The 71,449-nt window shown below is 39.7% G+C and overlaps 5 protein-coding genes and 1 non-coding gene across 14 annotated transcripts; 3 read left to right on the top strand and 3 right to left on the bottom strand.

Moving 5' to 3' along the window:
• Positions 1-2,602: 2,602 nt before the first annotated feature.
• LOC105050826 (xyloglucan endotransglucosylase/hydrolase protein 22) lies at positions 2,603-7,517 on the bottom strand. The gene is made up of 3 exons (XM_010930999.4): positions 7,139-7,517; positions 6,839-7,032; positions 2,603-3,196 (listed from the first exon to the last, which is right to left on the bottom strand). The coding sequence occupies exons 1-3, from the start codon at positions 7,394-7,396 to the stop codon at positions 2,803-2,805; spliced, it is 846 nt and encodes a 281-aa protein (XP_010929301.2). The 5' UTR covers positions 7,397-7,517; the 3' UTR covers positions 2,603-2,802.
• Positions 7,518-23,926: 16,409 nt separating this feature from the next.
• LOC105050828 (AAA-ATPase At3g50940) lies at positions 23,927-25,807 on the top strand. The gene is given in 2 exon segments (XM_010931002.4): positions 23,927-25,500; positions 25,503-25,807. Coding segments are annotated over 2 exon segments (1,476 nt in total). The 5' UTR covers positions 23,927-24,068; the 3' UTR covers positions 25,547-25,807.
• Positions 25,808-26,608: 801 nt separating this feature from the next.
• On the bottom strand, positions 26,609-31,288 carry LOC105050829 (probable LRR receptor-like serine/threonine-protein kinase At1g56140). 5 transcript variants are annotated; one of them, XR_012143405.1, is made up of 8 exons: positions 30,904-31,288; positions 29,177-29,347; positions 28,972-29,093; positions 28,677-28,890; positions 28,108-28,339; positions 27,569-27,719; positions 26,898-27,450; positions 26,609-26,764 (listed from the first exon to the last, which is right to left on the bottom strand). XR_012143405.1 is itself a non-coding variant. In XM_073261984.1 (7 exons), exons 1-7 carry the CDS (start codon positions 30,923-30,925, stop codon positions 27,097-27,099), a joined length of 1,266 nt encoding a protein of 421 aa, XP_073118085.1. In that variant the 5' UTR covers positions 30,926-31,288; the 3' UTR covers positions 26,762-27,096. The 5 variants fall into 5 exon arrangements, 4 of the variants coding, with proteins under 4 accessions (XP_073118085.1, XP_010929305.1, XP_019708040.1 ...); XM_073261984.1 differs by having other exon boundaries at positions 26,762-27,450; XM_010931003.4 differs by having other exon boundaries at positions 26,762-27,450; positions 29,177-29,335; positions 30,904-31,287.
• A 7,759-nt stretch (positions 31,289-39,047) lies between these two features.
• Positions 39,048-39,136, top strand: LOC114914491 (small nucleolar RNA snoR128). Its single transcript, XR_003801748.1, has one exon. It is a non-coding gene; the product is annotated as a small nucleolar RNA snoR128 (small nucleolar RNA).
• A 3,114-nt stretch (positions 39,137-42,250) lies between these two features.
• Positions 42,251-52,180, bottom strand: LOC105050830 (probable protein phosphatase 2C 59). Of its 4 annotated transcripts, none has more exons than XM_029266308.2 (10): positions 52,022-52,180; positions 51,629-51,897; positions 50,788-50,915; positions 50,467-50,565; positions 50,207-50,365; positions 43,407-43,493; positions 43,244-43,335; positions 42,950-43,024; positions 42,692-42,867; positions 42,251-42,588 (listed from the first exon to the last, which is right to left on the bottom strand). In XM_029266308.2, exons 2-9 carry the CDS (start codon positions 51,694-51,696, stop codon positions 42,709-42,711), a joined length of 867 nt encoding a protein of 288 aa, XP_029122141.1. In that variant the 5' UTR covers positions 51,697-51,897; positions 52,022-52,180; the 3' UTR covers positions 42,251-42,588; positions 42,692-42,708. The 4 variants fall into 4 exon arrangements, with proteins under 4 accessions (XP_029122141.1, XP_019708003.1, XP_019708004.1 ...); XM_019852444.3 differs by having other exon boundaries at positions 51,629-51,894; XM_019852445.3 differs by having other exon boundaries at positions 42,251-42,533; positions 51,629-51,894.
• A 14,587-nt stretch (positions 52,181-66,767) lies between these two features.
• Positions 66,768-70,302, top strand: LOC105050947 (pentatricopeptide repeat-containing protein At4g35130, chloroplastic-like). 2 transcript variants are annotated; one of them, XM_073242711.1, is made up of 2 exons: positions 66,768-69,265; positions 69,363-70,302. In XM_073242711.1, the coding sequence occupies exons 1-2, from the start codon at positions 67,258-67,260 to the stop codon at positions 69,380-69,382; spliced, it is 2,028 nt and encodes a 675-aa protein (XP_073098812.1). In that variant the 5' UTR covers positions 66,768-67,257; the 3' UTR covers positions 69,383-70,302. The 2 variants fall into 2 exon arrangements, with proteins under 2 accessions (XP_073098812.1, XP_010929475.2); XM_010931173.4 differs by having other exon boundaries at positions 66,770-70,300.
• The last annotated feature ends 1,147 nt before the right edge of the window (positions 70,303-71,449 follow it).

Below are 71,449 nucleotides of genomic sequence, written 5' to 3'. Positions count from 1 at the left end.
TTGGGTGGATGTCTGGCCAGGACACCACCTCCCAAGACCCTTTCAGTACCACGCGATGCAGCAGGAAGAAAGAAGAAACAAAACAGAAGAAAAACAATCAAAATACGTGGATCAGCCACAAAAGGGCTCGCCTCCACGGGGCATGCAAACTTCACTATGAAAAGAAAATTTTACAAGAGGAGACCTCACCCTCAACCCTTGTACACCCAATTCTCTCTCACATGAAGTTTCCCTCACAAAAGCTCTCTCTCTCTTGGAGACCCCCCTGAACCCCTGAAGAGCCTGGCGACCGCTGTCCAGGAGCCTCCTGCTTCTTCTCTCACAGCGCCCTCGCCCCCTTCTCTCTCTCCTCTGGTTCGTACGGCGGCGAGAAACCAAAACCCACGCGTTCTCTGCTGTGTCTCAGGCCTTTTAAAGCCTTAAACATAGGTTAGAGGGTGATTAGGAATCCTTAATCAAGCCAAATCACGTCCCAAGCCGTCCGATCAACACCGGGAGCTCTCTGGACCCTTAGATCGCGCTCCGGTCCACGGAATAGGGCCGTGGACCGCGAGAATCGAGTGGGAAACGTCCACGCGGTCCACAGGCCGCGCCGTGGACCACCCGGTCCACGGTGGACTGGGGATGGGCCAGCAGGCTGCTGGGTCGCGCGTCCCGCACGGGCCTGGGCCTGGGTCGCGCGTCCCGCGCGGGCCTGGGCCTGGGACGCGCGTCCCGCGCGGGCCTGGGTCCCGCGTCCCGCCCGGGCCTGGGTCCCGCGTCCCACGCGGGCCAGCGGGCCTGGGACGCGCGTCCCGCGCGCCGCCGCCTGCGGCCGTGCCGCTGCCGCCCGCCGCCGGTCGCCGGCGGTCCTCCGCCGCCTCGATTTTCGTGCTATCTTCGAAAGCTCGTATCTTCTCCATCCGAGCTCCGATTCAGGTGATCTTGGTCTCGTTGGACTCCATTTTTCTCCGCGAACCTCACTGTGGGCTCAATGTGGGCTGAATCTCGAGGCGTCAAATCCTAACACTAAAAGAGTGGTTTAATTCAACTGCTTCAACAAGTGTTTAACTGAAAACTGAAAAGGATGGAATAACTGGGTTAAATGACTTTTACTCTCTGTTATTCCGTCTCTAAATGCAGCCTGCGATTTATCTTGCCTAGAAAAAAAAATAAATTAGTCGAGGATGGGCATCTGTCCTTCCACCTGCACTTGTAAATAGTAGGAGCATATGCGCCTCTACAATCAAAGTTATTAACTAATAGTTCTCATAACATGATAACTATTTCTTATAATCCCTTCTATATATATAGTTATAATGTATACTAATAATAATAAGAAATAAAATAAAAGCTACTATAAGATGGGAATAATTGATGCTATTTGATGTGTTTTGCTTTATTGAAATTAGATAACTCTTTTCAAAATAAAATCTTTGTTAGTTGAAAAATAATGTTTATTTTTTTTTGGTGATGTGCTTCTTTTGTATTAGATATGAATTCTTCTCATATTTATCTTTTTTTTTTATTTTTTATAGATTATTTTCTCCTAATGTAATTTCGTAAAGGATCATGCACTTTATTTATTATAGTAGATTTTATGTTTTCTAGTGGATGTATAATTTAAAAGGATCACCAAAAATTGATATCTTTATTTATTGTAGTCGATCTCTGTTTTCTAGTAGATGTATAATTTAAAAGGATCATCTAACTCAATATAGACTATTTTAACTACTGTTGATAGGTTTGGATAAGATTCAAGAGCAAGACTTATCACATCTATGATTCAATATAGTATTTAATCTTTAAACGATTATAACTTTTAATTCAAAAAGAATTAGATGATGTGACTCAAGATAAAGCTGATAAGAAGTTAAGATGTTACTCTGCTCAAAGTTAAGAATTTTTAAAATATTCTTATTATTTTTAGTAATTTGTATGGTCTTTTAATTAGGAGAGAAATTCATTCAGATTTAGATTGGATTTTACTCGTATATACAAAAAGAAGAAGAAGATGATGACGATGAAGAAGAAGAAGAAATTTACATTCTCGTCTAAATAAAAGATGAATCCAACTCAAATAAATGATGAAATAGTAGGGAACTTGTACCTTCTTTTTTTTTTAGCTAGCAGAAGGATCTGACTTAAATAAGGGGGACTCCTCGAGTACAAATGGAGAACATATGCTACAGTTTTCATGGACGGGAATAGAGGATATAGAGTGAAAATAAAGAATATAGAGTTTTCATCACCCATGTACCACAATTTGCCGATCATGAAAAATTAATTAAAATGGGGATTTGATCCAACATCAAGGGGAAAAAAAAAAAAAGATGTAGACTATACTTATTTTCTTTTATATATTGTTGTAAACATTTAAGTTGAATAGGTTGGAGGAATTCTTTATTCTCCCTGCTTGATCGATGTAGCTGGATTCTAGATAAACCACGTTAACCCTGGTTTATTTATTGTTTATTATTTTATTCAGCTGTTAACATATTCAACAAAAGAGAGCGATTTTTGACCTCCAGCATGTATTCTCTACGTGCGTTGCCAATACTTGGAACTTATTATTTGAAAATAATATATTCTTCTGGAAGCGAGTCATTGAAGTTCAGCTGAATGATCAAACAGAACTGAGCCTGGTGCCTCTTATTTTAATTCATGGTATCATATTACATGGAGAACATAATTCTCTAAAACAAATGCGTTGTGTGTCTTTTGACAAGAATGACAACGAAGTATATGTGCCAACATCATGTAGAAGAATGAATGAATCAAAGAATAATGGTGCTTGTTAATTCACTGTTTTTCTCCTCTCTTTCAGGCTATGGAGCACTCTGGAGGAAGGCCCTGAGGGAACCGGTTGAGGTCAGTGCAGTAGTTGTAGATCATGTAGTTCTGCTGCGCCCATCTCATCCTCTGTTGGCTTGCGGAATCTAGCTCCTGGTTCCACCAGCCAGCATTGTCAGATTTCTGTGAATTAGGACAATTGGAGGTACCAGAGGACCAGATGCAGGCATCGGCATTGAAATTCCTGTACGAGGCAGTGAAGGGGGCATTCGTCCAGTCAGTCTTGATGCGCCCACCCTGCGTAGCCCAGTCATCAGCATTCCAAAGGCTGGAGTAGATCCTCATGGGTTGGCTCTTTGGAAACGCGACGCCCCTCGACTCCAGGTTCTTGAAATCTCTGATCGGTATTCCATCAACCATGAAGCTGAGCGGAGGATGAACCATCATGGTGAGCATTGTCATTCAAATTTTTTCAGAGAATGAACGTTTGGTTTGAATAGGTAGGATTTGATGACTTATGTTAGGATTTGATGCCTCGAGATTCAGCCCACATTGAGCTCACAGCGAGGTTCGCGGTGAAAAACGGAGTCCAACGAGATCAAGATCACCTGAATCGGAGCTCGGATGGAGGAGATACGAGCTTTTGAAGTCGGCACGAGAATCGAGGCGGCGGAGGACCGCCGGCGACCGGCGGCGGGCGGCTGCGGCGCGGCCGCAGGCGGCGGCGCGCGGGACGCGCGTCCCAGGCCCGCGTGGGACGCGGGACCCAGGCCCGCGTGGGACGCGCGACCCAGGCCTGCGCGGGATGCGCGTCCCAGGCCCAGGCCCGCGCGGGACGCGCGACCCAGCGGCCTGCTGGCCCATCCCCGGTCCACCGTGGACCGAGTGGTCCACGGAGCGGTCTGTGGACCGCGTGGACGTTTCCCATACGTTTCTCGCGGTCCACGGCCCTATTTCGTGGACCGGAGCGCGATCGGATGGCCCAGAAAGCTCCCGGACTTGATCCGACGGTCAGGAGGGTTTCTTGGCTTTGTTAAGGAGTCCTAATCCCTCTCTAATCATGCTTTAAAGCCTGTTTAAACCTATAAAAAGGCTGTGAGGTAACAGAGAGGGGTGGTTTTTCGGTTTCTCGCCGCCGTACGAACCGAGAGGAGAGAGAGAGGCGTGAGGCGCTGTGAGAGAAGGAGCAGGAGGCTCCTGGACAGCGGTCGCCAGGCTCTTCAGGGGTTCAGGGGGGTCTCCAAGAGAGAGAGAGCTTTTGTGAGGGGAACTTCATGTGAGAGAGAATTGGGTGTACAAGGGTTGAGGGTAAGGTCTCCTCTTGTAAAATTTTCTTTTCATAGTGAAGTTTGCATGCCCCGTGGAGGCGAGCCCTTTTGTGGCTGATCCACGTATTTTGATTGTTTTTCCTTTTGTTTTGTTTCTTCTTTCTTCCTGCTGCATCGCGTGGTACTGAAAGGATCTTGGGAGGTGGTGTCCTGGCCAGACATCCACCCAACAAGTGGTATCAGAGCAAGGCGGTACAAGGACGCAGATTGCAGTGGTGGTGAGCAAGACTGAAGATGGAGAAAACAGGAACAATCAGGATGGAGATCAACAAGTTTGATGGTAAGAGCAATTTCTCCTTGTGGCAGGCAAGGGTGAAGGACGTGCTCATCCAACAGGGGTTGATCGAAGCTCTCTTGTGCGATGAGAAACCGACCACCATGGAGGTGCGGGATTGGAAACGGCTACAGATGCAGGCGGTGAGTACCATCCGCATGTACCTGGCGGATGAGGTGGTGATCCATGTGCTGAGCGAGACTTCCCCGACGGTGCTGTGGTCGAAGCTCGAGGAGTTGTACATGGCGAAGTCTCTCACCAACACTCTTTTCCTCTGGAGGCAGTTTTACCAACTGCGGATGACTGAGAGACAGAGCGTGCAGGAGCATCTGAGCCACTTCCAGAAGATCCTCACCGACCTTCTCAGCGTTGGCGAGAACGTTGAGGAGAAGACCAGGGCGCTGGTTTTGCTGGCGTCGCTTCCTTCTTCGTACGAGTCCTTGGTGACTGCTCTTCTAGTGGGGAAGAGCACTATCAAGATGGACGAGGTCACCGCGGCGATACTCCAGAACGAGGTTCTCAGGAGGGAGAACCCAGCTTCGAGCTCAGGTGTCGATAGCTCAGCTTTGGTGGCTTCTGGAGGTGCAGGAGGCGGTAGACGGAGCGACAGGAGATCGCGTCGAGGGCGGTCTAAGTCCAGGAGGGACTTGAGCAAAACCAGGTGTTACCGGTGTGAAGAGTTGGGGCATCTAGCCAGAGATTGCCCTCAACTGAAAAATCGGACGGTGGCTGCTGTAGCGACGGCCGGCAGCGATTCAGATGGAGATGTCCTGGAGATATCTGACGAGGTATCTACTTCTTCCCAGCAGTGGATATTAGATTCTGCATGCCCCTATCATGTGTGTTGCAGAGAGGAGCAGTTTGACTCCCTGGAGAACAGTGAGAGCACTGTATATCTGCCGGATGGATCGAGCTGTGCGATCAGAGGCATTGGGACGGTCAGCTGGAGGACACATGACGGTGTAGTGAGGAGATTGGGGGAGGTCCGATACATACCCAATTTCAGGCGGAATCTTATCTCACTTAGCAGACTGGATTCGAGAGGCTACAGGACGGTAGCTGGTGGAGGAATCCTGAGGGTGCTACGCGGCGATAGGATTGTGCTGGAGGGGAAGAAGGGGAGCAGAGGACATTATTACCTGGCAGGGAGCCCAGTGCGAGGTGGAGCATCGGGAGCCAGGTGGAGCTCAGAGCGAGGTGGAGCTCCAGGAGGCGGATCGGGCACGAGACAGGAGACTCGGGAGGACGAGAGGCGACGTCGCAAGGTAAGATTCCTATTGCCGCAGGATGATGCCCCGAGCAGGTCTCAGGTCAGGAGGAGCACAGCATACGACGGAGATGGGATCGAGCAGCCTGGCTCGACTCCCATGTTTGCCCATCCATGATCAGCAGGCGATTGCCCCAGGGCATGGGGGCGCGGAGATCCAGAAGCTCTCGGAGTTTGGAGGAGGCCGAATATCGAGTCGAGGTGGAGATTGTTAGGATTTGATGCCTCGAGATTCAGCCCACATTGAGCTCACAGCGAGGTTCGCGGTGAAAAACGGAGTCCAACGAGACCAAGATCACCTGAATCGGAGCTCGGATGGAGGAGATACGAGCTTTTGAAGTCGGCACGAGAATCGAGGCGGCGGAGGACCGCCGGCGACCGGCGGCGGGCGGCTGCGGCGCGGCCGCAGGCGGCGGCGCGCGGGACGCGCGTCCCAGGCCCGCGTGGGACGCGGGACCCAGGCCCGCGTGGGACGCGCGACCCAGGCCTGCGCGGGATGCGCGTCCCAGGCCCAGGCCCGCGCGGGACGCGCGACCCAGCGGCCTGCTGGCCCATCCCCGGTCCACCGTGGACCGAGTGGTCCACGGAGCGGTCTGTGGACCGCGTGGACGTTTCCCATACGTTTCTCGCGGTCCACGGTCCTATTTCGTGGACCGGAGCGCGATCGGATGGCCCAGAAAGCTCTCGGACTTGATCCGACGGTCAGGAGGGTTTCTTGGCTTTGTTAAGGAGTCCTAATCCCTCTCTAATCATGCTTTAAAGCCTGTTTAAACCTATAAAAAGGCTGTGAGGTAACAGAGAGGGGTGGTTTTTCGGTTTCTCGCCGCCGTACGAACCGAGAGGAGAGAGAGAGGCGTGAGGCGCTGTGAGAGAAGGAGCAGGAGGCTCCTGGACAGCGGTCGCCAGGCTCTTCAGGGGTTCAGGGGGGTCTCCAAGAGAGAGAGAGCTTTTGTGAGGGGAACTTCATGTGAGAGAGAATTGGGTGTACAAGGGTTGAGGGTAAGGTCTCCTCTTGTAAAATTTTCTTTTCATAGTGAAGTTTGCATGCCCCGTGGAGGCGAGCCCTTTTGTGGCTGATCCACGTATTTTGATTGTTTTTCCTTTTGTTTTGTTTCTTCTTTCTTCCTGCTGCATCGCGTGGTACTGAAAGGATCTTGGGAGGTGGTGTCCTGGCCAGACATCCACCCAACAACTTACATAACGTGTCTGGGGTTCCACAGGATGGAGTAGGTGTGGAAGTCCTTGGTGGGATCGAACCAGAGGTGGAACTGCATCTCTCTGTTCCCCTTCCCCTGGGTGAACACATTGGTGTGGAGGGTGTAAGGGTCTCCACTGAGGTTTCCGAGGAACTCGAAGTCGATCTCATCATGACTTGGTCCTTGTGAAGACAGCTGCAGTTCAGGCATACATCATACATGATCCATTAGTTACTAGAGATCCAATTGAAAAGGAATTTTTACGGAGTAATTTTGTCAAAAAGAGATGAATAGAGCTTACGTAGTAGGCAGTGACGGTGCCAGCGGAGTTCCCAGGGACGAGCTTTAGCTGCATGTCTATCTTGCCGAAGAGATACTCGTTCTTGGACTGGAAGCCGGAGCCGGAGGATTTGTCGAGGGAGAGAGTGAGGAGCTGGGCATTGTCGAGGATCTTCGCACGCCCTTCACCCCAAGTGATGTCGAAGTCCTGGTAGAAGTTTCCAGCCCATGCAATGGTCATCAAAGAGCATGCTAAGAGAGGAAAAAGTACTGATGCCATGATAGATAGCTAGTAGAAGAAATGGTATGGAGAGAAATAAAGTAGTTTTGGTATCAGGTTGTAAGGAAGAGAGAGGATGGAGGTTGGTGTGTCGGGGTGGGGAAGTGAGCAGGGGGTTGTCGGGTTTATATATGCATATATAACAGGTGATGAGAGATCGGATGGTTCTGCTGACGGTTGGTTGGCAACAGGCTGGTGACAGACATTGGGTGGGATATGTTTGAGAGAACGCGGCTTGTTGGAAAGTGGTAGAGCGGAGGAAGGTGAAGGCCGGCTTCGCGTGGGGCAGAAGCCTCTTGTCTTTAAGCACGGAAACGCCTGGTAGTGGTGCCCCACCGGCGCGTTAAATGAGGGGTCCTATTCTTGGTTGGATGCACGGACGCGGATTTATTTTACGTTGGACAGCTTTATGTGTGCTTTCAAGGCTGTCCGGTTGTGATAGGTTTCTGCGGCCACGAATTTATTTGCAGCGTTTGGTTTTTGGATTTGGGTCAAATGCTGTTGGAGATTTTCATTTCCCCGTTTTTTTTAAAAAAACGCAGAGTCCATGGCTTTTGGGGGGACCAAGTTCATGATGGATATAGGATGAAATCATCTTGGATAGATTCATTTTATCCTAGGATGAAATTATCATATAGATTCATTTCATCTTAGATCCACGAAGTATCTGGTCGACCTAATTATTTCTCATCAATTTTTTAGGGGGGAAAAAAAACACAGGCTATAGTATCTGTCCATTTTCAAAATGTTTCTTGTGGTGGGTTCATTTGTCAATGTAGAATGGGCGGCTGTGACCAAATTGCTCGCATCCATGATAATAATCTGGACGCTATCTGAACGCCGAACAGGTCCGTGTATAAATATCATATGGAATATGGTCGTTAATTGCTGGTTGTCACAGCAATGAGGCTGCCACCCAAACACCGGAACCGTGAGCAGGTCCTTCTATTCTCAAGCGAGCATTAGATGCTGTTTGACGTTGTTTCAGGGCCCAACTATGGCCCATTGTCCATGCTGTTATGGCTGCAACTGGGCCAGGTCCACGTCTAGCACTATCCAGGCCTAGTGTTTTTGGTTGTGTTGTTATGGTGGAAGGTACAGGGAGCAAAAGAGCCATTGACTATTTAACATTCATTCATCAAGAACACCAATCGATACCCAAAAAAAAATGTATATGCGGAAGGAAAAAAAATAATTAAGAGAAAAAAAAATTTGTGAGAATGATTAGCAAGAATATGAAGGGATCAAAACTAGGATGTTGTTTCTGCCTCTCCCTAAAATTCTGAAAGTGTGTTTCCTCTGATGTGCAAGCTAAGAAGAGAGCCTACATCAATCATCTAATCTCCGCCCCATCTTTTTGAAAATCTATGAAAATCCAGAAGTTGCATTCAAGCAGGATACTCCAACATGAGCTGCAACAAGCATGTCCCAACTCAAGTAGGTTGCAACTTTTCTATTGAACCAACAAGAACATATTGATGATGTGGTGGCAAAGTTAGAGCATGTTTAAATGAACATTTATCAGATCATCAGTTTTAAAGTGAAAACCAGCATGGAGGAACAAAATAGAGCAACTGCCGGCCATTTTTAACTATGTTCTATCTGCCTAGCACTTGGAGCTTCTCAGTCTAACTCTCTTTTGAGAGAGAATAAAGGGATGGTTCTGAAAGAAGCATAATCTTGAGATAAAGGTTGGAACAGAATGATCTGCATTAGGGTTTAGAAATGGTCTCTTCAATTAAGAAATAGTCAGCTTTGTCAAGGAGTTAGCCTTGGAGGAGCTCAAACGCTGGGTTTTGGCCAGTGGCTCTCTTTGAAGCATCAGCGTACCGACTTGAATCATACAAGGAAACCATTTTCATAAGTTGGAACGGCAGCAATTTTTTGACAATTATTTAAGTAATGCATGCATTGCTTCAGGAGAGAGGATCGAAGTAGCCAACGGGCCGGGCCGGCCCGGGCTCAGGTTTGCATCCCAGGAATGAAACCGAGCTCTTAGTCTAGGCCAGCCTAAAAGGTGAGCCGAGAAACCTAGGCCTGGGATTGGTTGGTTCCAGTCTGGGTCATTTGTCAGGTCAGGCCCAGCTCATATTGGGCCCAGTAACGCCGGTGTCTTAGTCCAAGTCAGTATGAGGCTAAGCTTTATGTCAACCGGCCCATCCCAGCACCCACTAATACCTCTCTGCATTCTCTGATAAAACTAGTCGCTTTTTTCACATAACCATGTGGAAGAAAATCATCCATCCAGGTCCATTTTCCAACATCTTTCTGGATGAACTAAGTCCAGCTGCAAGACATGGCAGACTTTGAGATTCATGCTTCATCATCAATTTCCCATAAATGTATTAAAAAGTGATCATTGATGCCTCACGAATCTCAAAGTCTGCCATGTGCTTCCAATTGGGAACCATGTGGAGGCAAGACACAGCCTACCTGTCTGGTTCTAGATGATGTAATTTGCTTCTCTTGGTCTATCTTAGCATAACCAACAAGCAATGTCCCAACTATGCTTGTTTGGTCCCGACCAAGGTGTACTATACTATACCAATACTAAATCAAAAATTGATATGCCAAATCTATCCCTACATTAAGTATACTTTTGCTATATTAATATGGTGCCAGTATGGGATTTTGCACCAAGATGACGAACCATGGTTTTGATTGTAGGTTAACTAAATAGGTCGAATCTATTCAGAGACAATTTTCTTTTTTTTGGTTTACCTAGTCTTAGGTCTTAACCCACCATGTATAGGACTACTTCCTATGGTTTTTCCAAGGCAAACTAGTTAGCTGGTCTTAGCAATGCTAATTTGAACTCTGTTCTAGCACTGTCCCATTTTTCGATGGTACTTCCCTTGTTTAAGCGCATGTTGCTCTGTTGTTATGAAACACTCGTTGTTGTCATGTTCATTTGTAATTCCAAAACATTATCCATTCTTCAGAAAAGATGCTTCACATTTTCCATAAAGGTAAATTAAGAGAAGAACATTAACAAAAGGTAAAAGATATATCAATTATCATATGTTGCTCACAAAAAAGCTACATATATGATGTAAATTTGAGTTCATGGGTGCCTAAGTATACAAGACCAATTAGAGTTCCTAATGTTTCTAATATGGGAACTATTCTTCAACAATATTGAGCAGTAGTTATTAGCAAAATAAGAAATTTGGTAATAAGATGCTTCAAGTATGATGAAGTATATGATTGGCCATAATCTTTGGCAGCACTGCAAAATTTATGGACTGCATATTTATAATATATTTTGGCAAAATGAGCATTTTAATCCACGAAGCCAAAATGTTTGAATGTAAGTTCTGCAATTTTTAATTAGATGAAAAACAGACAAAATTTCATTGTCAAAGCAACCATTAGAAATCATTATGCAAATTGTGAGGTGAGCTTTTCTCAATTTATTCCAAAAACTTTGTAGTCTGCCATATTTTCATATTGGAAAATAGCAAAGGAAAAGGTAAGCATGGGGCTAGAAGCCTAGAAGTTGACAAGGAGGAGGATGGAGGACGACAAAAGAGGAAAATAGAATAGGCTGGACATTCCACCCTTGTGAAATAAGTGGGAATTTGACCACTGGGGTATGTAGAGCGCATGCTATGGGCACAATGATTGAACCAAGCGAATGGAACGTGAGATGGGACCGCTTCATCTTCCCATTTGCCTTCAACTTTCCGAGGGCTCCGTCCCCGTATAATGACAAATGACGCCATTGAACACTAGAACAAGAACCAAATTTCTCCAGATAAAATGCCAGATGTTAACGGCAACCAACTTTTGGAATTATGGGAAATGGGGAGTTTTTATTGCTTGAGGAGTTTCAGTGGAACCCCTGCCACATTCTCGAATTGGTTGCTCTGCTCTTCGATGGAAAGGTGGAATTCTAGTGGCAGGTGAGTCTGCTTCTTTGTCGGCCTTAATCCATATGGACCAACCACCTGGACATTTAAAAGCAATCTACTACCATACATACATACATATATACATACATACACACACACACTCACACTGGTATTTTAAATGCCAAAGGACAAAAGTTCCCCTGAAATTACTGCTGCTGCAAAGTCTAATTGCGGACCTGTGTTTCCGTACTGACATTTTTCAAAGTTAGGCATAGCAGATTAACAGTGGAGCAGACCTTTAACATAACACTACCAGTTAAATGGATATCTCAGGGCATAATTTTCAAGTAGTTATAACTTAACATAGATTTGGTCTGGTTGTTACCACAAAGTCTTTTTTTTTTTATTTTTTTATTTTTTTGGTAGAATACAACAAAGTCGTTTTGATCTTTGGATATTATTCTGTAGGAGATTTCCATAAGGTCTTTTCCTTGAGAAATATTCTTAAGCTATACCTTTGGGAAGACCCGTAATTGAATCCGGATCTTTTGTATAGCCACCAAGATGCTTTACCAGCTTGGTAAGCTGGAACCTTCCTTGATCTTTGTACCATTAGGTGTAGCATTTTGATTGACTTGTGAAACATGCATTGTGCACTGTGTCCGTGGTTGGATGACACTAGAAATGTTAGAGAAACATGTAAATGATGAATATTATTGGTCAACATATGAAATGGACTCGCCACATCATCCATCCTCCAATTTATAAAATTTTGTTCCTTTATCTGATGGTATTAGAACTAGCATTTATCTAACATTCCCACAGACAATACAACATAAAACATGTAATAGGACATAATCTGTGAGAAAGTTATGACGTGATTTTGATGTCTATTTAGTGTGCGTATTTTTTTAAAAAGAGGTACGGCATGAAACACGTGTTATCACTTTTTTTTTTTGAGAAGAAATGTTTGAGTTTAAGGGCTCGGGATGTGATCTTTCCTGCATTAAATAGACGTATCTGTTCTGCTTCTGGAGACAAGCCTTTCACATTTATATGATCCAGGCAAGAATCACAAGTCGTATGAACATCACTATGCATGCATAGACCTATTTCTGGACAGAGCATTCAGAGGGCATCCATATGACGTGAAGATGACACAAGGGAGACAAGTATAAATGAAGAAAAGAAAGCATTGCAATACCAAGAATGCATATTGTTTGCTAAATGTTTGGTTGCATATGAAAATCTACCAAGCCAATAAGCTTTTTTTTTTTTTTTTTTTTGTTATGGAGGAAGTTTGGAAGTTTGGCGGGAAAAAAAAAAAATTACCGTGAGACAGTGACCGGATCCTATCGCTCTAGTTGAGAAATTCAACGGACGTTGCTCATGTTTTCTAAGTAGAGACATGGATACCATGAACTTTTTGTGATCTAACCCAATTCAACAACCTGACATACGGGTAACTGTTATATTGCAATATAGTTTAAGGCGTATACGGTGGAAGTGGAGATGAAGTCCAACTGGTAGTTGGCAGTGTTGTTGTTTTCTGCAACAGTACTCCCCACCAAACAGAAGGAACCAAAGGAAGCAAAAACCTCACGGGTTTTGCGGGGAAGCGTCTCCACTCCTCGCTCGGCTTTGTCTCTATTGGCTCCGGCAAGCTTACCCTCTCTTCCCTGTTTCCCTCGTCTTATGTCACCTCATCTCCTCCTTGTTGATCTTCTCCATATCCAAAGACCAAGTCTCCGCGCTTTTCCCCTCTCTCTTAGAAACTCTCATGTGGGTATTTAATATTTTAAGGCTTCTTGCAGAGCAAATGGAGACCATCCATAAGTGACTTAGGGAAGGTCGACTGTAGCGCTCTGTGGCATTCAAGACAGGAGGATGGCCGGTGTTATAGAATGGAATTGGAGTGGGATGGAATGTACGTACACCCTATAAAACTCTATTGTCATTTTTTTCCATCTCAAGTGTGAGGTGGTCAGGGTGTGGTTGTTTTCTTATTTTGTTAATTATTTATATGTATGTATATAAATATATAACAAATATATACATATATATAATTATATATATGCTCTCTCTGTATGTGTCTTTTTCTCTCTGTGCCTCTCTCTATCTCTAGTTTTCAGCCTGCAAGAGAATTGAAGATCCATAAATGTGGTTTGGTGAAGGCACAGATCGAGGGATGGGGATGTATCATAAACAACTGTAAATCCGAGGAAGCTTAGTTATTGCCCACTTTGACTCCCCATTTTACCCTCTCTCTCCCCTCCTCACTCTCCTCTCCTTCCCTTCTAAACTTCTTTGTTCCCCACTCCTCTTTTCCATCTCTCTTCCTCTCTCTCTCCCTCTCTCTCTCTGTCTCTCTCCACCTACCGACGAGCATCGTTGAAGAAGTGGCTCCTTTCCCTACATTGTCCACAGGTATGAGGAGGAGGTGGGCTCAGATAGCATCTGTTGCGTGCCTAATTCTGGTCATCGCGGGCTTCAGGTCGCATGGTTTTGCTCGAGACATTGGAGGAAAGCACAGTCATGCTAGAAGAGATGAGAAGAAACCGCCGAAGGAGTCAGCTTTCGGAGTCGTCAGTGTTGGCTTGGATCAGTGCAAGTCGAAGAAGATGGACCTTTGTGGACACAGCAGCCGAGCCAAGAAGAATGCTAGCCAGCTGATTGACGATGACAAGCGGGTCGTGCCCACCGGCCCCAATCCCTTGCACAACAGGTGAAGATAGTCAAAAAAAGGAAGCATCAAGCAACAGTGGAACACCACAAGAAGAAGAAGAAGAAGGAGGAGGAGGAGGAGGAGGAGGAGGAGGAGGAGGGTTGTTCTGCCTTTTTTCCTTCTTTTTCTTTATCTATAACAGCTTTGTCGCAAGGGAAGTGTTTTTTCTTAATTATTTTTTCTTTTTCTTTTTTTGTTTGGATTTTGACAAGATATGTAGAACGCAGCTTTGAAACCTTTCTTTGTTTCTTTAGCTGTTAGCATGATCAATTTTATAGTCTACTTTCTCTCTTTCATTTTCCTGTATTTTTTTCTTATTATGTGGAGTTGCTTGAGATTTGGGTGGAGAGAATGTTGTTGTTTAAATACGATACTTTTTACCAACGAAAGCTTAAAAGCACCATCAATCGGAGAGGACCACTCATCTAATTCGTAGCGATAAATTAATATTAATTTCTAAAATGCCTTAATGGTGATACTTCTTTTTTTTCGCGGTTGCCCACTCCTCCTACTCCGTCGTCATGGAATGGAAGAGGCTTTTGTGTACCATTTTTTAGCTTTCAAAGTGTTGGCCATGGACGGAAGAGTTGTAGTATGGTCAATTTATTTTGTCGAAGCCAATAGACGGAAGGTTTAAAAGCTGGTGGGGTCCTCAGGTTAAATGGTTTTCTTCTTTTCCGCAGGCTGCAAGTGGCCGCGGGCAGGCCGAAAGGACTGAGGTAGGCACGTGACCATAACCACCTAGAGGCTTCCCTGCTGAACTTCGCAGTCTGAACTTACCGTTTGGGTGGCTTGCACAACGCTAGGGATGCAGCGTCCTTTTATTTCCTTTGTTTACCTTTTTTCTGATAATAATTAGGTGTTGGATATCTAGCTTATTATTATTATTATTATTATTTTCTCCCCTTCTACGTGTGTTGTTGATTGAGGAAAGCAAATTCTAATTTATAGCCAGGTTTAAAGCACGTAGGCACGGTCGACCAATTTTCTTTAATCTCATGCCATGCCATGAGGATAACGTGTGACAGTTGGTCGTGCGTTGCTATATGTACCATTGTCTTTAAAACGGTACTAGAAACCAACACCCTATTGAACAAGCTAAATTAATATTGTAGGTATTTGATAATGCTAGATTAAAATACTTCCTTCTATCAATAATTAGTGATCTATATGGATGGCTGAATTCAAAATTCTATCAAAAATATTAGATTGTATTGGGACCAATCTCTGTGGGCATCTGACTCCGACAGAGAGCTACCTGCAAAATAAGTCTGTTTGCCAGAAATTGTCCAATGAAGATCCTCTGATGTCTAAGTTAGTGAGAAGTGATGAACAGAAGATTGAGAATAGAATTTGGTCGAGTTTTCATTCAAAAATTGTTCTCACCATTGCTATTCCCTTCTCATTTATAAGCGATTCGTATGTAGCAGTTGAGCATGTAGGGTCCCACTTATTGTGGTACTAAAAGATAATTAATCTCTATTATTTGGCCATAATCATAGAGTTAGTGGACAGTTTATACCCACTAATAGTCATGGTATGCGGTCGTTATACGTTCTATATGATTGTGGTATCATGATTGTGGATTCTAATTTTATAACAGATCGATAATTCTGATATATCGACTGACGATCGGTTTCTCATATTTTATGCTGAAGAGACATTGGTAGTACAATGTATTAGGTCGCTTAGATTGGTTGCTGCTTAAGAAGGTGATCGGGAGTTACCGATAGGCAGTCGGCCATTATTCATGTTCTTTGATGCCGATAGGATATCGGAGTGATGAACTTTATAGATGCTACAGTCAAATCGATAACTCTCCTAACCGTCTTATTTTAACGACTGGTTGGATCTTTCGATCCGACATCCATTGCCGATGTGGAATCAGGGGCTGATCTTGAATCGGGAGAAGCAAATCCGATTATCTCAATAGTTGTCCTCCACTTCCAAGTCCAAGATGACCTGATATATTAGATAATAGAAGCCGGCATATCTTCTGCCATGACTTCGAACTCCGATTTTGTGGTCGTTTCGGTTAGAGATATTAATGATTCTCTCAAAAATAAAAAAATCTCCGATCATTTTGTCGTTTTGATGATCGTGCGATCATCATTAGAATACCAAATCAAAGGGATGGTTATTTAATGTTGCAGTCGGTCAGACGGTGGGATGATTCAATTGATTTGATTTTGATCTATTGGATGACGCCATGTGTCTGACAATTATTAGTTCTTGACAATTCACGCGGATCATGCCAACGTGTCTTGATCAGGCGGTAGGCACATCGAAAGGTTCAAATGATGATCGATCCTGATATTACTACATGTTAGGATATGAGAGAATCTTGATTTGAATGAACTTATCTCGATCATTGGTGGGTTCTATATAAAGGTTGCTTTCTTCTTTCATTTGGGGCTTCTTCTTCTTTGGGGCCCTTTTTCCCTCCATCTCTCACCTAGCAATAGCACCTTCGTCAGCGTGGATATATTTCTGTGCCCATGTAAGCAATTCCGAATATGATTTAGGGACTGTCTTATCTAGAAAGTAAGTAAAACGTGAGCTGCATAGCCCCTAGATAGTGGCCGTCATTATAATATCTTGGTTCAAATCGTAGATTTCCAAAATGACGGCGTTGAAGCATGTCAAGTAGTCCTTCAAAGATTCTCCTTCTTGTTGCTTGACCAAGAAGAGGCTTTCAAAGGTGCATGGCAGCTTCTTGCTAGTGTTGAAATGTGTCACGAACTGCTATCTGAGTTGCTCGAAGGAGCTAATGCTTCTCGGACTAAGTCCTAAGTACCAAACTCGAACAACCTTTCTAAGAGTTGCTTGAAAGGCCAAACACAGAAAGGTGTCGATTGCCCCTTGGATCAATATGAAAATCTTATAGCTTTCTAGGTGATCAAATGGATCCATCATACTGTCATATGGATCCATTTGTGGCATCCGGAATTGAGCCAAGATTGGTTCGTCCATAATCTATCGAGTAAATGGAGGTTGGGCATTGAATTCTATATCTCCAGAGGGTCCCCTCTGGTCCATCTTTAGCTTTTCTATTCGGCGATCTAGATCTCGGAGCTTCCGTTCATAGTCGTCCATGCGTCGAGAACCTTCTCGGAGAGAGCACCCAAGGGTAGAACCTTCATCAAATGAGAGGGGGAGAGAGTATCTTAATTTCCTCTTGCCAGCCTTGCCGGTGGAAACAGACGGCGATCGACGTGTTAAGCATTGGAGGTGATGGGTCGAGTGGTGGGGCTCATCCCACCGATGAGTCTGTCATCGAGATTGCACCACCATAGATTGTCTGCTGTGTCGAGATGGGGCAGTCGATAAGCAACGATGTCAATTTGAGGGAGCGATCGAGGCCGATGGGAGCTCCTGCAATTGTTGCTGAGGCTTGTCAGCCATCTGCTGTAAACCCTGCACAGCCACAGTTAAGGATTGCACCTGCTATACAATGATGGCAAATTATTGTTGATCCATTAGAACAACTAGAAGTGAAGAATTGAGCTCCTCACTGTTTTGATCCTCCATCAGAATTTAATTATCATCCCGTCGTACAAGGGGACCTGCCATATCGGTGGTGGTATTCTTTGCTTTAGGCATCATGCTCTAAAAGATCAAGAGGGGCCGAAAAAAAGCTTATGGAGCTTTATTACAGCTATCTCCCTTCTTAGCGCGTCAATCTGTTACAACCAATCCTCGTGGGTGCTTGATTCCGATAGAGAGCTATCTGCAAAACAAGTCCACTTGTTGAAATTTGTCCGACGGGAGACCTCCAATGCCTAAGTCAGTAGAGAGTGATGAATAGAAGATTGAGAATGAAATTTGGTAGAGTTTTCATTCAAAAATTATCCTCACCATTGCTGTTTCCTTATCTTCCATTTATAGACGATTCGTGTGTAGTAGTTGAGTACGTAGGGTCCCGCTTATTATGACACCAAAGAGTAGTTAATCTCTATTATTGGGCCATAATCATGGAGTTAGTGGGCAGTTTATGTCCACTAACGATCATTACATGTTCTCCACAATTGTGGTATCATGATTGTAGATTCTGATTTTATAGTAGATCGGTGATTCTGATATACCGACTAGCTATCGATTTCTCATATTTCATACTGAAAAGTCATCGATAATATAATATATCGGGTCGCTTAGATTGGTTCCTGCTTGAGAAGGTGATCGGGAGTTATCGATAGGCAGTTAGCCATTATTCGTGTTCTATGATATCGATAGGGTGTTAGGGTGATAAACCTTGTAGATGCTACAGTCGAACTGATAACTCTCCTGACGGTCTTATTTTGATGACTAATTAGATCTTTTGGTCCGACATCCATTGCCGATGCAGAATCGGAGGTCGATCTTAAATCGGAGAGAGCATATCCGATTATCCCAACAGATTGTAAATTTGATTAGGTTTATATCTTCAAGTGTCTAAGTGCCATCTTTTGAGTGGATTGACTCGAATCCAATAGAAAGAAGAAATGACATAATTACTGAGATGATTTTTTTCTCACTATGAAATTTCGATCAGTCCATTCAATTAGTAGTCTTGAATACTTGCAAGCATAAGTGTAATAAGTTTATAATCTAATATTTTTAATGGTTGGATCATGTATCCCATGAGATTTTACTTTATGAAGGAGTGAAAGAATAAGATATGCCCCCACGTTACTTTATTAAGGATGGCACGGTAGGGTATAAAACGTTGTGGGGACCAAATTAGAAATATAGTTTGGGTCAGATAGGTTCATCTTGGAGCATATATGGAAGAGGCCTGGGGACTTTGTCCTAATAGTGTTGCTTTGTCTAAGATTTTGGTAATGCAACATGCAGTAGTTTTGATCAACTTCAAAGCGGTGCTCAAGATATGCCAAGATAGTGTTGGAAGTTTAAAGAATCATGAGAGTTAATTGTCGCCGGTTAAAAGAATAAAAAAAATAACAACATGCATCTTGAGTAGAGATGGTAATGGATAGGGTTTGGATCGGATATTGTACTATCCATCTCCAAATTCAAACTTAATATCCTATACCCAAATCCTACCCGATATCCAATCGAATAAGAAAAAAGATACTCATCCCCATATCCAATGAGTTCGGAGATATCCACGGATAATCCATTTCTCCATACCCAACTCATATTCGTCCAATGCCTATTCCATACCAAAAAAAAATAAACAACTAAAATAATTTTATGCATATTATCAATTAAAATAAAATTATCAATTCAATATAGAACATAATTTATAAGTTCAGATTTATAAAAATTAAACATAGAAATAGAATTATAATTCAACATAAACTATATAAATAATCAAAATAATTTTATACATATTATCAACCAGAACAGAATTATCAAAACAAAATTATAAACATATATATTCAGATATGGGTTTGGATATTACCCATATCCATAGGTTCGGATTGAATTCGAATTCGAATTTAGATAGAAAACAGCACTATCCATACTCTATCCATATTCATGCTACAATTTTTAAATTTTATTCAAATTTAAATTCAAATTTTATTTTATAAATTTAATTAAATTTAAATAAAATATAAATTTATCAGATCGAATTGATTTTGCTATCTCTGATCTTGAGTATGCCTTGTAGAGCAAGTTACATTGTTTACCTACAAATATGCAATTGTATTTCAAATCCAAAGGGCAGCAACTGAAAGTCGTCATCATCAATGATAATATGCGAAGGGTCCAGTGGCATGATATGTTTAGAGATCGCCATAAGCAATAAGGTCAAGTCTTTTGGTTTAGCAGTTTTGGAAATGTAACCCATCCTTTCCGCAATTCCAGGTTATAATCCCTATACTGACACATAATTGGATGGAGGTATGTTTCCTGATTTGGGAGGGCTAACCGTAAGGCGCTGTGGTCGAGAGGGGGAGGGGGATGGCATGAATGCCTGGGGAGCAGCGGAGAATTGAATTGTATTCCGGCTTTTGTTGGTGGCCACTGCTTCTCAAGTCCATTCACTGATCTCACCCGTACGAACCCACCCATACTCTCTTGACCCCATCCTGTCCCACCGACTTTGCTGTCCCCAAGGACGAGAGAGAGAGAGAGAGAGGTGTTACGTCTTTTCGGTTTTTATCGACCGGGCGTTAGTTGCTGAGGCGAGCCCGAGCCCGTGCGTAGGAGGGGGAGATGAGTGAATGATTCGGGCATGATTGTTTGATGGACTTCCGCGTTCGTTAGTGGGTTCCTGAACCTTTGATGGACCGTGCTCTATATTGTGGATTTTCATTTATTGTAGGCCCTAAGCTACGGGCTGGCTGGCTTTGGCTAGCATTGCACTCCATCAGTTGTAGGGCAGCCGGTGGACATAAAATTAATGGTAATTATTATTATGTATCGCATCATTCAGATTGCAGGGCATGTTGTTAGTATTTGGTAATTAATTTATATTCATGTAGAACCTAATAATTTAACCAATCTATTTTGTTATATTGTAGAAATATTTTTTTGTGCATCATCGATGGTGTAAAACGTGCGCACCACCAACGATAATTAGCTCACTCATGGAATCGAAGTATGACATATGAAAAAAAAAATTTCTTTCAATCCTATGCACAGGCCTATCATCAAAGACGGTGCGCATGGTTCTACACCATCCACGATACACAAAAAACTTCTCTATACGTGTAATACTATAACGTGGGCTGGCTGAGTTGGCCCAAGCACCAATTAGAGTGTGGCTGGTTGGGTCAGTGTCTATGGAGACGTGATTTCCTTCTTCTCCAAAGAAATAAAAGATAAATACAAGCAGCCAAGATTTGAAAGACCAAATTTTATATTCGAGGCTAAATTATTTCTCATTGCAAATAAATCAAGTTTCTAGTCTAGTTTTACAAGCCACATCTGGCTTAGATTCAAATTTTGGGTTAGGATTGAGGTCTTCACTTGGAGGCACAACGTTCATGCTTGCCTGAGATTCCTTGTCCAATTTGACTAGTTTTCGTTCTCCTTTAAAGAATTCATTTTACCAAAAATAATTTTTTTTCAAATTCTATTTTTTTTACAAAAACTATTTAATTTGCTCTAATTCATAAACAAGGTTATTAAAATGCTGCAGGAAGAAAGATGAGGGGTCATGAAATTATGGAAGGAGAGAGGAGGGCTTGTGCAAAACTTTAACATAAAGGATGATCATGTTATTAAAATATTGCATTCATAATTTCTTTATAGGAGTAATATTTACATGGAATAGGTGGAGATTGAATTAGCATACCTGCAAAAGAAATTCATTATTAATATTATGTCCTGATGAATGTGGTGGAAGATACATTCTTCATTAGCAAGGGAAGGTCATCTCTTTCGAATTTACATTAGAATGGACCATTTACCATTGCTGTGTGTTAGAGGTGTCCAACATAAGAGAGTATAGATTCACAGATTTGTGACTACACCTATATATTTAGTTACCCAAACGGATGTCATGATATGAAAGTCAAGATTGCATTATGACTTTCTTTAGAATGATGACTAAGTTATGTAAACAAATGTTGTTGTGTGATCTGACAATTCAGATCAGGATGGACTGAGCCAAATGGGATCGGTCAAATTTGCAATTGGATCAACAAAAAGTGGTTTCCGAATTACATGGAACGGAGTTTTGTGCCTTAGAATGCATGCTTTTATGTGGATTGGGCCACAGCTATGTGTATTGGGCCATTTAGAGGGCATGTGATGATTGATGGCTTATTAATAGCTCATCTTGTTGCTTGGCTCTGATCAAGGTGAGGAATTCCCCAAGGCACAAGCATAGCAGCCAGGAAAGTCTATTAATCCTGCGCATTAGGCTTCCTTATGGTATTGTTATCCCATATGACTTTCAGTTTTAGGCTTCCCCATTTTGGCTAGATGAGAGGACTTCCTCATGGTCACCAATTTGATTAACTATATCCCTTGCACCTTATTTGTATTGCAGTGATAGTTGTTGGATATAAAATAAATATTACTCAGCAAATTGTCTCATTCACATGGGCCGATCATCGAGATAAACGTATGATGAATGAGACCTACAGAAATGAGATCATCTGATTGGCATATGATGTGCAGCCATGTGGTGCACCTGGCATAGAACATAATTTCTTGAGCAGAGGGAGGATGGGTACAGGCTAGGAGGTAGGGTGAGAATCTCTCTCTCACCAATCTTTAAAAAAAAAATATTATAAGACGCTAAGAATAGTTAGCTCACCTTGTGCATACAGATCGATTGGGCATATTTTTCACAATCTTACAATTTTCTCACTTAAATATTAAAGAATGAAAGAAAGAAAGAGGTGGGTGTGTGTTTGTGTATGGGGGGGGGGGCGGTGGTGGAGTCCGAAGTTCAAGAGTGCACAACAAAACATTTCCGGCTGCACACACGAGAGATATCCACTTGACTGGTAACATGGATCCATGATGGGACCAGAGTCACCCAAAACTAGTCTAAATGACAGCAGTTCAAAGTGAGTAATATTGGAAATCACAAAATCTATATATTACCTGTGTGACTTTTTTTTTTTTTTTTAAATGATGGTATTCCACCCTTTCCTTGGCAAAGAAACTCACCAAAGCAGCATAATTTGAAGACAGAGTAAAGCCTATATGATCATCACCTAATGGTTTGTATCATGCCTGTGAGGGCTTTCAAAAACTCACGACTAGCCTAAACATATGTTAGCCTGCAAACAACCCAAGAAATGTATCTAAAAGGAGACACGTAGCACGACTGTGACACTGATCTCCGACCCTCAAAAAAAGCGATGGTTTGGTAGCACTAGTTAATCCTTAAAATTTTCAAGACGTATTCTCAACCTTATAAAAATTACTTTAATTTTTTTTTGATTGGAGGCATCTAAATTCTACTAAATTTCACATATAACTTCAAGAGCTCTGAATAGATTGCAGTTTGTGCATCTCACTCACTAAAATTTTTTCTTAGAGTGGGATATGAGTTTTGTTTTATTCATCAAACTTTTTTTTTAAATAGGATATAGATTTTGTTATTGCCCATAATTTTTTTTTTTTTTGAGTTGGATTCTAAACAAAGCTTGTTGCCCTATTAAACTATCTGTAAATTCTGAATTTTTTATTTTAATGAAATGAGCTAGCTCTGCTACCTTCTGTCCACGTTATGGAGGGATCGTTCATCAAAATATACGCAGGACACCTGTTGGCAGCTGACGTGCGCACCTTCGACAGTCCACGTTCTGCACGCTGCACCTGATTCTTAACGCGTCGATCAAACAAGGCCCTGGCACTTTTATTTTATTTTTCCGCTGCTTTTCCTACGTGGACACCATTAAACGTCCATTGCCTTTGCGGGCGGTGTCGCGACAAACCGACCCGGCGAGGAGGTAGGTAATATTCCCCTCCTCGCACCTTTTACTACCCTCCCCTGACGCATCCTCCCAGTATTATAACCATCCGCTTCGCGTACCTCGATTACTTGATCCCACCTTAACGTTTCGCTCTCGGTCTATTTTTCGAGTCCCCTTTTGCGTCTCGTGTAAACAAACTTTTATTGGACCACCACGTTCTTATTCCTTTCCTCCCAGCTCTCTTTTTGGCGAGTGATTTGAAAGGACGAAATGCTTTTTTCCTTAGAAGAAGTGGTGGGCCCCAAACTATTATTCTTTTAAAATGGCTATATTTTGGAGCCCAATTCGTGAACCCCGCCGATCCTCTCCTAGACGCATCCGCTTTCTTTCTTTCTGATGGTCGTGTTTGTTCCTTTTTTTTTTTTTTTTTTTTTTTTTGATGAAGACGGGCAGTGCCACGCAGGTAAAACGAAACAAAAGGCCAGCAGCCACCGCCGCCAACCGTGCGTCGAGTCCATCAGACCTTGCTTTTTCTTTATTTTTTTTTTTTTTTTTTTTTTTTTTTTTTTTTTTTGCAAATCTATCACCTCGCTGTCGATGACTGATGACTCCTACAGCTAGTCGCCACCGCTGTGAGTGAAATGACTATGACTTTTTGGAGGCGCTCTCACCTTTCGTTGCCTTCTGCCCTCGATAAATCCCCCCACCGTCCTGTACCTTTCCACGTACTCGCTCTTCCATCTGGATAGAAGTGCCCAGAAGAAGCAATGGAGGTGGTGTTGGATTGGAAGTCGATAGGGTCGCTTCTGGCGACGCTGGTGTTCTTACGTTCGGCGTTGCGGGATTTCCTCCCTCCGGAGCTTTGCTTCTTTCTCCAATTCCTCTTCCGCCGGCTGGTGGCGGCGGTACATCCCACGGAGACCATCATCATCGACGAGTACGACGGTTCGTCCCCCAACGAGCTCTACGAAGCGGCCCAGTCGTACCTGAGCTCCCGCTGTCTGGCCGCCGCCCCCGTGGTCCGCCTCTCGAAGGCCCGCCACGCCCCCCACCCGATCGCCTCCCTCCCATCCTCCCACACCGCCGTCGACTCCTTCCAGGGCGCTCCCCTCCGCTGGACATCCCGCGCCGTGGAGCGCTCTTCCGCCACCTCCAACGCCTTCTTACTCTACGGCCATCACCGCTCCTCCTCTGCCGAGCACCGCTCCCTCGAGCTCTCCTACAACCGCCGCCACCGCCACACCGTGCACTCCATCTACATCCCCCACATCCTCGACGAGGCCGCGCGCCTCCGCCTTAAAGCACGCGAGCGCCGCCTCTACACCAACCGCGCCGCCCCAGGTGACGACCTCCATCGCCTCTGGTCCTCCGTCCCCTTCTCCCACCCTTCCACCTTCGACACCCTCGCCCTTGACCCGGCCCTCAAGGACGATCTCCGCTCCGACCTCCTCCGCTTCGCCGCCCGCCGCGACCACTACGCCCGCGTCGGTCGCACCTGGAAGCGCGGCTATCTCCTCCACGGACCCCCAGGCACCGGCAAGACCAGCCTAGTGGCAGCCATTGCCAACCTCCTCGAGTTCGACGTCTACGACCTCGAGCTCACTGCCGTCCCCTCCAACTCCCACCTCCGCCGCCTCCTCGTCTCCACCACCCCCAAGTCCGTCGTCGTCGTCGAGGACATCGACTGCTCCCTCGACCTCTCCGACCGCAAGAAGAAAAAGACCAAGCCCGGCAACCTGGCGGCGGCGGCGGCGGCGGCGGGGCATCCTCACGGCGTCACCGCGTATGGCGGAGGGACGGTGAGCCTTTCGGGAGTCCTGAACTTCGTGGACGGGCTGTGGTCATCGTGCGTGGGGGAGCGGCTGATGATCTTCACGACGAACCACCCGGAGCGGCTTGACCCGGCCCTCCTCCGGCCTGGCCGGATGGACCAGTCCATCCACCTCTCCTACTGCGGACCGTCGGCGTTCCGGGTGCTGGCGAGGAACTATCTTGATGTGGCGGACGGGCACCAGCTGATGCCGGAGGTAGATGCGCTCCTCCAGGAGGTCAAGATAACGCCGGCGGACGTCGCTGAGGTCTTCATGGGCTGCGACGGCGACGGCGACGACGCCGCGATGGGGAAGGTGGTGGAGGAGATGCGGCGGAGGTTGGCCGCGATGCCGTCGCCGCCACCGCTCGATGGTGGCGGCTCCGGGGGGAGGAGAAGAAGGCGAGGAGTAAGAAGGGCGAGTTATTGGTGTGAGGCTTTCATACACAGAGAAATCGTGTAGAATTCTTGGTAACGGATAAGACTATAAGGATGACGGAAAGTGGGACCGGGAAATTAGGACATGGCTTGTATTATATTAATGGGAAAGAACTGGGAATGGAGAGAGGTAGGGACAAGGTTGCCACGTGGGCATGGGAGCGGTTTGGACTTGTGCAAAGCTGCTTTTTGATCACAGTTGGCATTTTTATATCATTAAAATAAGCTATAAAAAGAGCTCAGGTTTGATGGCCTCCACTCATAAAGTAATTATATCCTATACCATATATATTATATGCGCCATTGGTCTGCTTTAGTGTAGCCGAATCAGTAACTAACATTAAAAGTTGAGAGATTAAAATAAATGATAAGAGGACTAATTCACATCCTGAAGTCTTTATTTTATTTTATTTTGGTAAATACATCTTGAAGTCTTTGTTGAAATATCAGAAAATGTTGACAACTTTGTCTTGATAAGTTCTTGTTTAACGTAGTCTGGCGCTAAAGTCTCTACTTTACTCACAGGAATCTGAGGTCTAAATAAGCGAAGTCCTAGACAATAAGTGAAACTGATTTTCTATCATCTTTCGTTCAGGCATGTGGCAGGATTGCCGTTCAGGTTTATTTCAAAGAGTGAATGAAAAAACAGGAATACAGAGGCACATCAAAGATCAGGAAACCCGCAAATTCTCTGTTGCCAACTTACTTCAGAATCGGTACTGAGGTAGCTCTCTTCAGGTTTAGCCTGATCTCTGAACATTTGTAGGCTGTCAAGCTAATAACCAAGCCAAGCAATGTACTCCAACCCAGCATCAACCCTGCTTCAAAATGCTTGGATCCTTACTGTACAGTGAGTGGGCACCTGGAGCAATATTTCAGATTTTGTACTAACCTGATGGAATGCTGATATTCCTCTACTCATTCCTGCAAATAAATGCCTTAAAAAGATCTAAATTTTATGCAAAGACCACTCGTAGAAATATTACGGTGAGCATCTGGACACATCTTTATCACACAAAATGCTCAAATTAGAGTCTGCAAAATTCAAACAACCATATGAATCAGAAAGGCTCTTATAGAGCAATGATCTGGTATCCATGCCTAGAAGAAGCACATGCCCTCAACGTTGTCATATACAACACCTGCCTTGTTGAGCCAAAAAGTCGAGCTCCACATCAAATGCAAAATTCATACAAGGCCGTAAAATCTTAGTTCCTGCACCATCAAACCTCTGCTTTTCAAATGACAAACTAGTACAACATAGTTTATTAAACATAAGCATCACTGTGTTAGGTTAGATAACTGCAATAAAAATTTAGCTTCTCTAATTTCTTTAAGAGAAAAATACCAATCATTGGCACATAGATGAAGTAGATACTAAGAGCCGCTCACTGACTCCACTGTCAAAAAATCTTTCACTCAAGGTGATTTGATCCTGATCCTTAAACCTTTTATTGATCTCAGCAACATAAGGTTCATCACTTGGTCGTGTAGGTCCGATAGGCTGTAGTATCCAGTCTTTGATGCCACATAAACAGTGTAGTTACCTATCTCTTGAAGGCATCACGCGGTGGTGAAAACCTGTTGGGTAGAGGGGAGAAAGTAGAATTACTTTGCGGTGGTGAAGAGAGAATCTCGGATGGAGGCTCCAATGAAAGACTTATGTCGATTCGATGCTTCCGTCCCAAAAATGCTGGTTTCACAGGAGCCGCCATGGGTTCAATCTTGCAAGTTAACATGGCAACTATTTCCGACATTGGGGGCCTTAAGCTTGGATGTGGCTGGAGGCATAAAAAGGCTACATGACAAACTTGGAGAACATCTTTTTCCACAATCCCATCTGTTCGCAATTTGGGGTCCACTAAATCAATGACACTTGATCTCTCAAAAAGCTTCCATGCCTGGATGAAAAGGAAGAGGCCATCTTTTGTTAGCAATTATCTTCTATCATAGCATTAACTATGATGCAGAAAATAAAATGCAGAAAATAAAACTGGTAGCCTGAATTTGAGATCCTACATATTCTGGAAGATACTGCATCTCTGTTGGCAGTGAAAGGTCTGTGTTCTTTCTGGAACTAATGATCTCAATTGCAAGAACCCCAAAGCTATAAATATCAGCCTTCTCTGATAACTCTCCTCTGATAGCATACTCAGGTGCAGTATAGCCTCTGACAAGTCATTCAATTTGATATTATCAAATACTTGAAACTTGCAAAACAATGCCATTCAGAATGGATGGCTTATAGGATCAAGAATGCATTGATCAACTGACATATAATATACACAGAATGCTTTTGTTTAATTTGGGGTTTTAAAGACTTGAATTCGACATGATTTATCTAAAAATAATGCAATCTCAACTTCCACTGAACCAAAATTACTCCAATTTACCAACTGCAAATATGGGGAGGGACAGTTTTACAGTACAGGACAGTGCATTATATTGCTAGCCTTAGATTTACTGATACATTACCAAAACTAGTCAAAGGAAAATCCCCAATCTATTATACTATGAACAGAATAATATTAGCCATCAACAACTCAATAGCAACTTACAGAGTCCCAGCAACTCCGGTGCTGAGATATGCTTGGTCTTCAGGGAAGAACCTGGCCAAACCAAAATCACTGATTTTAGGTCGGAATTTATCATCAAGGAGGATGTTGCTAGCCTTGATATCTCTATGGACAATCCGTAAGTTTGAGTCTTCATGCAGATACTGTAGCCCTCGAGCTATGCCAAGGATGATTTGGAATCGTATCTTCCAGTTCAAAAATGTTTCGCTGTTTTCTGTTTCATGGAATTATCAGAAGACAAATTATGAATTACCTGCTTGAGGAATATATATATATATATATATATGGCAAAAAAAGGAGCTACCAAAATAAAAATGGACAAAACAATACCAATTCAGATCAATATAACATTCAACATGACAACAAAATCTGTAATGGAGTGATGATCAACTAGCTGATAACTTCAAAGGAATTTATTAACTGTTAACTATATCAATAATGTATCATCCAAATATTTGTTGCACAAGAAACATTCTTTTGATTTACTTTTAATTGATTGTGCTTGTGTAACAATCAGTGAATACTACAATCCATCAGCTTGGAATACTGACCATATATTATACTGTCCAAGCTTCCATTTTTCATGTACTCATATACAAGCAGTCTCTGTGCTCCCTCCGAGCAACATCCAATAAGATGAACAAGATTCTTGTGTTGAATGCTTGTTAACATCCTAACCTCAGCAAGAAATTCAGATTCCCCTTGCTGAGAACTTCCAAGAGACAATTGCTTCACTGCAATCATCCTTCCATCAACTAATTTACCCTGTCAGAAATCAAATTCCTCATTAAATGAGATACAAAGATGATATAGTTGAAATTTAACTGCTGTCCTCTCCATCAATACCTTATAGACTTGCCCAAACCCTCCTCCACCAAGCTGGTTCTTGGTGTCGAAATCTCTGGTTGCTCTTTTTAAAGTACAATAGTCAAAGTAGGAAATAGTTCGAAGATTGCCGCTGAAGTAATCTGGAAATTGTGACACAAATATACAATATTTTAAGCATTGTGAAGTAGATTAAATCACCACTTCTCCAGCTAAGGAAATTTACCTGGACCATTTTTTGTAGATTTCACCTTCTTCAGCGACAGTATCTTTGGCTTGATACATTTCCAGAAAAGAACCAGGAGTACCATGATCACAAGAATTACAGCACTGCTGATGAAAAGGAACGACAACGCCTTCCCAGTTGATCCTGGAGATGAAAACCCTAGCAAATGTACTTGAGATGGTGATGGTGTCGGTCATATGACTGCAGAATTGAATTTTAAACCCGCACAAAATATGCATGCAATATCAGGAAAAAAAAATGCAGATCAGGCCAGCTAATGAAGTTCATTCCTGCAGATAATTTAGATTGAATCTTGTAGGCATTTGAAAGAGGAGTGCTTTTAAGTTCTTGACACAATCCATGATAGTTTCACTAATTTATTGACCAGTCTCTGTGGAAGTACATTTGACTAACAAATTCAAGCTCAATGGTATCATCTGATGATTGAATCCAATTAATAATGTTACATGCTTAAATCAAACAGTTCAAATCTTATGCTTGCCTCTAAAACACATAGCCTGATTGCCCAAAACATGAAAAGCCACCTCCCATTATGAACATTTTCCCCACAATATTCCCACACTAAAATCAATCAAATGCTCACACGATTAAAAGGTCATCCAATCTGAAAATTCAGTTTCCACCAGCAGAAATAACACAGAAGGAAACAAAGAAAATGCAAAGAATTGGCATGGGTTTTTCTTTCCCATTAAACTTGAGCAACAAAGAACAGTTGACGATGTAAATTTAAAGATCATCTTAAACGTCCCACTTCCATTAGTTTCTTTGATAATCTTGATGTCATCCCATCAGTGTTTATATATTATGCTGTAGTTTATATCTAATGTAACATGGGCAACATATGAACACGTAATAATCTATTACTGAAATTAAATCTGCTTAAATTACATAGTTTGACATTCTCATTAATTATTATTCTGCAAAATAGTCTTAGTGTCATGATATTGTTCCAGCTTTCCCCAAGGTTTCCCGCTGATAGAACCCCTGTTTATTTTATTTTAGTAGACTAGTTCCTAACCAGTGTTAACTATTAAGCCCCCGATCAAATAGTTCATCCTTTTCTTGACTCCAGATCCAAAATTTTCACACAGTTAGTTATGGGTTTCAACAGCAATCTCTTTTGGTTGAAGTAAACCAGATTTTTGATCAGATGCAAACATGATTAGGGAACTTCCATCAACAATCACCGAAACTCTACAAGTGGTAGAGACTGTATGGTATATCAGATAATCAGACCCCTTTTTTTTTTTTTTGAGAGAGAGAGAGAAGATTGGACAAGGTTCATTAGACCCCAAATATCACTTGACTACATTTCTGGCCAATGAGTCAAGCAATTGCCCTATGTCCACGTCATGAGAACCCTAGAAAAAGGATTTGCAAATTCTTAGGCAATTACCCTATGTTCACATTGTTAGAATCCTTGAGAAAGGATTGGTAAATTCTTAGTTAAAGGGTTAGAATTTGACACAAAAAAAAGGGGGGGGGGTGTGGCGGGGGGGGGGTGGGGATGGTGGGGGGAGGAAGAAAAGCACCATTAGGTCAGGTGTTTTGAGGTCTGTCCGACAAACAGAAGCCAACTTGAACTCAGAACTCCTTACGACAGCAGGATAAAATCTAAGCTGCGTGTGGAAGAATTACATAACACGTCGATGACCTCCAGTGAAGAAGTCCCTTCGTAACTACGGATGAGGGTGGAGGCTACGTACCTTCTAACGAATGACGGGGCATTTTCCCTTCTTCGTCCAGCTCAAGATATCTGTGTTCATTCCGTTATCCTTTTTCCCTTCTATTGCTCCTCTTTTTTCTTTCCAAGGAATGTGTTTCAGAGAGAGAGAGAGAGAGAGGTGAGAGGATGTCAAAGGAGCAGGAGCATGTCTTTAGTTCCACCGAGAGAGAGCTGGCGCTCGTTGATCGTGTCATCGGGAAAGAGGGAATATGCCCGAACAACTAATAATCATCGACGATTCCCTTGACCAGGTTCCCGCCTCGGCTCTCCTTGCGGCGCCCTCTTAGTCGTGGGTCCACACCACACCGATACGCCATCCCGCGTTGGCGTTGGCCTCGGAAAACGCCTGGCCGGCGGAACAGCCGAGGGGAGAGCGACATGAAGGCGACCCCAACGAGCCCCGAGGATCTCCGACACATTTATCAAATCCTTTATCCCTTGCCGTCTCCGCGTTTTTTTATAATTAATTATATATAGATGCAAGGCGAGCCCAATCACAGCTGTTGCCGTTCCCTTTCTTTGTATTGCCTTTCGGAGCACGGATAGCTTTCCTTTGAGTTTGCGATGCTTGCCCAATTGGCGGATCTCTGTTTCTTGATGGTGTCGATGAGCGGTGACGATGCTGACAAAGTTATGGTGGATTGTGTGTTGTAACGGAGTCTCTAATGAACGCGGTTTTATTATTATTATTATTTCAAATCCGAATAATGCTATACTTGTAAAAATAAAAGATTTTCATGTACCAAATGTGAGTTTTTCAGTATAATACAATAAGAAAAATAGTTTATAAAAAAATCTATTATAAATTTAGCAATTTTCTCCATTTTAAAATGGAAAAAAATTAAAGATAATATAAAAATAAAGGCAAAAAAAATTGAATGTGAAAAAGAAGTGACGCTCTCAAATTCTTCTTATATTTTTATCAATTTTGCAAGGTAATACAGTACATGTAATAATAGATATTTTTTTTCATTAGTTTGGGGATTATAATTCGCATGATCATCTCAACATCGTATCTGCACTTAGTTTGATTATTGAGTGCATATTTAATTTTTAATCAAATCATATTAATATTATAATATTTTGATAAAATAATTTTGATAAAATATCTAAATTTTATTATACAAATATGTGGCACATTTTAAAATTTTTAGAAACATAAAAAATTTGCCGAAGTTATAAAACAGCTTTATGATCGATGTACTACCATGATATGATAAATTAGCTATGGTATTTTTTTTTTGGGTAAAGAATTAGCTATGATATTTGTCACATCATTGTTTTGACCTCACATATATTAATCACATGTTCATTTTTTTATTTATTTTAACTTTTTTTAATAAAAAAATAGATCCCAAGCAAGTCTAAATGAAATGATGTTTTATAAAATGTACAAGTTCACCAACATGAACTCAAGATCATTACTTGTTCACAGCCCGACCAATATACATTCATTATATATCAACTTAATTAGTGTACGATTCATGAAATCCTATATGCGCTTCAAGTAAAAACACAATCTATTTATATGCTACTTGTTAAGCTAGGCTAAACCATAGGCTCCGAAGCTGCATATTTTTATAATATGATCATAAGTACAAATTGGTACTAACCTTGAAACATCAGTTATGTCATTTTTGGAGCATGAACTTGAAAATTGCCCATGACCAACTCCATAACTGCTAGTTAAATTCTGCAGTTTGGACCAAGGGCCAAATCAAGCCAGGAATGGATTCAATTTAGACTTAGGCAACTAGAACCGCTTTCAAATTTCACAAGAACATGACAATTCTTTTTTGTATCTATCAGGGAATTTTTGAGTTCGTTAGGATAAATATTTGGAATTACGGTCTCAAAAGAATCCGAAAATCTTGCTCGAAGAAAGATCGATAATCACCCACCTAGTCAGATTTATTCGGATGACCGCCGATATATTAGACCGACGATGCACAACCGATAATGTTCAACAACCCATTTGGTAACACGATTATTATGTATATCAATGATTATGTACGTCGATAACTACTGATTGTATTACTCGATGGATGATCGAGATCTGAGAAAAAACTGTAACACACGATCCAGAATAACTAATAGGAGTATTAACTGTTCATAACTGAGACATCGTGGACCAAAATAATTATCTACTAAACTCACCTAAAGTTGGTAACTCCTATAATCCATATTTCAGGAATGGAGGTTACAAAATAATAGCAGACTCCATCCTTATATAAAGACAAGTGAGAAGAAGATCAGAGTAAGTTTGTTTGGAGATATATTGAGCTCTCATTTTTGTGATTTTTTTTTATTATTTTTTTAACTCTGACTGACTTATACATTGGAGGATCTTTACTGGACAACTTCTGACAAAAAGATTTCTTCTTGCTAGTTTTTTTCTCACCGATGATAAAGTACATTTTCTCGACACCCAATCCAAGGATCTCGTCGGAGTTCGGCAGCAACAGAGTTAGTAATTGCTTATTGAAGTTCTATTTAGAAATATACTAAACTTGTAATTTAGGAACCTGGACCTTATTAGAACTATAAAATGATGTTCCCTTGATCACCTACTACATGAAGTAACTTGTAACCAGGAACTCGGAAAAAACTAAATGATCACGGAGGACTCACTAATAATTATCTCCGTCGAAATGCTGAAATCCAGCTGAAGGACTTAAGTGTAACTCAAGATTTTCTCAGGAGCTTCAAAGTAATTATGCCTTCAACGCATTCCATATGATCCGCTGTCTTGCAGACTTTTTTTATTTGGATGCATATCTTGCCGACTTTATGTCGAATTGTTGACGGGGAACCTAACAACCATGTATTTATACGACCGTCATGGACTGGAAACAAAATTGATCTAGAGATAATTCTGCTCTCCGACTTTATATTGGGTTTGCTGGAGGGTTCCATTCTTTTCGAGTGGGTGGGTACTCTTCACTTGTTCGATTGTTTCCCCTTCTTGTTCCCCCGCCTCTTCTTGGCCACCGCCTTCTGGAATCGCCGGTGCCTGGAGCTCTCACAAAATGCTTCTCCGCATCCGATGACCCTCGTCGGCTACACCTGTCGCCGGCAAGGCCTCCCGGTCCCCAAGAACTCCGATATCCGGACTTGACCCGGACTTGCCTCTCTATCGTTGCGCCGGCGGCCCAGAAAGGATCCAATCACTAATGGGGCATGATCCTTTATCAGTCTAATTCTTGCCTTGGAGAAAGGTTTTCTGCCAATTAGAACGCTGAAATCTTGGTGGAAACCCTAATATATGCGGTCGTCGACCATATGTCGGTAAGGCGATACTCTTTCTTTCTTTTTGTTATACATCACATTGTTAATGATGAAGGATCCCTTCTTATTTCGATATTTGTTAAGTAGATGCTGCTGAATAGAATTCGCTGCTTTCTTGATGCTTCTTTCTCCGATTAGCTGGTCCTTTTCCTCTTCTCTATGATCGCATTGTTTATGATAAAAATTCCACCGTAATTTGAAATTTGTTGAGTAGATATCGGTGAATAGAATTTGCTGCCTGATTGCTGCTTCTTTATCCAGTAAACCCATCCTTTTCATTTCTTTTCTCTATAAATCACGTTGTTTATGATGAAAGATCCCTTCATGATTCGAAATTCGTTGGGTAGATATTGGTTAATGGAATTCATTGCCTTCTTTGTTCTTTGTTCTCCTTTGTTTCCTTAATTTCTTCTTCATGGTTTCATCCTGGTGACGAAGGAACATTTGACTATTTTCCTTTACTGTAAGGTTTTAAAAGGTTCCTAACTTGCTAGCATTGATGATTTTCATATGCATAGGTGTTCCAAAGGAAATGTATCGGTTTTCTAAGAAAATTTGGGGGATCCTTTTTTCAGATATATTTGATTTTGCTTGTTGCTTAAACTAAATAGTTATTACATGCACCCATCTCTGAGAATCCATTTGATGTACCTTTGTTCTTTTTACAACTTTTCTTGTCAACTGTTTAGGTGGACACTTCTGGTTAACATATAGATGCACATTTTGTCGTAACCTATTTAAGTGAATTCATTTATTGTCATCATTGAAGAAGGCCATCTGATTATCTACTTTTCTTTTAGAAACACCAGTACTCATAATAGGGCTCAATAAATCCCTAGGATAAAAAGCTTTTTGATGTCAGTTATAGATTGAGATGTACGCTTAGTGATATTCAAGGTTACAATTAGTGCATCAGAGAAGAAATGAGGGAGAAATTATGCACAACTGTGAAGTTATACATGCAGATCATGAGATCAGCCTGAATTACAGAAGCATCTAGCGGGAAGAAAGGAGGAAAAAGAATGGAACTGCTAGACATGCAAGAATAAGGTGGAAGATTCACAAATAGGAAGAGGGTTCAAAGAAGGTGTTTTAGCCATGAGAAAGTATGAATAAGAAACCATGGAGTTGATGAAATCCAATTGCATCTTTTCCAACCAAGGTCATGGAAGATGCTGCTTGGCAGTGCTAGTTTCTAGGTAACTCTGGTCTCAGTTTGGAATGGGAATTGATGTGGGAAATTCATGACATTCACATAGATAGATAGTTGGATAGATAGATGCAAACATTTTAAAAAGAATGAATTCTGTTGTCACGAAAAGTGGTATGTGGATGATTATGAGTAGGGCTGATGGAGGATACAACAAGAATTGGTATTATAGCTGAATGGTAATACTCTAGAGATCTCTACCTATCATGTTCGGACCTTGTAATGGACTAATGAATGAAACATAATACAAGGAATACAGGGATTTTTATGTGACAACATAGGATTAAGCGGTTTAATAACTATATGGACTTAGCAATGGGTCCAAGGGGATTGCTTTTGAAGGGTTTACGTTCTGTTAACACTATTTAAACATTTCTGATTTTTTGTAACAGGCCAGGGCAACCATTAATAATTTAAACAAGAATAAAAACATAAAAAAGAACAAGAACGAGAAGGAGAAAAGGAAAAAAGGGAGATGGAGAAAGAAATATCAGCAAAATACTTACTTCCCTTCTCAAAAGAAACTCAGAAAACAACTAAGCCTCCCTTTCCAGCCAGCCTTCTCACATACACAAAATGGTTGGTTATGATGATTTTGTTCATTACAACTCTGCAAACATGGTTTGGAGGGAATGGTTACAACTGAACTTTCTTCATATTCTCTTAAATCCCTTAGAGAGAGAGAGAGAGAGAGCTGTTGTTTAGCAGAAATGCTGTGAAATGGTAATATTATTGTAATCATCAACAAGGACCAATTGCCACCCTCAACCCCCCCCCCCCCCCACCCCACCCCAAACAAACCAAAAAAAAAAAAAAAACATCAAACAACCAGACAATCACATACAAAGAGCGAGCAAGTGAGCACATGCGAGAGAGAGAGAGAGACTAGCTCCTTTTCCCCTTATTATTTAAGATATATCTAATTTGGTTTAAAATCATTGAATGATAACAGAAAAAAGAATAAAAGCATACGTTGTCATTCACCCGTTAATTTTAAGAATAAAAGCATATGTTGTCATTCACCCATTAATTTTAATTATGTTGTTTGTTATTTACATCTAAGAGAGGTTCTTCAAAATCCTTGCCTCAATTCACCCATTAAAATAGCGATTGAGTTTTTATTTATTGACCATAGGATTCCTTTAAACTATTTTGCGGATGATGATAGTCCTACCAGATGATCTTTCTGGTTGTCTTGGACCAGGGGTGGTTTAATAGGTGATTGGTTAGTTTTATCTAAGCACTTAGGCAAAACTCATCACCTAGGTTGACCTGCTTAGGCACACAATTGAAGATTACTCCATTGCTAACCACCAAATTACACTAACTTGCCGTGCATTTGCCCAGGTAATTTTATATGTTCTGTATCAGATATAAATTAAATGTATGGTTTGTGTTGGAAGATGTAACCCTTCTCCCATGATATACATCTAGCATCAGGAGGATATCCCATGAAACAACTAAACAAGAACCAACTAACTTTTTTCAAACAATAATTTACTCATTTACTGATTTTATACCCCAAGTATTTGAAAGTTTGGTATATTTTCAGTTGTAGCTTTTTTAGGGATCTAAAGAAACATTCTAATAGTTTGTTTTTCCTATTTTGAAAACTTGACCAAAATATTGTGCTGCCATTGATCTAGCCAATTCTTGACTGATGAGGAGCTCATTAGGAACCTTGATCCAGATGAATTCAGATATGTCTTTAGGTAAATAACTATTGTGCGTCATAATTAGTATTGTGGACCCTCAATTTTTTAGCATATTGTAGATTTTGCACCACGCATGTATTTACAGGAGGATGGGGAGGGTGTTAAGGACTGACTAGCTATTTATGTATTATTGTTGATTCTACAATACATGGTAGAGATTAAAACACTCTTTGAGGGGATCAAAAATGTCATGGCATGTGAGCTAGAAAAACCTAGTGTGAAGGGAATGTTATTAGGTTTCCCAATTGAAGGAAGTGATGCTGAGAAATGATATTAACCATTCAGCATGCTGGTTAGTTAGAGAAGCCAACACCAATTAGAATAGTTAGCATTAGAAGCCTGAGTTGGACTATGAGTGAGACAGGACCAAGTCTTTTACTTCAAGACCATTTTAATTGCACATAGAATTAATGTGGTTGTTTTGGAGCTTGATCACCACAGTTGCTAATATAATATTGATGATTTAGACCAAGCAGTAAATACAAACATCAAGGATAGAACTCATTCAAAGCAAAAGGGACCAATGAAAGCAGAACCATCATTTCTGTTTAGTAGTAGTAGACTTAGACTTCTCTATAATTGGTATGCCATCATCATTAGATGTAAGATAGTCCTTAATCAAGCCACACTACTTTGACATTTTCCGGGTCATTTTTTTCGGACCTTCTCCATCTAAAACTAGTTATAGGTAGCACTGGTACTCGGTGAGTAAAGTTGTCTAGGAAACCATTCATCAACACCCGCACCCTATAAAATATGTGAATGTTCGTTTTACAACTATGCACTTTTAAGAATGTTTATCTTTTATAGTTTTTAGGGGATTTGGACGGATCCTCATGGTTAACGAACTTTTTATAGGCTAGTTAATTTATCAGCTCTAGTGCTGCAGAGAGAATCTTCTAACCTATTTACTCGATTTTAGCTATGAGCATATATGTATGAATGTATGTATATATGTGTGTGTATACATACATATTATTTTCTAATGTAAGAGTATTATTCATGTTATCCAGAATGCCAAAACTAACTGCATTGTTCTTTGTAATTCCCCCGATCTTATTATCCATGTTATCCAGAATGCTGAAAACTAACGACATTGTTATTTGTAATTTCCCCAATGTTTCATGGTTTATATTGTTTCGAAATGATTGGTAACATCCGCTCTTGCTCGATTTCTTTTGTTGGAGTCCTCGCAGTGGTACCATTGGTGGGTTACTTTAATTTTCTTTTTTGTCCCCTGCTGTCTTGAACCGTGTTTGGTTTTGGGATGAAATGATGGTGTGGCTGTGGAGGGACGGTGAGGAATATAAAAGGTGATGGATCATTAGCCGATCGTAATGGCGGTAGTTCTGTACTGCCTTTGCGACCATCCCAAAACCATACATGTCTGAGGCTGCTTCCGCATTGCCTCTGAAACCCTCTCCCCCCGTGCGTATGTGTAATTTGAGCATGCCATTTCCACCTGCGAACCGTCCGTTTCCCACCTTTTAATTCTCTCGGCATTTTGAACGTCAGCTTCCACATCCGCTGGACCTCCGCTGTCGCGGTCTTCATTTGGCTGCGAACTTATCTTCCAGGCGACCGTAAAGAGTTTCTACATGGTAACGGTACGGTGGGAGCCTGCACAGAGATTTTCATGGACTGGTAGAATCCACCCGTACGCTGGAATTGCGCCGCCTGGGGGTCGCTCCTGTAAATTAGCACGGGGAGGTCCCTTTCCCGGACCCTCCCACCACATGGGTTTTCCTCGTCTTCGCCTCTCTCTCTCTCTCTCTCTTCTATTTCCTTTCCTACGGGTAAGTATTTTCCTTTCTTTTTCTTTGTTTTCGTGTTTTAATCTTGCGGTCGAGTTTTTCTTTTTAATTTTTTTTTTCGCTCTTTTACGTGTGAACATTTTTGGAAGGACGGCTATTGCAACGATGAAACCCAAATCGATCGAAGGCATTTTCCGAATGTTTGATGGGATATGCAATCTTTTTCCTGAGCGGCTAACTGAGCAACGTCCCCCAGCCGTCCCGTATATATATATATATATTTTTTTTTGCACTGATTATTTATATTTGATTATTTTTGTTTTATTACACACTTCAATAGATGAGCATGATCCTTTGGGAAGGTGTTAAATGAAAATAATAATCTGAATAAGAAAAGAGGAGATTTTGGCTAATTGCGAAAGATCTTGGAAACACAGTCCTTTGATAACTAAGACGTATCGAAGGTGGTGGCATCACCGGATCATTGGGTTTATTAAATTTTTATTTATTTCGAGATTTCAATTCTTATTTTAAATTTGATGGACCTTTCTATTTTATTAGTGTTGTGGGTTCTACGCATCATCTCTTATTCCACATTTGGTTGGGGTTATTAAAAGAGATGGATAGATGAAATTGAAAGAATGGATGGTCTTTATCTATGTTTGGTTTAAAAAATTGTAAGAAGATAGATGAAAAATGAGAGATTATCCATCCATCCTAGCCTATCAGTTTATGTCTTCTTAAATTGAAAAGATGCGAGGAAGGACGGATAGAATATTGATGAGTAGATTTTTGCATTAACAGAATTATTTTTCATTAATTTTTTTACAAAATTATAATATTTATTTATTTTTTCATTCATATAATTTTTATATATACTATTAATCATATATTATTAAATTTTATTACTAATTATTTTAATTTTAGTACATAATTAAATAATTAAATAATTAAAATTATTTTTTATTTTTTTATTTTTGTTTACTATTTTTAATTAACCATTTGTATAATATTAATTAACTATTTAAATTACATTGTAAATTAATTTATTATTTATATAATTAATATATAATTTATTTATTAATATTTAATTTATAAAATTATTTATTAAATTAAGTTTAATTAAATTAAAATTAAATATTTATATATTTTTTATGTAATTATAGATTATAGCGATTATAAGTTTATACCTTGTTTACTTCTTTAGTATAAATAAGTCTATAAATTGATCATAGTAATATTTTTATTCAAGGATAGTTTAGTAAAAATGTTATATAAATATCATTCATTTCTCTTTCATTTTTTTTATACAGAATAAAAAAAAAATTATTTTCATTCATCTTTTTATGTTTAATCAAACATACAAGATGATGGATGGATTTCTCATCCATCTTTCCTCTTTGTTCATCTATTAATTAATTCATCTTTCATATCAAATAGAAGGTTAAGCAGTCATAGTAAGCCATAGTCATATGAAAGCAACTCACCACGTGTCAAAAATCGGTGTTGTAGTTTTTCAAATGGATTCTACGTTGGTGTTGGAATTTAGGAGGGTGATGATAATAGTTCTCAACTAGGGATGGCAACAGTTGGATATGAGTTGGATCGGTCAATATTTATATCTATTTATAATTAAAAATTTTATCTATTTTGTATCTATTTCAATCGAATTGGAGGATGAAAAGGATCTAATCGGATAAGAGATTTATCATATAAATATTATAAAATAATTATAATTAGGAGATCTAGATTAAAATTATATTAAATTGAATTTGTGATAGAGCATACCATCATCCAAATCTGTTTTAGATAATTTTTTAGAATCCATGCTCATCTCAAGTTTCAAGGAGAATGAATGAAAATAGCTACATTTGAATTGGGTCAGATGATGGATCGGCTAAAATTGAAAAGAGACAAGTCTGTCAATGCTTTTTATAGGCTATGGCGGACTTTGCAACATAAAATTATTTGTTATTATCATTTGAGAAGTCATTTTCAAAAGCTAATGCAAATCACAAGAGAGGCGTTTGGTATGGAATGATCTATTTAGGATTAAGAAGATATAGATAGAAATAATAAAATCATTGCATTTGGTTACCATAGTAATCCTACGTGATGGTGATTTTACATGATCCTCACTCCTCCAATCATCTTGTTAGTGACGGGATTAAGAAGATATAGATAGAAATAATAAAATCATTGCATTTGGTTACCATAGTAATCCTACGTGATGGTGATTTTACATGATCCTCACTCCCAATCATCTTGTTAGTGACGGAATATCCATTTTTGAGATCAAAAATCTAAAATCACTCTCGGACAATGATCTTGGATTGATATATAAGGAAAAAATATCCCTCTATTTAATAAAAAAATCGATATATCAATATACTATTAATATATTATATTAATATTATATATATGATATGATATTATATTTGATATTATATATTATATTTATGATATATATTATATTATAATATATTATATATCATATTATTATCATATTATGATTCAATGATAATTTTAATTTAAAACAAAAATATTTTATTATACTTTATATATATAATAAAAATATTTAATATATTTTTATTTATCTTATTTTCTAATCAAAATAAATATCTGTATTAGTAATTAATATATTATAAGTATAAATAAAAATTATTAATTCTATAATAATAATTAATATATTTTTATAGGATTAATAATTTATAAGATTAATAAATATATTTTTATAGAATCTATTAATTATTAATATATTAATAAATATAGTCATATTTTATTTATAATATATCATGAATGATTAATAAATATATTTTTATAAATATATTATAAGTAATTTAGGTATTATATAATAAATAATTTTAAATTTTTATAAATGTCAAATAGATTGTTCATGGATATCGAAAATTTTTAATTGCTACATTGTGATCTACTAAATATCATGATTTTGGATCAACTGATAATCAAATCATCATAGATTTTAAATCATCAATGATCTTATTTGGATCATCAAATACTATCAATATTTTTTTAATTCTTGATTTGATATTTTTTATATTTATTACATTCACATTTCAAGCACTTTTTGAAGTCTTAATCATGCTTTGAATCTGTTGAAATATCCCAATCTTGATCAACCATCTCCACTGCAAGGACTATATGGTATTTTAACCATGCAAGACAGAAGCCTTATGTCCTTATTTTCATTTGGATAAACCTTAAAATTCAATGGTACGCCAGAAACCCGTAGTTGCACACAACTGATCAAATAAACCGGTAAAATAATCAGCTGTGCGAAATAACCTGTAGAAATGTAACCATACCAGAAAAATCGGTGTTGGGCGGAAACCGGTAGAATTTATCAACTACAGCGGCTTTGTACTTGGTAAGCAAAGAAGCTACAAATTATGGCCTAGCTATACCAGTTGCCATAACAAACCCAATGCTAGGCCACATTTTAAAGGATCACAACATTTAAAGATTTGATTTAACAACACATCTGTGAGATCTTCGCATGCATCCAAACATTTAACTCAAGACTACAGTTAAACAAATTTTTAGGCTTTACAGGTCCATGCAACACGACTAATCCGCTCCCACGCAATTTGATCAGGTTACATACCAGGAGATTCAGCAACGTCTGATTAAAAGCCAACAAAGATGAGATGACGACATTGCAGCAGCGTCGAGCTTTTCTGCATATGAAGTCTATTATCTACCGATTTTTCAGAAGGCAGGAGCGGTAACTCTTATTTGACTAGCAAACCTTGTACCGTATTGATTACAAACAGCACTTACCGCAGGCAAACAGAAAGCTACCGCTGCTCTAGTGGAACATCCTTATCATGGCAGCCTAAGAAACGCACGACAACACAAGTAATATTGTCAGCGCTTCCTCTTTGGTAAGCCTCGTCCAGAAGTCTCTTTGCTGCCTGCTCCGGGTCCTCCATGGCCTTGATCATGGCAACAGCCTCCTAATCGTTTTAAAACCAATTGTTCTGCTGTTCAGTGTATATATTACAAATGCCAAATAAAATAGATTTGTCCCCAACGTACCTCATTTGAAACGACATCCCAGAGCCCATCACTTGCAAGGATGAGAAATTCGAGAGAGCCATCCACCACCTCCTCCTACAATTCCACACTTATGAGGTACTAATAGAAAAATACAGGCATTTAAATAGACATTAAATTTTGACCATAAGGCATCCCTCGGCAAAGCCACGACCGCGTTAAAAATAAAAAAAGAACTAAAGTAAGAATACATATGCAAACATGTAAATCACAAGTCTTGTGAAAATAGTGCAAATAAATAAATTGGTCAAATATTATCGATTTCAAGACTGATACCTGAATCTCAGGGTCAGCAACAACATACTGCTTCAGAAGCCTATCACCAAAAGCACGGGAAACGGCAAGCACACCACCAACACGCCACGTCCCTGCAGTTGCATGCTTGTCAGAATTGAATTACAGAAAAAGCTCTGATTCTGAAGAGGAGGATGAGAGGTACCGGCCCACATAACAAACCCTCCCGCGTCCTCAATCCGTTGTCGCTCATCTGTTTGGTCAGGCTTATGATCCCTTGAGACAGCTATAGCTGCATAAATCAGAATAAAACCATGTCAAAATGAAGACCGCCAATGAATCCAGACAAGATTGAAGATAACCAAATAATCTGCTTGCCAAGAGCAAAATCCTATATTTACCATAACTACAACATCAGAGCATTTGTGAAGATAACCAAATATCTACGGTTCAAGAATTATATCAGTATATTTCTGTAGCCTTAGAGATGATGCCACTGCATGGTAATTAAACACTACATGAATCTATTTCCTAAGTCATGAAGGCTTAAATTTCAAAATCAATAAGATGACTATTCCTTCAAGTGACTTGCAGTTTAAAAGAAATACCTGCAAAAGATGGTATTCTAAAGCAAAACCAAACTATGCAATTTGAGATCGTTTTTCACTCACTTCCCTCAGAGATGAATACGACTGCTCGGTCAACTAAACCTCGAAAAATCTGTTCCTTGGCTACAAGTTACAACAGCTTAACTTTCATAACCACATTGTAGTTTTATTCTCCTTCCCAAAACTTAGGATTTAGAAAAAGTAAAATCCAACAAAATAGGAATATCTTTGCTAAATAGAATAAGTAATATCCAACTTTAGGATTTGAAATGACATTTTCCTCATAACACATTGTCCTCTCTCTTCCATCACCACATCCCTAACCTTGCATCTAGTTAGGGTCATAAGAGGAAGGATGAATAGGGTTAGAAGGATGGATGGCCCTCGTACATGATTTGGCTCAAAAAAAATTTAGAAATGATGAATGAAAAAGAGGGATTTTCCATCCATCCTGACCCATCAATTTATATCCGCTCAAATCAGGAGAACGCAAAGAAGGATGAATGAAACATGTGTAGGATGAATTTCAATATTGACAAAATCATCACTCATTAATTTTTTGATAAAACCATAACCACTTACTCTTTTTTACTAAATAAGAGACTCATGTGCCACCACTTCTCTACTCCAACCGTTATCCCTCTTTTACTAGAAATTATTTTTATTTTAGGATACAATTTTCATAATTATAAGTAAATAACTAAAATTATCTTCTATTTTCTATTTATATTCACTTTTTAACTATTTTTATAAAATTAACTAACTATTTAAATTAAATTATAACATAACTATTGTATATACAATTAATATATAAATTAATTCATAAATAATTAATTTATAAAATTATTTATTTAATTAAATTTAAATAAATTAACATGAAATATCTATAATTTTTTATAATTATAAATTATAAAGATTATATATTACATATTGCACTATTTCTTTAGAAATAATAATATTATAAATCGATAATAATAATATTTTTTTATCAAAAAATAGTTTAGTAAAAATATCATACAAATATCATCCATCTTTTCATTCCTCTTTTATCAAACAAAGAAGAGAATCATTCCTATCTCTCCTATGTTTCACCAAACATATGGAAGAATGGATGGAACACTCATCAATTCTCTCCCTCATCCATTCTTCCCCTTCTATCCATCCATCTTCTAATCCAACCTTCATACCAAATAAAGGGTTTCTTTGACCAAAAATTATTAGTCAAACCATATCATTTTCTCTTCTGCTCTTCAAAATATGCTTGAAAGCATGCATTCATGCCTCCATGCAGCACATGGGTGTGGCTGGGTGTCAGTTGTGTATGAGCACACACATGGTTTCTAGACTTCCAACAAGCCATAAAACTCTCATGACACCAAATAAGTCAAAAGCTGAATATGAATTCTAGCATCAATTTATGGCAATGCACTTTATTTTTAATGTTTTATCTATATATTATATAAAAAAATGAAAGTTTAGAATCAAGGAATATCCTCACTTGATTATATCTATTAATTTTCCTACCAAAATTGCTCTCTCATGTATTGTAAAAAAAAAAAAAATGTTACTTATCTTAACCTCTCTCAACGTACTCTCTCCCCACTCTCTCCATCTCCAATCGGATATTCCCCCTTTCCTCCTTTTTTTTTTTTCTTAATCAGATATGTTCCAATTAGATTTTTTTTTTCCTAAGGAAAATCCAATGAGGTTTCAAAACCGAAATAACATAAACTTTCAAAAAAGAAAAAATCTCCAATTTTTTCCTTCATCAGATAAGCTCCAATTAGAATTTTTTTGCCAGGATGATCCAATTAGATTTCAAAACCAAAATAACAAACACTTTCAAAAAAAAAAAAAAAAACAATCTTCCCTCCCTCTCCAAAAAGCACTCCGTCTTCCTCTATACCCTCATGCCCCACTTCTTTTCCCTTATTACTACCGATCCTAATCTCAATCCTTCTAGACAAAAATGAATATATTTTTTAATATCAATATCATAATTTTATATCTCTGATTTTAAATTTATCTATTATTTTATTTTATTTATGTTATTAGTATTTTATCTAGACTTTATTTCAGAAATTTAATTGTTTTTTTATTATATTTTTCAATCAATCCTTTCCCATTCTTTCGTTATATATTCCATTATGTTATTTAATTTTCTTAAAAATATGTTTTCCTAATTCCATTTTTCTTAATTCCATTATTTTCGTTATATTATTTACATTTTTCCAATCATGCATTTACCCAATAAGAACATCAATTTAATAATTTAATTAACTTAATTCTCTAACAATAACATGCTTTTTAGTATATTTCCTTAAATTTTATTTGCATTTAGTTATTTTATTCTATATTTTCTTCCAGCTTCTGTTTGTATTTCAGATTTTTTATTTATTCTTTTGTTAGGTGAGTGTTTTTGGGTTTTTAGTTCTACTGTATAACACTCTATTTCTATGAACTTATTAAGTCGCCCTTTTTCTTTTCATTTTTGGTTTAGAATATTTTCTCATACTTTTTAAATCCTTTATAAAAAATTTGCAAGTTATACATTTTTACTCTTTTGTTATATTGTTTTCTTATTTTGTTTCATTTTTTATTCTATATTATAAATTTTAAATTTCATTATTATTTATTTTCTTTTGTCATATTTCTGTATTTGATTTATTATTGTTGTAGTTTATTTCTTTGTCCATTTACTTAAATTAAAAGATAAAAATAAAATATTATAATTAATTCATTATGTTGCTTCAATTATCATTGTTTTTGTCAAACATGCATCATCACATGTCTATTTTTTCTTTTTCTTTTTTAAAAAAAAAAAGACAAATCTTTCCATGTTCTCCCTTTCTCTCTAATCAAGATCTAAATTGGTTTTAATCCATCTTTTTTAATTGGACCACACAGATATAGATGGACCCATTGAGAAATTCGTATTGATCTGGTTTGAATAAGAAACAAAAGAGATTCTACCATCCTCCTTAGAGTTTATATAGATACAATTTAAATATTATACGTACATTGTACATTGCACGTCTCCAGTTATTAGTTTCCTTTAAGAAATTAGTGTTCTAAGTGTCACCTCTATCGATCATGCAACAATGATTATTGTCCATTACTTCACTAACTCTTATAATTCTTTTTCTTCCTACCGCATTTCAAGATAGGAATATCTGTTACAGTTCTATATCATCACCTGTCATGCAAGAGGCTCATGCATTAGGTTAACAGACAAATTTTAGTTGAAAGGGCTGAGACAACTATCTTGCAGACTCTCAAAAATCGTAGATTGATTCATAACAGATGGTCGAGAAAGGTAGAAAAGAAACCTCAGATCTTTCACGGGAAAGGAATTGAATGCAAGGAATTAAAGCAGCCGCAATTTAGTCAAGAAAAATAAAGAAACATGACAAAAGATATGAAAAAAGTATTAATTGGAAAGATGGCTAGCACATTTAGCTTTCATTTACCAATAAGAATTGAATTTTATTTGATATAAAATGCCTTTTCCTTGAGAAGGACATATGTTTAACACTAAACTATTTTTGTGTATGTTGCTATAAATCATACTTGTCAGCAAAGTTGAACATACAGATGTGAAGACCATAAAACTTATAACATAATTCCGGAGCTCCATTAACATTCTACATAACGCCAATAACTATACAGACTAGCTCAAGAACAAATCAAGAAATCTATAGATCCACTACCTACTTCCTTCACTAAAACAGTCCTCATGTACACCTATTAAAACATTTTTATGCTCTGGAGTCCTTTTGTAGGATAACTAGAATAGATTAAACACCCGTTCTTCCACATATGAGCAGGGAATACATTAATAAATTTCAATATTTATCCTACTAATGTTCTAATATGTGGTTGCAATGTGTGGATTGTCAGGCCAATGAATTGTGTTTATGCAGAATACATGCATCAGGGTGTGGACCGTATCAACGAAAAGCAAAAGTTAGCCAAAAATTTCAAACATGTATCAAATTTAAAGAATAAAAAAGAGAGAAAAAAGATAAATTAGGAAATCTTTTTAACTGAGGATCCATTTTGGTTCTTGATAATCTTAACTACCGCGGACAATTTTCCTTATATTAAGATTTAATACTAATCAATCTTCCAAAAGGACACTCATAATCTGAGTTAGGGTGACAGATCTTTTTGTGATAGATTATCAATAAAAAGCCAGATATAACCTACTAGTGAGACTTATAACTAGGGGGGGTGAGAGGGTTAGTGATCCACCGACTAGTAAATATTATCCAAAAAAGCATCAAACCTCCATTCTGCATAAAAGAAAAATAACCATTAATGACACACTGTGGACAACTAAAAGCATTTGGTGCTATTCCTAAAAGAGCTTGACGTGTCTTGGAACTTCACTAATCAGCTTTGAAAAATTTTTTCGCTCAAGTGCGGTACAAGTGCATAAAATAGTTTTGGCGCAACAGTCAAAAAATGGAAAATATCTAAGAAGAATAACCAATGATATTCAAAAGTTGGTACACCTTAGGAAAACAAACTCATTTTTTAGACTGCATAAATAATGGCGACGAGAAACATGCTTCATATGCTACTCTGCAACTATATGTAAAACTGTTCACAAAATGAGCAAAATCAATCCTCCTAAATAACCAAATGCTTGACAATCTAAGAAAACACCCACATTGCTTCACTTTTCAAGCACCAGAAAGCATTTTCTGTTTGTCTGTTGGTTACATTCCAGGTATCAATCACTTCACACAAATTCTTAAATTTGCAAATCTGATAAGAATTTTCGATCTGAATTCCACAGACACCAAGTTTTTGGAGAAGGAATAAAATTAACTTCGTGACTGGTTTATATCTCAGCTTCATATCAAGGGTTGTTAGTTCGTTTTTCACTTCTAGTGGTTGGTAAAGAAGTGTCAGAACTAAATAGGAGCTCGGTGAAATCTGATCTCCTTTAAAACAGAGACAATAATGACAGACTTAAAGGGGTATGCAGGATGATTCCACTTTGATGGCGTGGATGCAACATTTCTACAACTCAAGATGTTGTCATATACATAATGGTGAAAGGTGAATGATAAAACTCTGTTGCTTGAGAGAGGCAAACCCTAGATATTACCAAGATGCATCAAAATATTTGTCATCAAGCCATGCCATAGAAAGATGCCTAAGATAACAAATTTGCACATATACTGCATATCCTCACATTCATGAATTAATATGGCTCTGCAGGAACAAATCCTATGAATGTTGAAACTAATCCAAAGAGACAGGCTGCATGTCAAATGTTAGATGGCACAAAACATATCTTCTATGTTGTCTCCTAGCCAATGTGTTGGCTCCTTGACCCATTGCAAATTGACTGTTGGCACAGTTTTAGAGAAACATTAATTGCTAGCAAGAGTAAATAGCCTATTCAGCGGACAAAGCCTGTATTTAACAAGGTTTCTCGTTGCACAGGGGCATATCAGTTTGGTTATGTACTGGTACAATATGCAGAACAATCTGGTTGCCAGCATGGACAATAGACCCTATGGCACACGGTATGGGACAGCTGTATGACCGCCATTTCAAGCCTTGTACTTGAAGAGTTTAATACAATCAAAGTTCAATATCTAAATGGTCAAAAATCATCAGATAATTATCATGTGGAAAGCTTATAATAGAAGATACGCTTATAGTAGAAGATATTCTAAGACCCTGACAAAACATACATGCCTGAACCAACGGGTTGAGATCACTTGAAAAGTGAGAACGGAAAAAATATGAGAAGAGGGGAAAAAGAAGCATTAATTAAAGATATCACAAAATGAGTGGAGAATGACAGTCTCACAGGGCAAAATGTGTTGAATTATGCAATACCATGATCAAATTTAAACAATCATTTTTCATTGACCCAACCTTCTGATTGACTACACAAATTCTAATCTAACATGTTTATTCCTTACTTTTCCTCTATGTTCATGGTGGGCAATTTAGTAACACATTTTCATAAAAGAGATTTAATCAACAACTACAAATTATACAAAGAGAAAAAGCAATAACAGAATTACAACTCACAGAGAAAGGATAAATTAAAATCACTTCTCCATGAGTTAAACATGTTTAATGATAGAAATTTGTATTCCCATTCACAATCAAGACCCAATTAATTAACTATGCGGATTAAGAGCTGTGCAACAAACCGGAAGTCCCAAAATGCTCCCAGAGTATATAGTTTGTTGGGGTCCAAGATTGCTAAGCTGGGTTCAGTAATTTATATTTAAATGATTTTAAAGGAACATGAATTCAAATTTCATCCAAAAACAGCAAGTCTAATTGAAATACAACATATGGATTAGTCTCTATACGGACAAGTTTTCAGAGCACAGAGATGTGATCTGGTTGTGGGGCTTACCATTCCCTCCCCTACATATTACAGCCCTGGAGTCACCAACATTTGCAACTAGCAGCCGGTCCCCAACAAGGACAGCAGTTGAAGCAGTTGACCCTGCATCTCGGTTTTGATTATTCTCAGATTTTAGAAACTCTGAGTCTGTGTGGTTGTATGCATCAGCTGCAGGATTGCATAGGGATCCAAAAAATCAGTTGCAACCATATTTTTAAAAAATTGAAATATTACAAAAAAAAAATGTAAAGAGAACAGAGAAAGAGCACCTATAGCCAACTTGGTATCAGAAATAAACTTGGGGTGCCTGATCAAATTGCTGAAGAGATTTTGTTTAACATACTCTGCTGCTCGAGCACCACCATGGCCTAAGCATGCAACCATGAATGTGTCATTGAATAAACAGTATGTAGCCAATCTTCCAAGAACACAGAAGGCATTAAGAATTGTAGGAATATGCTCATGAAAGGCAAGCAAAAAGTCAGTGTAATATCCATGGATACGATGCGCTCAATTATTCTGTCCACTTTTGAATAAAAAATAAGAATTTAAAAAAATATAATCATACTCTGCAACAAAGCAAACCTTACCATCAAACACTCCAAACAAGCCGACAATTTCTCCATCAACACCATCAATTCTGGTCTCGTAGAAGTCTTCCATAGAAGCCCTTTTCCCTGGAAAGCTTGCATATCCATAGCTAAACTTCCCATTCTGACTGTTCAGAAGAAAACATCAGCAAGTTAATCACACCTCAGCAATAGACCTTCACACGCGCACCTGATCGACGCTATTTATTTGAACATCATGCCATAAAACTTTAATGAACTAAGAAGAATCATCCATACGAGATATTTTATATTTGATGCAACCGTGCAAGCTGTCAATAAGATCCAAAATCTAAGTAATCCGTCTCATAATACCTATAGTCAAGCTGAAGAAAATATTCTATTTAATAACCATTCAAAATTTTCAAACAACTACATTATTGATAATTATAACTAACCATCAGTGCAATTAAACGAGAACATAGTCTATACTTTAAACATTTCTCTCCTTCCTTTGCTTTTTTCCTGGTATAGAGATGGCTCCAGGATTTTTATCATCATAAGAAGAAATTTCTGTTGCCTTGTAAATATACCCGATAATATCTTAACCATCACTTCATGTTCTTGTAAATGCCGCTTTGCAGACGGAGATCAACTCCTAGAATTTTATTTAGCCTTTCAGTGAGTAAAAAACTCAGAAATAAACCAAAAACTTCCAAAAAAGAACATGAGAGGGCTAACATGCAGCAGCAGCAGCAGCAGTAACTACAACAACAACAACAGAGGATCAAGAACGCTTAAATCCCGCAAGAATTGGACAACAGAAAAAACAAACAAACAAACAAGCGGGCAGAGAGAGACAGAGGAGGGGAAAGAAGGAGACCTGAGTCCACCACCACTGACGGGAGAGCCATCCGCCTGAATTCCAGCAATAGAATTCAAATAACCCATCCTACAAATTCTACTCCTCTTTTCTGAACCACTCGATCAGATCGGAACAAAGCAAGCAAATTCTATCTCAGAAATCAAGAAAGCTAAGCTGATTAGCCAGGAAAGAAATCAAGGGATTCCCGGAATGTCCTCATCATCCTCTCCGCCTCCAGTACCACTCTATCGTAAACCAAGCAAATTCCAACCCATTAACTCCACCTGCTGCAACCAAGGATCAATTCGCCGGAAAATATTTCCCCCCAAAGGAAAAAAACAAAACGAAAATTCATAAAAAGGATCAAGAAATCATGAAAGAAAACACCGAGAAAGGAAGAAGACAACTAACCCTAACCCTCTGAGAGATGAGAACGGGAGAGCGTGAAGAAGAGAGGAGACCAACACGGGTTTTTGGTTTTGATGTGTGCGGCGGCCACAGGCAAACGGGGGTAGAGAGAGGGAGTAGGGGGAAGGAGAAATGAAAGAACAAGAAGAAAGAGAAGAGCGCCCCCTTAAAAAGGAAACGATTTTCTTAGAAATTTTCAAGAAAGGAGTTAAAGAAATGGGATATGGATGGAGGTGGGATTACGTGGCGCAAGTGGGGAGTGGTGGGGATGGAGGTGACTTGGTCAAACTAACTAAACGTTGCGTGTACACTTCTAGTCTGGGTTGTGCGTGAATACTGTACATACCGTGGTCGGTGGACCTTCTGTGCATCCGACGCCGCTGTATATTTGTAGTGCGACACGTGGGAGGCACAGACGCATTCGCTTGCAAAATCAAAACCGGGCTTGATGAGCCAGAAGCAACGCCAACCGTTGGCTTGTCGTGGATGCCACCACGACATGGTCGGGTGGCTCAAGATATATCTGGACGACTATGCGTTTTAAGATCTTTCTTTTTTAAAAAGAAAAAAACCATCTATAATATAATTATTCTTATTTATATATATTTCAAGAATGTACCATCCAAACATTGAACCCAAAATTTTTGGTTGTTAAATAAAAAGATATGACTATTTGTGTAAGTCCCACTTCACTTCTTAACGTACATTTTAAGGTGGCTTTGATGGTATCCACAGGACCACAACCTACGGAAATGTACACTTTCATTTGTTTGGGTAGTAGGGTAAATTCCCTAATATTTTCCATATGCTGTCATATAAGTCAATTTGATGTTTGGATACTCATAGAAATAACTGGACAAGATTGTGATACGGGAAAACTATCATGGCGCTAACCAAATTATTTTGAATTATAAATACCTCTTTGATCCAATGGGTCCCTCGATCATTCACTTTGCATCTTTGTTTCTTCAAAAAAATATTAATTATGACTGGTTAGGGAAAAGCCCATATTTTGGTAAGCCACAAGATTAATTTATGAAATGGATTTTTAATTAATCAAAAACATAACTTTTAAGAGCCGTTAAAGATGCTTAATTGGATCTATTAGGCAGTAGTTAAATAAATTTCCACTTTATTTGATCATTTTATATAATTTAATTTAAGATGGATGTCAAAATTTTTATGAATACTATAAATGATATATGTTGTTGCCCAAATCATGAGTTAAGATATATTTATGTTATACCAAGCTTATCCATTCCAAGACATGGCACTTTCTCATTAAATGACACATGAGAAAAGGATATTTTACTGGACCTATCCAATGGAGAAGAGATATCTTAAATGAATATAGACCTCAAATTTAATAAATATTTTCTTTTCAAATATGAATCTTCTATGATATCGTGATGCACTGCACGATACGATGCATCATGCATATCGTTCATCATACGATAACGACTGTACATGATTATGATCGCATGATTATCTATCGTGCAATGGACAGCACCATCATGCACCACATCATACGGTGTACTACAAAAAATCCATGCACTTTTTTTCTTGCTACGAATTTATGTACAGATCCCCATCTCTGCAGCCATTGGGGTGTACCACTATTTTTTTTAATTGAATATTTTTTTTCTTTTATTTTTCTTTAGAGATTAGGAGGGAGTCTCTACAACACTTGTATATTAAATATCTAAGTTGGTGTAAAACTTGAATTCAAGATCTGAGAAAATATTTATTGGTATAAGAACTACTTGGGGCTGAATTTTTGAGGGACATCACTAAAGATTCAAACCCGGCGCCTCTGACTTGCGAGGGAAATGATTAGTTTACATATCAAAAATTTACCCGCAAACCATTTCTGACTTGCCGATAATTTACCTCAAAGTAAGTTTACAATTAGTAGAAAAAGTGCACCCAGAGCAAATTTTTTGAGAAAAAAATTTGAATGATGGGTTAAGCTGAAAAATTCAGTAACATACACATACTACCACGCAACTGGCAACTAATTTCCATTTGTTTGTCCAAACCAAATGATAAATGATTAAACTAAAAGAAAATTATTAAAACTACTTTTTTCAACTATTTTCATTGCACTCTGATAATGTTAAAGGGCTGGGCCATTTTACCGAGAGAGAGGGCTGCGTACCCCTTATCGCCTGGCTTTTACCAACTCATTAGGGTAAAATGGGTGATGAAGCCATTCAACAACCAATTCCAGGACTCAAAGGACATAGCAAGCCGTACTTTCTTTTTCCCCTGAAAAAAGAAAAAAGAAAAAAGGGAGAGAGAGAAAAAGGCCTGGCCAACGAAGAGAATGACCTGATTACCTCTTAAACCGTTAAACTGCAGTCCAAGTTTGAAGTAGTCAACTATATTATAGTCTTATAGACATAGTAGACTTGATGATGTTTAATAATTAACGAGCTAACAAATCTTCCATGCACGAAGAGACAAAGTCTTGAAGGGCTAGGAAAATAGCCCTTTTTCGTAGAACTTAGTGGAAGGTTTCTGAAAGGACTTGGACCGATACAAAGAGCTACGCCGGCGCAGTATTAATGCCTCCGTCTTTTCTTGATTCTTTCCTTGTTTTGGGTTAGCTATGGACAGTCGGAGCAACCATGGCGAAGCAACTATGAAGTACTCCAGATGTTTCCTTTGTCTCGACTCGTTCATAACACAACCATTTCCGTAGGAATATTAATCGCATTCTCTTTGGCATTTTATGCATTGGCCCATGCTCCGTAGTTTTCACTCTCCACTCCATATCAGTGGGGACACTTCAAAGAAATAGAACGGTGACCTCAATCTCACAGAATTATCCAAATATTTCAGACACAAACAAACTTTAAGTTCAAGATCAAACAAAGGAAAATGTAATGCAACCTTCTTTTGAATGGAATGTGGAGGGAGGTGCCTCCCCCACTCAATTAAGTTAACTTATAGGAAAAACATGTACAAATGGAAAGAAGAACAGAAGAAGTTACGGGGGGAGAAAAGAAGAAATTAAGAGGAAGATCAGACATGATTTCAAATTAGGCTTGTGTCCTTCAATCGTCTTTTCCAACCACCTTCATTTAGTATATAGAAATGTAGATGGTCTAGAGATCAAAAGCCTCTAAATTTGACCTTGGACCATTATAATTGACAAGAAGCCATTCAATTCAATCATTTATGTGATCAGGATTATCACAGAGGATCATATGAAACATAGAGAGTCATGAATCTTAATCTCGGACTTTCCAAGTGTGTGGTGATCTGCCTCATGTCCTACCCCAATGATTCCTCCCGTCCCTCTCAAATGAGACACAATTTCCCCTCCTCCTGACACGTGTTTGCTCTCCATCGAAGGCAATGAAGCTGTGCTTGAGACTTGGAGCCCTAAGAGCGGACCCTCTCTTCCTACTACCACACTACCTGTTCCACGTCAACCCATCCGGCGGCAGGTAATCCGGAAGCTTTTACCCGTAAATTAAGGGTGCGTTTGGTTCATTTAAAAAATATTTTTTGATTTTTTGATTTTTAAAAAATAAAAATTAAAAAATAATATTTAGCAACATCATGAAAAATGAAAAATTAAAATTAAAAATTAAAAAAAATTAAAATAATTATTTTATATGCAAAGCAGAAATTTTTTGCTTTTCAAAATTTATTTTTCTGTCTTTTTTGCTCCTCCACATCTAAAATGCCAAATCAAAAAATAAAAAATCCAAATTCTTCTCCCTCGTCCAGCTCTTCACCTCCCCCACCTTATTCTCCATCTTTTTTCAAACCCTTCTTTTTCGTTGAGCTCTTCACTTACCATCTCGAAATGTTGCTTTTTACTTTATAGCAACTTAATTACTAAACATATTTATTATTTTTTTATTTTTATTTAATAATAAAAATTAAAAATTAAAAATTAAAAATAAAAAAATATAATCAAACGCACCCTAACTTCCAGAGCCACCCGATACCTACCTGCCAAGCCGAGCAGTGAGTGCAATAATCAGAGATGGACATCTGTCCTCCAAGAGTTCACATATCTTAGGATTTCATTTACAAAAATAGTTCTGAAAAATAAGATAAGATGATTGAGAAAGCTTATTTTCCTCCAAATTGTCGGACGGGGCAGCGGGGAGATGATCCCTGTACCTCTCGTATGGTGATCAGTGAGCGCTCTACCGTCTGAGCCACGTCGCACTTCGTTTTCTGGCGTGCTGCAAATTTATGAACTAGATACTTGTAATAACCCAGATAAAAAAAAAAAAAGAGGAAAACAGAGGAATCGGGAGGAAAAAGACTCCCGTTGAGAGTCTTCTTCCCATCGTGAAAAGGAGTGGGGAATCCGAGTAAAAATCGGATTCCTCCTCTATAAAACCCCTTTCCCTCCCTTTAGGTCTTTAACATGGGATTTTGAGAGATTATTAAGAGTTTAGAGGGATTTTTTCAAGATTTTTCTACAAGTTCTTTGAACAGGAAGAAAAGGGTTCGCCGGAGCTCTTCTCAACCGCTGGAGCAAGGTAAGCCCCTCCCCTTCTTCCTCTCCCTCTTCCCTTTCTCCTCTGGCCCAAAGCCTCGCCGCCGGCCACCGTTTTCGCCGGAAAATCCATGAACAAGAAATCCCCTGTTTTTCGATCTCTTTTTGATTCTCGCCAGCCGAACCTTGCCACCGGCCGTTCATTGCCCATCGCCGTCGTTGCCGGACCTCCGATCAAGCCGTCGGAGCCCGAGCCACCGAGGGGGGGACCTCACGGTCTTCCCCTGTTTCAGCCAAGGATGGCCGCGGGAAGAAAAGAAGAAGGAAGAAGAAGAAGAAAAAGAAAAAGAAAAGAAAAAGGAAAAAGAAAAAGAAAAGAAAAAAAAAAAGGGAAAAAGAGAAAGAGAAAAATAAAAATAAAATAAAATAAAATAAAAAGAAGAAGAAGGAGAGAATTTTCCTCTCTCTCCTTTCTCTCTTCTTTCTCTCTCTTTTCTCTCTCCTCTCTCTACCTTCTCTCTCTACATTTTCTCTCTCTAGATTCTCTCTCTAGACTTTTCTCTCTCTTTACGGATTTTGTCTCTCTAGGATCTTTTCTTCCTCTCTGATTGCATCATGAATCCTAGAATAAACTTGAAGATGAAAATAAGATGATTTGAGATTGCTCCGAAATTCGTGCGGTAGATCTGATCCCAGTCTGATTCTATTCAAAATTGTAACACTTGATTCATATTGAGTCACACTGATAGGACCTCTGATGATCTCGATCATGAGTGCCTCATCGGAAGGATATGAAGATTTTTCTCTCCACTTTCTCTCTCTACTTTCTCTCTCTAAAATTTTCTCTCTCTTCATGGATTTTTTCTCTCTAGAAGTCTTATGGATCAGTGGAAGATCCAGATACATAGACAAGTCCTAATTTTGGTTAATCCTAAGAGAGGTCCTCGATCTGTGTATTAGGATCAATTATCGGTAATTTTCTCCATATATGTGATTTTTATATTGATCAGGGTTATGAAGAGATGATTGTCTGCAAATGATATCGAGTGGAATATTTTGTTAAAGAAATTCATAAATCAAAGAAGAACATTGATTTCTATGTTTGGATCAGTCACCGGTAAAGGTAAGAATCCCTGTACATGATCACTATTATATATATGCTATTTTACTATTGGTCTTGCATCGTTGGTTTTGCATCATCGGATTTGAGATCGATGAATTTATTATACCTGAGATACTGTTATTTGATTTTGAGCATGAGTATGTATGTCAATATATATATGTATCAGAGATTGATGGCATGATTATATGGATATGACATATCTGAATTGATCATAATGCAAGTCAGAATTGATTTGATGAAATCAACACATAATGATTTAATGAAAAGAAAGAGATATATGGTATGGACTAGTCTTGTCATGTGGAACAGCCCGCCAGGAGCTTATGTCTGGGATAGCCCCCACTGGCTTACAGGTGGATTAGCCGGCCAGGAGCTCATGCCTGGGACAGCCCGCCAGGAGCTTATGCCTGGGACAGCCTCTCACGGGCTTTCATACGTGGGACAGCCGGCCAGGAGCTCATCCTGGGACAGTCTTGAAAGACTTTTTAAGTGGATTCGATCCGGATGGTGACTGAGGTATAGACTTGGATAGTCCAGAACCAGAAAGAAAAGATTAAAAATCATGTGATTAGGAAAAGAGAAATGAAAGATAAGACATGAAATAATTGTTGAATAAAAGGGGTTTCACCTGTTAACATATGATGATGCATCTATTTTAACAAGATAGAAAATTTATGAATGTTTGCATTATTCTGGACATTGAACATAAGATTTTATATTTTATTGCTTATCCTTACTTTCAGACTATATTACTATATCAGTGTGATATGGGAATTCTTACTGGGCTGTAAAGCTCACATCCCTTCATCTTTCTTTTTCTTCTCAAAGTTACAGGATGACTTAGATTGGCTATGGCTTGGATTTACGGATGAGCAGAAGGATAAATAGAGTGTCATAGTATCTGATCAAAGAATTGAAGAAATTTAAATTGTAATTATGTAATATTTTATGAATTATATTTAAAATTAATTGTTATGGATGTTAAGATTGTAATATTTATTTTGGCCTTGCATATTCTTTAGAGCTTGCTCTAAGGAGTGTGCGGCCATCACGTATCCGATCCGGATGTTGGATTCGGGGCGTGAGCGTGACAATACTGCAGTCTTTGGTTAGCCTCCACGCCATGCGAACGATGCCACGCCTGCAATAAATTCCCGATCCAGGATGCGCCTTGCAGTTGACGGAGCCCACCGGTCGGGATTATGTGTCCATTTGGCAGCAGCAAGAAAGTAACCATCTAACCGTTCAAAGATGGTAAATAAATTAGAAAAAAAGATTTGGAAAAGTGAGACAATGTGCATATAAATTGCTGAGTTTTGCGGTTTTGCTTCTGTTGCTGCTCATAATGTAAACCCTCCCCATACAGGCTGGCAGAAGCTAGCGAGCCATGTTCTTCCACCAGGTATCCGTAGATCCTTGATCCATTGAAGAACCATTTGCCATTAATTTTAAGGCTTGTATTCAGTTGGTAGAAGACTGCGAAACTTAGCATATCAAATCAGGTGGTGAGTGGCTTGCAGAAGATAGCCAGCCATGTTCTTCCACCAGGTATGCGTAGATCCTTGATCTATTGAAGAGCCATTTGCCATTAATTTTAAGGCTTGTATTCAGTTGGTAGAAGACTTGCGAAACCTAGCACATCAAATCAGGTGGTGAATGGTGACAGCAAATAAGAAACTAATTTCTTTACCCAAAAAAAAAAAGAAAAAAAAGAAACTAATTTATTTGAGATGGTTTGGCCAGACGTATATTTTAAGGTTTACATAAAGCTAACGGGAATGAGACCAGAAGGCGCGCGCGCACACAAAAAAAAAAAGAAGTCCAAATTTAAGTCAGTTTGCCGCATGGAAAGCAATCCATAAATCCAGTATTTCATATTGATCATAGAGTCTCTTGCTTATGGGCTGATGCTGATGTCGTTCAATTGGCATTATTATGATCAAGAGCTCATGACTCGGCATATGAAGTAGTGTCCATTCTGATCCATAGATCTCATGATTTTATTCTTATGGATTCCAATCGAAAAGATACCTTACAAGAAAAAGATCTCATTCCCTATAAGCTTGAGTCTCTCTTGACTCACAACCAATGTGGGACTAATAATACAATCCCTCCATCATCATAACCCCCGATCAAGGGAGAGTTTGGGTATGGATAGGTGTATCATAGTCCGCCGAAGGCACATTAGCCTCACGTGGGTGCCAATATTGAGGTCAAAGACTCATGGCTCGGCACGAAGTATTATCCACTCTAGTCCATAGGCCTCACGATTTTATCTCTCTAGATTTCAACCCAAAAAGTACCTCATAGGGAAGAGAAGGTTTCATTCCCTATAAGGCAGAGTCTCCTTTGACTCACAACCAATATGAGACTAATAATAATGCCATCCCTCTATCACCACAAATCTTGCCACCAGGGAGTTGAGCTGGCTCAAGCTACTGAGCTGGAGCTGGAAGAGAGTGGCGGCCACAGGATGGCAGGTCGAGATCTTTCAAATCGGATGTTGGTGCTGCATCCTCGATCGATCCTTTTAGCTGGATTCTGCTAAACGACCAAAGACAGAAATATCCTTATATTAGGGGGTTCTCTGATGGTGGACCCTCTGATGCTTAAATTAGTCTATTATGAAAGCAAATAAAGGAGGTCTAAACTTTTGATGGAGCTTAAAGGTGATGTCGAGTATGAAGTGTAAAGGATTGATGTAAGAGTGTGGAGGATAGAAGATGGAAAATGTCATGCCCCGAGGTAGAGTAAAGAGAGCTCAGAGTTCTATGGAGGAGTCAGGTTCCAATTCATGTGGAATTAGCCTTTAAGAGTGGGCATGCCAAATAAGTGTTCATTTACCTAAAGGATCCCAAAAAGTAAAGTTATATAGACAAAGATGGATACATGTGGTCTTCGGAAACATGCATCATTTGTCAGAGAGCAGCGATTGTAGAGACATGCTATGACTATTAGGGAATAACAGCACGCACATTCGAGAGTTATTGAGATTACAGATCTCATTTGGTGGAGGAGAAAGTGGAGCAGCGAGTGAACAAGCTATTTGTCATCTTGCGAGTAAAAGACTCTAGAACTCCTCCAACATGATCATAAAAGATTAGATGGCAGAGGCTAGATGATCACTCTATCACCTTGTAACATGAATACGTGTCAGACTATAAGTGGGTCGCCAGTGTCATGATGGACGGTCCATCTTATGATGCATCACTTGCCCTCACTTCCAAGGTCGAGATATCTTTTTGGCTCGAACAAAGGAAATAGAGAGAATTTTTGCATTTATTGTGGTGTTGGCGATCAAGATGGATGCTCAGGCTTTAGGCTTTGAATCTTCTATGCTGATGCTCACGAGGATCTTCACAATGAGGCTATGCCGAGGTATATACTCTGATCGTCATGGCTCAGTTTCGGTGCTTCAATCAGAATGCTAAACGAGAGAGATTTTTGACGTCATGCACCGTTTGGGCTATACCTCAAAGAGCTACAGTTCGACAGTCAAAAATGCATATTTATGGGAGATGTGCACTCACCTCCACTTTTTGAGAGGGCATCATAGCATGCGAACTTTCTAATATGATGATTGGATGTTTCAATAGTATGGATTCAGATGGTGTTCTGGTATCCAACAAGGTGCCGACAAATGTGAGCCAATCGGACCACTTATTCAAATCACCACTGTCATCGAGCGGTGCTATAAATGGCATAGGAGAGGTGGATACCACTCACCTCATCTTTTGCTTGCAAAGATGGAGTTGATCTTGTTAGGTAGAGGAGCACTGTGGTAGTTGTTGTCATCTTTTTTTTTTCTCGACCTAAGGTTTCCGATGGATTTGTCTTTTTTGTTGTCTTTCTTCTTCTTGATCCTTCTTTTTGCATTCTCTCCACGGTTTCTCCCCTAAAAAAACCAGTAGGATAGGGATCCGCTGATTTGGGGTCTCCTGTCCAAGTTTCTGAAGATTCTGCCATGGATGCATTTAGGGTTTATCAAAGTTCGAACACCATTAAATCTGTCCTGAAAGAAGATGATCTTGGATGGATCTGTAAGGAATATGAAATCTCGAATAGCAAAGTTCTTCAAGTATCCAACCTCTTTAGTCGGGTCGACTAATCGGATCGGGGACTATTTTTAATCCTAATCCAGAGCTTAGACATGACCCAATAGATTTTCAGCTCGTAAAAAATTGTGAAGACTCGGTGAACCGATCGACCCATGATAAACCGACCGAATCATGGATCGGATAGCACGGCCACTGGGGTAAGAGTATTCCATCCATACTTGATCCTGAAGGTGAGACTGATGGACATGGTGCCGAGGCTGCAGCCCATATCAGGAGGTGAAGGTCTTGACGGAGGGGGGTAGAAGGAAGCAGTGGACGATGAGGGAGGAGTGGGAGAGGGAGGGGGCGAACATACTACAGGCGACGATGAGGACGGTGATGCGGGAGGGGTGGACGACGGTCTTGGTGAGGAGGGAGGCGACGGTAGAGAACATGCCCTGCTCGGCCTTAAGGATGGCATGGTGGAACTTGTCGTCGTAGTTGGTCTGGAAGAAGAAGGAAGGGGAGTAGGTTTCGTTGCCAAGGCCGGACTTGCAGTAGATGGCATGCATGAAGTCGACACTGGTGGGGGGAGAAGCGACCACTGTGGAGGCCGAGATACTCGCATACCTCGAGGCTGCATCGCTGGTCGAGGTCGGGCTTGAAGCAGGTGTAGTCAATGAAGAGGATCGGCCAGATCGAGAAGTAGGTAAGGAGAGCGACCGTGGTGCACCAGAGGAGGGAGAGGAGGAGGAGTTTGTGGTGAGACAAGAAGTGAAGCACGTCTGGGTGGAGTGAAGTTAGGATGGCAGGAATCAAAGGGCTGAGGGTTATGATCTGTGCCAACAGGGTGAAGATGGAAACTTTGAGCAATACGATTGTTGATCTTATGGTCACTTAATCTATGGAACACACGCATAGAGAGAGAGAGAGAGGGAGAGGGAAGAGAGGGTCCTTCTATTGGTGTTGGAGCCGGTGGTGGGGAAATGGATGCTGATTTCATAGGAGAGAGGGAAGTGATGGAAAAAGTGGGCTTATGGATAAATAAGATTATAGGGGAGCATAGAGGAGCATTGAAGAGGAAATTGGGGAAGTTGGTTTGGTTACAATTGATGGTGCTGGCTTGATTTAATACAATTGATGGCTGCGCAGGTGGTTACGAGATTTTTTTAAAATTTTTTAATTTTTTAATTTTTTTATATTTTAAAAAATAAAATATATTTATTATATCATAATTATGTCATACTGATGTTATGGATCAATTGATGGGATCAATGGGTTGATCCGATTGATCTTTAAATTTTTTTTTTTATTTTGATCTGATTTTCGATCAGATTTTAAAAATATTGAGTTAAAACGGCCTAAGATACCACCGTACTCTGAACTTCTAAGCGAGGACCTCCTTCGGAAGCTGTACTCCGCGGGACCAGCTCCCAAAGGCAGCTAACAAGAATGAGACCAAAAGACACGAAAAACCAAAGTCAGAATTTCAGTCAGTTTGCCGGGTGGAAGGCAATCCATAAATCCAGTATTTCATATCGGTCAGAGAGTCTCTTGCTCATGGGCTGATATTGATGTCGTTCGATTGTCGTCACTCAGCGTCCTCTATCTTTTTTTTCTTTTCTTTTCTTTTTTTTTTGTGCGTGTGTGGTTGGGTAAAACAGCGTCCTCTATCTTTAAAGGCACACAGGCGACAATGTAGTTACTAGAATAGCAGTAACTATTACACAGAGGTCAACTAAGGTAATCTACGTCTACTTGTTCCCTCAACCCAGAATGCAGATTTTGCACTCCCCCAAATTAAATGTGTAACAGAGACCAAAACTTTCAACAACTTCACAATGCTAGAATTGCATGAGATATTTCTAGTCATACCATAAGTTGAGTTGATATTTGAAAGTTAAAATCATTGACGATAGCAAACGCGAGGCTGACTTGGCTAGACACCAATGACAGGCACAGATAACAAACACTGATAGCTCCAGCTAACTGCCCAGAGTCACACTCACATACGAACCTCACGGTTCACTGGTGCCACTTGTGTTCAGATGTGTCCTTTCTCTGATCAGAGAAAGGACATGAGTTCTACGAGTTCACTTGTGCCCTTTTAATAATAATAGTCACAACATTCTTAACTAGATAGTTACGCAGTGAAAGAAACAGAACCTGCGATTGAGGGTATAAAGTTTGTTGCTTTGTATTAGCACTCTTAGTCAATGACAGCATCTGTTTCTCGAACCACCTATAGACAGGCAAATGCATTTCCCTGATCTCTAGCCCAATATTACAGTTTAGATGTGAACACAAGCACGTAACGATGACAATCCAGCCTTTTTCCCAAGTACTTGAGTTTGGTTGAACAAAAGCAAATGCATGATGGATACATATCGCTTATTTGTGTGATCATTTAGAGACTCCCAGTTTCACCAATTATTTGCCATGTATTCTTGCTTGATAGTTTATACTTAACTAGTCAATCACTAATTTCTGAATATAAACAGTTATATTTTGGTCTTAGACTAATAAGAACATAACTGAATGAAATACACTAGGCAAAATACTCATAAATAGTCGGATTCAGATGCATGTGGATATGTGGATTGTTTTTTGCTGCTGTAAACAAGTCTTCTTATAAATTAAAACGACAAAGTCCAACTTATATGGAGAGAGAATAAGGGGTTGATTTTAGTACCTTGACTAGCATTTGGAGGAACTGCTGTTGCGGTCATGCTCATCAATTCTCTTCATGGGATAGAGTTTTGAAGCTGCCATTACAGCAGGCAGCCATTTCTTAAATAGAAGACCACACTGAATTCATCAAGAACAATATTCTGGAGTAAGATATTATATCCATCAGTATAATAAAACAAATATCTGCTATGATATTAACAGAGGTGGGCCGAGACTGTTCGAGCGCAATGGTATTATCTTCATTACACTGTGCAATGAAAAAATAATCGGACTTCTAGCAAAAAAAAAAAAAATAATCGGACAAATAGGCTGTTTCATGAATCAGCAAATCATCAGGCTCCTCTAGCTACTGATCAACAAGAGACATAGCCAACACGCATTCTGGACATCTTACAACAAAAGCATCTGGCCAAGGCTGAGAAGATATGGGAGAAGCAACTAACATGTACATTGTAGTACATGCTTCAACCGCAAAAGTTACAGTTGGTCGTATAAACTGGAACGCTTTCAGCAGTGGCGCAATTATTCTGTAGCCTTATAGATACAACATGGAACTATAAAGTAGGCAATTAAAACTCGGGTTTTCAGTGCATCTGAAGTGGATCACTCCTTACAGTTTGATCCGCCTATTTTACATGGTAAAGAATCTGTTCTTACAGTTGGCTTAGAGCAGTTCAAAGCTGTAAGTTGTAGGAACCAAAAGTTTCTGATTTTCCTTTTTTTTTTTTAGTTTTGCATAAATTTCTAGTATTGGTTGTGTGAAAGGCCTACACATATTCCATGATAAGTTGTATACACAAGTTCGGTGGCAAAAACAAAGACCTACAAGTCAGAAAAGCTGTAACATGGTGTAATGTGAGAAACATTAAAGCATCTCAATCTTTTGCTCTGACAGTAACTCATGAATGATCATGATCTAGTCTAGAGCAGACAGATATCTCAGCAACTTGCTGTGTTGACGTTCCGATATAGATAATTGCAAGTATCACTGTCATACAAATTGCAGTCAATATCTGTCCCTGAAATTTTTATAAGTTCGGTAGTTATTTCGTGGATCTGCTTCAATTCAAAGAACTAGTGGGTTACAACATATCTAAAGATCAAATAATTTCTAGTTCTCTTAGCTTCTCTTCAAAATAAAGAAAGGAAAAAAGGGTTGCCTATTATATGAATCCGGTACCTTTCTCAACTCTCCACATAAAAGATGTAAATGTTACTTCAGTCATAATTGGTTAGACTAACACAAACTTGGACATTAATGCTTTCCTATGTAATTACATATAGAACAGAACTATTGCATAGAAGTATCTTGACAGAAAGCGGTACCTTCCTGTGCTTATGGCTGGGGGTTGACTCTATTGTGGAACTTACATATAATTTCGATATCTTATAGGAGGTTTTATGTAAAATTGTGCATGTTGAGTTTGAAGTTTTAACTAATCTCTGCAGTCCAATTGTTGGGGTTCGTTCACTGTATACAAACCCCAATATGCGACATAATTTCTTCTGAAGGGGAGTCATATGAATCTAAGAAATACATAGCTCAAACTTGCACTAGTCCCGGTAGGCAAAGTGCCGGGTCCAGCTCAAAATTGAACATACGCGTTCTTATATATTATGCCCTGCATGGCATAACGATTAGATGCGAGTTTTTCATATAAAGAATTTTAGTCGCCCTCGTGCGACACCCATGCACGGAATAACCTAAACTGGAGTATATGTCTCAAGGCTGGACGTGATATACCACAGATCAAATCATAGTGTACATTCCATGAAAAAGGAAAAGGGCACATCACCGTTCCTCCCATCCGTCCGGTCTTCCACGATGCTATGCAACAATGGAATTCTATTCTCGAAAAAAAAAAGGAATCTGGGCAGAGCTGAACATAGGCCGGGCTTCGGCACAAACAACATCAGAGTTTAAAGAAGCCCAACCCAACTCCCGACGAAAAATGAATGCAGTTGAAGCCCGGGGGCCGGCCTATGATCAGTTCTGGGTTGGGAGGATGTTTCCATATTTTTACTATTTTACTCGACATTCGAATCACTTCCTCAAGCTTCGCTCCCCACTTCTGTCGACGAGGCGAGGTAGAGTTTCTTTAGCCGGCAACGAGCGTGCGAGCCCCTGAAGCTTTTGGAGATCTGGGCAATGGCGAAGAGGAGGCCGACGAGGACACGTGGACCGTGGATTCTAGGTTGTGGGCTCTTAATTTATGAGGTTTAGACGGTAACTAACATCAGGGGTAGTTTCTTATGGAATATATGGTGGACGAGAGAGTTCTCTTTCTTCGCAACTGCCGCCCAGCCTACCCACCTGTCAAAGCCCAACGGCGAGACTTCTAAAGGCCTCTTACAAACTGACTTAATATCATCTCATTTAGGACCAAGGAATTTTAAAGAGGCAGTCAAAATGAAGGGTGACATTGCCGCGAATTGAATCTCCAAAGCAGCGTAGAAATCGAATTCTCGATCTCTTGTACCAGAGTAAGAGGTGGTAATAATCTCTATTGTTACACAGCAAAAATATTCTGAAGTAATCCGGCTCCCCCTGATCAGGCAGGGGGACGAATAGTACACACTGCACGTCTTCTCACATGAGCTTGTCCGCCCATGCTGTGTTACATGTATCATACCTGTACGCTACGTAGGAGCTGTCCGAATCCATCAGCAAAAGTATAGGGTCCAGAGTAGCTTGATCTGTTGAAAGCCTCCGTATTGCATCTCCAGAGCTTCCTTCTTCCCTCATCATTCCAACTATTCTTTCCCTGACATCCATTCTCTTTCTCTCTTTGGAATCTCTCAACTCCTTCCTTTTATCCCTGCTCCCAGATTTCCTCTTCCACCTCACCTCCATCACCTGAGAACCAGTCGCAGCTCGTTCCCACATTCCATAGATCTCAACTCCTGCTCTTTTGCGTCCATGCTACATCGATGCAAAGGCTATCTAGACGTCCGAGCCTTGACCCTTTACAAAGGATTCCATTCAATCCCCAGAGCCCAAAATCGCGTCTTTTTAACTGCTGAATTCCGTGATCTTAACGATGATGCCATATCGGGGTTCAAGGGCTTGTCGAAACCCAATACATTCCGATGGAATTCAGTCATAAGAGCCCATGTCGATGCAGGGTTCTTTGATGCAGCTCTCTCCTTCTTCTCTGCTATGCGCGAGGCGGGAGCTCGGCGCGATCACTACACATTTCCTCTTGTCAACCGTGCTATCTCATCCCGCACGGAGCACTTTAAACTCGGGGAAGCAATCCACTGCCTTGGAATTCAAACAGGTTTTGACAGTGATGTCTATTTCTGCAATACAATGATAGAAGTGTATGTGAGGAGCGATTGTATCGGCTTAGCTCGCCGGCTGTTTGATGAAATGCTTGTTAGAGATGTAGTTTCTTGGACCTCCATGATCTCAGGTTACATTCAGATTGGAGACACTCATGAACAATTTCGGCTATTCCGCAAAATGCAGAGGGAGGGTTTGGAGCCCAGTTCGGTGACACTAGCAGTCACACTACGAGCATGTGGTGTCGTGAAAGATGTGGTTGGAGGGATTCAATTGTTTGGCTATGTAATTAAGAAAGGATTTGAAAGTCATGAGTTGGTACAGAATTCAGTCTTGGTGGTGTTCAGCAAAGCTGGTTGTTTCAAAGAGATGAAGGAACTCTTTGGTAGGATTCAGATGAAGAGTGTTGTTTCTTGGAATATTATAATGTCGGCGTATTACTCAATGGGTGATGTTTCCCAAGTAGTTCATTGCTATGAAAAGATGAAGACTGAGCTGATTCCGAGCCACGAGACACTTACTTTGGTTATCTCAGCATTTGCCAAGTGTGGGGACCTTCACCAAGGCCAGAAGGTACAGTGTTATGCACTGAAAAGTGGGCAAATAGACGTGGTCTTGGAAGCTTCTCTTGTGGATTTTTTTGCCAAATGTGGAGAATTGGCATTGGCTATCCAGTTGTTCGAAGAGATTGAAATGAAGAACAGCACTTCATGGAGTGTCATGATGTGGGGTTTTATCCAACATGACCAGTTCAGAGATGCTATTGATCTGTTTCAAAGAATGCAAAGTTCTGGTTTTGAACCGAGTGCTGATGTTTTACAGGGCTTAGTTCTCTCATATACACATTTAGGTGCTTTGGGATTAGGTAGAGGAATTCATGGGTACTTGATGAGGAACAAGTTTGGCATCGACTCAGATGACAAAAACTTGGAAACATCCATCCTTAACATGTATGCAAAGTGTGGAAGCATCGTCTTAGCACAAAGGTGTTTTGATATTATGGTTCTCAAGGATACTGTAGCATGGAGTTCGATGATCGAGGGATATGCAGTCCATGGGCTCGGATCAGAAGCGTTGAGATTATTCCACCAAATGCAAAAGGAAGGAATCACACCAAATGGTGTTACGTTTCTGAGCTTGCTATCTGCTTGCAGCCACTCAGGACTTGTGAGCGAAGGGAATGAGGTGTTTGATTGCATGACCAGAAATTATGGGATCAAGCCTGATTTAAGCCACTACACTTGTATGGTGGATTTGCTTGGCCGATCAGGGAAGCTTCATGAAGCTTTGGAGGTAATTAACTCCATGGATGCGGAACCTGATGGTCGAATTTGGGGTTCTCTGCTTGCCTCCTGCAGGACATATTCAGATGGTAAACTTGGCAACTACGCAGCCCAAAAAATTTTTGATTTAGAACCAGACAATGTCGGTTATCATGTTGTGCTGAGCAACATCCATGCTACCACTGGTAAATGGGATGTTACCAAAAATATTCGGAAGTTTATGGGTGAAAAAGGTTTTGTAAGGAGACCTGGCTGGAGTTGCATAGAAGAAAAGGGTGGGCTTCAGATGTTTGTTGCTGGGGATAGATCACACCCTCAAGCAGGCGAGATCTATGAGGCCTTGGGATGTCTGTCTAAGTGTATGGAAGAAATACATGCTTTTGAAACATCTTGGATGGGTTGGGGTTGTATCTTTACCACAAAAGAATGATTGATCTTCTTTCATAATGTTGACAGGTGGATCGCATCTCACATAGATCTCAAAGCACTCTGAATTCTAGCATAGCAGTCTCATTCATCCTCCTACACAGATCTTGAAGCGGCCATTGTGCGATCCAATGGTGGATTTGTGCAAGAAAGGTGAATTCTTCTTTCGTATGAAAGATACAGCTGCTGTCCATCTTGGATTGAAATGCCAGAATGCTCGGAAGACAAATTGGGGAGGAACCAAAATGCATGTATGACAGAACAAACACCTTGTGTACAATTTTTATTGGCAGCAACAATCATTAAAAAAAGGAAAAAAGGAAAATTGACATGCCACATATTTAGTGACATGTACCTTGTTTTAGAGTGGCTCGGATTTCTCCACAACAAGAATTACCAAAGTGATCACAGGAAGAAAAGCAATCTCCGAGATGTTGGAATCGGTTGTTGTCTCTCACAACAATCTTCCTGCCCATCACGAGCTTGGCAGCATTGTATCAATCCCCCCACATGCGTTTGTTCTTGCATGGTCCCCATCTTCATGCTCTCACTCGTCCTCATCAGCCCAAAGGCTGCTGCTTGCTTCTCGCCGTAGCCTTGCAATACTTCCACCCTCTCCTCTCCCAGTTCATGGAGCACTGGAGCTGAGCATATTAAACCGTGTATCATCTCTAAATCGCTCCACGTTCTGCAAATCTTTTCAGGCTCTGGGAGCCCGTCGTCCCCTGTTACATGGTTACAAATTTTACCACCCATACGTATCCAGGTACAACCTGGGTCCTTGCAAATGCCGATATCCTCCAATCTCCTCGTGATTCTTCTCACATAATCCCACCTTCACGAGCTTGTATATGGCTCTGGAGCCAAAGCATGCTCGCGGTGCGAGGACAAACACCGGGGAATCGAGCCTGTTGAACTAAATTTCCTTGGTTTCAGGCACTTAAATAAATAAATAAATAATAACATCATCTTTTATATCGGCAAAATTTTATTCATTTATAAAATATTATATATTACATCAACAAAAAAATTTATTTCTGAAAAATATATAGATCTAAAAGTAATCATTTCTGAAAAGTGTATAGATCTATAGCGATATAAATAGGGCCGCTAAAAATTTCTATATAGAGGTTTTACCGTGATACGTTTCTTATCAAAATATTACAGCTAAACTTTAGCAACGAGTGCCGGTTGTAAGAGCTTTCTTTCTAGGCCCAGGGCTTTCCATCTACGAGGGCACCTAGCTTGAGACATCATGGGCTGGACTTGGGCCTAGACGATATTAAATTTATATAGAACAGGCCTGAAGTTCAATTAAAAATCAATGGCCTCTAGGCCCAAGATCCGACCCATGATCAGCTCTATGCGAGATTGGGTGAGGCAAGTGACGAGGAACCCTGGAATTTGACGTTGCCGTGATATTAAACATCTTTGTTAACATATTATTTAAGTGCATTTTTATAAGTTATAATATGAATCACCGAGAACGACGGACTGGGACTGACAAAAGCCATCCTAGCCAATCCGTCCCGATGTAGAACACATTACGTTGATCTATCAGAACAGTTATCCAATCTCCGTCCCAGTAAACTACTAAACAAAAAAAACTTCCAACCACATGCCAGCAGCACAGCGCACGGATGATATAACACATACGGTTTATACAACCAACTATAATAGATAGTTAAAAACAGGCCAATCAAAATTTAGTTAATCATTTTTGCATGACATGTCAAGGAAACCACGTTTGACTACTTGTCATTCATCCAAGGTCATCTTTGCATGGTTAATTGCGGGAATTAACATCTTAAAGAAAGTTATTAGGGCTGGAGGAAGTTTTTTATGCAAGTAGTTACCGACAACCAACAAGAAGGGAATTACGAGGATAATGAATTGTAAAAAAGGATAGTTATTAACCGGAATCCGCATCATTAAAGGTCTGTTTGGATGGTTGGACCCAAAATCCTATGGGATTCATGGTTCAATCATAAAAAAATATTAGATTATAAATAGATCAGATCCTATATTTATAAATATTTAAAATTATTTTTGAGATCATTTTTTCTCTATGGGATCGGACAGATCATTTTTTTCTCTTTATAGGATCTGGACCAATC

Source organism: Elaeis guineensis, chromosome 8, assembly GCF_000442705.2.
Source record: "Elaeis guineensis isolate ETL-2024a chromosome 8, EG11, whole genome shotgun sequence".
Taxonomy (NCBI): domain Eukaryota; kingdom Viridiplantae; phylum Streptophyta; class Magnoliopsida; order Arecales; family Arecaceae; genus Elaeis; species Elaeis guineensis.
This window is presented reverse-complemented; position numbering and strand designations above follow the sequence as displayed.

Coding starts and splice junctions, on each gene's coding strand:
- LOC105050947 (XM_010931173.4), top strand. CDS start 67,258: ATGCTACATCGATGCAAAGGCTATCTAGACGTCCGAGCCTTGACCCTT.
- LOC105050826 (XM_010930999.4), bottom strand. CDS start 7,396: ATGGCATCAGTACTTTTTCCTCTCTTAGCATGCTCTTTGATGACCATT. Junction 7,033..7,138: donor GCACCGTCACTGCCTACTAC/GTAAGCTCTATT, acceptor CCTGAACTGCAG/CTGTCTTCACAAGGACCAAG. Junction 3,197..6,838: donor TGGAACCCCAGACACGTTAT/GTAAGTTGTTGG, acceptor TCCTCCGCTCAG/CTTCATGGTTGATGGAATAC.
- LOC105050829 (XM_073261984.1), bottom strand. CDS start 30,925: ATGCCCCGTCATTCGTTAGAAG. Junction 28,891..28,971: donor GGTTTGGGCAAGTCTATAAG/GTATTGATGGAG, acceptor GATTTCTGACAG/GGTAAATTAGTTGATGGAAG. Junction 27,451..27,568: donor TGCAGTATCTTCCAGAATAT/GTAGGATCTCAA, acceptor CTTTTCATCCAG/GCATGGAAGCTTTTTGAGAG.
- LOC105050830 (XM_029266308.2), bottom strand. CDS start 51,696: ATGGGTTATTTGAATTCTATTGCTGGAATTCAGGCGGATGGCTCTCCC. Junction 50,916..51,628: donor GTCAGTGGTGGTGGACTCAG/GTCTCCTTCTTT, acceptor TCTTCTGAACAG/TCAGAATGGGAAGTTTAGCT. Junction 42,868..42,949: donor GGGATGTCGTTTCAAATGAG/GTACGTTGGGGA, acceptor TAAAACGATTAG/GAGGCTGTTGCCATGATCAA.